Source organism: Triticum aestivum, chromosome 1B (genome assembly GCF_018294505.1).
Source record: "Triticum aestivum cultivar Chinese Spring chromosome 1B, IWGSC CS RefSeq v2.1, whole genome shotgun sequence".
NCBI classification, from domain to species: domain Eukaryota; kingdom Viridiplantae; phylum Streptophyta; class Magnoliopsida; order Poales; family Poaceae; genus Triticum; species Triticum aestivum.
The window spans coordinates 329492434-329564522 of NC_057795.1; the positions used below are offsets into that span (position 1 = coordinate 329492434).

At 46.0% G+C, this 72089-nt stretch overlaps 1 protein-coding gene across 1 annotated transcript; it reads right to left on the bottom strand.

Annotated features, from left to right (window-relative positions):
• Positions 1-22258: 22258 nt before the first annotated feature.
• On the bottom strand, positions 22259-34186 carry LOC123090991 (uncharacterized). The gene is made up of 3 exons (XM_044512387.1): positions 33843-34186; positions 33454-33707; positions 22259-22727 (listed from the first exon to the last, which is right to left on the bottom strand). The coding sequence occupies exons 1-3, from the start codon at positions 34015-34017 to the stop codon at positions 22320-22322; spliced, it is 837 nt and encodes a 278-aa protein (XP_044368322.1). The 5' UTR covers positions 34018-34186; the 3' UTR covers positions 22259-22319.
• Positions 34187-72089: the final 37903 nt, after the last annotated feature.

The window sequence follows — 72089 nt, forward strand, 5'->3', positions numbered from 1 at the left end:
CTTAAAATATGCTAGTTGTTACTATATATGTTAAGTATGTAGATATGGACCATATGGTTGTTGGCCCTTAGCCTCTTAAAATGTGATAGTTGTTACTATGTTAAGTATGTAGATATGGACCATATGGTCGTCAAAACCGTGTTACGAAGATCCTCCTTTTGTCGAATAGTGTAACCACTATATATATGTTACTAAAATGATGTTACCCAAGTTCATAAATTTTCATGGAAAGTATTAGTATCATACACAGTTCATTGAGTTTAAGCGTGTGCCCGATGTCCAGAAGGCATTTGCATATTATATTGCAAATTCGCACACATGTTAACATAAGGAAACTTATGCGTAACATACTAATCATCGCACACGAGTACTCGCAGATGCATCATGTGCGATACTCCGCAACCGCAAGCAACTAGTTTGCATTTTTCAAAGTTTTTTGTACACATAGAATCGCACACGAAGTAACTGTATTGACCATCTGTGTTGTAATTTCTCATCGCAAACAGTTCATCCGAGTCGGCTGTTTTCCACGTATCACACACATCTTGTTTACATGATTCGTTTGTGTTCTTTTGGCTCATCGCAAATAGTTCATCCATGTGAATTGTATGCTGCATATCACACACATCTTGTTAAGTTGAACTGTTTTTGTTGTGTTCCCTAATCAAAAACAGTTCGTCCGAGTTAACGTATGTCGTATATCGCATACACATTGATATGGCTGCCTGTTTATGTTGTTCTACCTCATCGCAAAAGGTTTGAGTAGATTAACCGTGTGTCCTCCATCGCACACACATTGTTATGGCTGCCTGTTTTTGTTGTTCCACCTCATTGCAGACAGTTTGAATGGATTAACCATGTGCCCTGCATCGCACACGCAACTAAAATCTGAATTGTGTTTGATGGCTCCGCCATCGCAAACGTTTTGCACCTTTTTGATGGGTTTTTTACACCACCGTTTGCGATTATTGCATCGCACACAGTTGCGGCAAAGGGTCTCTGATCATAGTGTCATGTTAGCAGTATCCTGCAGTAGTGCTGGCTGCGCCTGGGGGGTGCCCCGAGGGAGGCACAACCCACCAGGGCGCGCCTCTTTTATATTATTTTTGGGACTAACCTATTAACCGGAGGCCCAGTGCCAGTTGCTATTTTTTTGCCTATTTCAGTGTTTCGCAGAAAAGGAATATCAAATGGAACGAAACCTTCACAAGGATCTTTCTTGTAACAAACGCAATCCAGGAGACTTGGAGTGGAAGTCAGAGACGCAACAAGGCGGCCACGAGGTAGGAGGGCGCGCGTAGGGGGGTAGGCGCGCCCCCCACCCTCGTGGGCCCCTCGTTGCTCCATCGACGTACTTCTTTCACCTATATATACTCTTATACCCTAAAAACATCCAGGAGAGCCACGAAACCACTTTTTCACCGCCGCAACCTTCTGTACCCATGAGATCCCATCTTGGGGCCTTTTTTGACGCTCCGCCGGAGGGGGAATCGATCACTGGGGGCTTCTACATCAACACCATGGCCTCTCCGATGATGTGTGAGTAGTTTACCACAGACCTTCGGGTCCATAGTTATTAGCTAGATGGCTTCTTCTCTCTCTTTGGTTCTCAATACCAAGTTCTCCTCGATGTTCTTGGAGATCTATTCGATGTAATACTCTTTTGCGGTGTGTTTGCCGAGATCGGATGAATTGTGGATTTATGATCAAGTTTATCTATGAATAATATTTGGTTCTTCTCTGAATTCTTATATGCATGATTTGTTATCTTTGCAAGTCTCTTCGAATTATCGGTTTAGTTTGGCCTACTAGATTGATCTTTCTTGCAATGGGAGAAGTGCTTAGCTTTGGGTTCAATCTTGAAGTGTCCTTTCCCAGTGATTGTAGGGGCAGCAAGGCACGTATTGTATTGTCGCCGTCGAGGATAAAAAGATGGGGTTTATATCATATTGCTTGAGTTTATCCCTCTACATCATGTCATCTTGCCTAATGCGTTACTCTGTTCTTATGAACTTAATACTCTAGATGCATGTTGGATAGCGGTTCATGTGTGGAGTAATAGTAGTAGATGCAGAATCGTTTCGGTCTACTTGACACGGACGTGATGCCTATATTCATCATCATGCCTAGATATTCTCATAACTATGCGCTTTTTTATCAATTGCTCGGCAGGAATTTGTTCACCCACCGTAATATATGCTATAATGAGAGAAGCCACTAGTGAAACCTATGGCCCCCAGGTCTATTTTCCATCATATAGGTTTCCGATCTAAAATTCTAGTTTACTATTTATTTATTTTGCAATCTTTACTTTTCAATCTATACAAAAATACCAAAAGTATTTATCTTGCTATCTTTATGAGACCTCACTTTTGCAAGTGGCCTTGAAGGGATTGACAACCCCTTTATCACGTTGGTTGCAAGGTTCTTGATTGTTTGTGCAGGTACTAGGCGACTTGCGTGTAGTCTCCTACTGGATTGATACCTTGGTTCTCAAAAACTGAGGGAAATACTTACGCTACTTTGTTGCATCACCCTTTCCTCTTCAAGGGAAAACCAATGCATGCTCAAGAGGTACCACCCCCCCAGACCGCCTCTTTGCTCTATAAATACCCCAATATTCCCAAAACCCTAGGGGAGTCGACGAAATATTGATCCAGCCGCCGCAGAGTCCAGAACCACCAGATCCAATCTAGACACCATCTCGGATGGGGTTCACCACCACCATTGGTGCCTCTTCGATGATGCGTGAGTAGTTCTTTGTAGACCTTCGGGTCCATAGTTAGTAGCTAGATGGCTTCCTCTCTCTCATTTGATTCTCAATACAATGGTCTCTTGGAGATCCACATGATGTAACTCTTTTGCGATATGTTTGTTGGGATCCCATGAACTTTGAGTTTATGATCAGATCTATCTTTTTATATCCATGAAAGTATTTGAGTTTATTTGATCTCTTATATGCATGATTGCTTATAGCCTCGTATTTATTCTTCGATATTTGGGTTTTGTTTGGCCAACTTGATCTATTTATCTTGCAATGGAAGAGGTGCTTTGTAGTGGGTTCGATCTTACGGTACTTGATCCCAGTGACAGAAGGGGAACCGACACGTACATATCGTTGTTACTAAGGATAAAAAGATGGGGTCTATCTCTACATAGATACATCTTGTCTACATCATGTCATCGTTCTTATTGCATTACTCCAATTCTCCATGAACTTAATATACTAGATGCATGCTGGATAGCAGCCGATGTGTGGGGTAATAGTAGTAGATGCAGGCATGAGTCGGTCTACTAATCTTGGACATGATGCCTATATAATGATCATTGCCTGGATATCGTCATGAGTATTTGAAGTTCTATCAATTGGCCAATAGTAATTTCTTCACCCATCGTTTGCTATTTTTCTCGAGGGAAGCCACTAGTGAAACCTACGCCCCCCGGGTCTCTTTCTCATATATTTGCCTTTGCAATCTACTTTTCCTTTGCATTTATTTTCAGATCTATTAATCCAAAAATACAAAAATACGTTGCTGCAATTTATTTTTATTTATTTTATTTGGCGTTCGATCTATCAATCTACTACAATTTTATCTCACGTCCGTTTCCCTATCTTGAGGTGTCGTACCTGGAAGGGATTGACAACCCCTTTAACACATCGGGTTGCAAGGATTTGTTATTTGTGTGCAAGGTGTGTTTATGTTGTGTTGCTTGGTTCTCCTACTGGTTCAATATCCTTGGTTTCATATCTGAGGGAAATACCTACCGTCGCTGTGCTGCATCATCCCTTCCTCTTTGGGGAAATACCGACATAGCTTCAAGCGACATCAGTGAGCATCATGAAATTGGTGATGGAGGATGGTTGACGATGACGATGGCGATGATTTTCCCTCTCCGGAGCCCAAAACTGACTCCAGATCTGCCCTCATGAGGAAGAACAGGGCTTGGCGGCGGCTCCGTATCGTAAAGTGTGGGCCCCTTCGGTTGATTCTTTCGCCAATATTTTTTATTTATTCCAAAACTTATCTCCGTGAAGTTTCAGGTCATTCCAAGAACTTGTTTTTCTGCACAAAAATAACATCATGGCAATTCTGCTGAAAACAACGTCAGTCCGGGTTAGTTCCATTCAAATCATGCAAGTTAGAGTCCAAAACAAGGGCAAAATAGTTTGGAAAAGTAGATATGATGGAGACGTATCAGTGTAATACCCAGTGCATCAGGTCCAATGAAAATCTTTTGTGACAACACTGGAGCAATAGCCTTGGCGAAGGAATCCAGGTTTCACAAGAGAACCAAACACATCAAGAGACGCTTCAACTCAATTCGTGAAAAAGGTCAAGGATGGAGACATAGAAATTTGCAAAGTACATACGGATCTGAATGTGGCAGACCCGTTGACTAAGCCTCTTTTGCGAGCAAAACACGACCAGCACCAAGACTTGATGTAGGGCGGAACCCTAAGGTGATGATCTTTCATGTTTGGAGTGGATCCTACAGGGAATCACGAAGAACACACGGAAGCACAAAGGGGAAACACGGGGAAAACGAGAGGGAATCACTAAACCGACAAGGAATCAATCACACAAGTGCTAGATCACCGAGAACAAAGAGTAACACATGATCCACAATCAACAAAGGTAAGGATACAAAGGAACCGTCCTTCTCCGTGAGGAGGTCTTGATGGTCTTCCCTAGAAAGGGGTCTTGAATCCGCTTGGGGGATCTTCTCCGAAGAGGTCGTGAGCTCCGAGGAGAAGTAACCAAGTGGATGAGCAAGGCTCTCACACAAATATGAGCTAAACCAATGCTACCCTAGAAAGGTGGGGACGAAAGAGTATATATAGTCTAGGGGCCGAAGAGGTACATGGGCTGCGGCCCAACACGAAATCAGCACTCAGGTGTCGGACGTCCGGAAGGCGTCGGACGTCCGGGGCTTCGGAATGGTCCGGACGTCCGGGGTTGTCGGACTTCCATAAATTCAGCTCTAGTCCCGGTCGCCCGGTCGTCCGGTGGCTTCGGTCTTTCGTTAATTTCCTCTCGGGTACCCAGCTGCCGGACGTCCGGAGGGCGTCGGTCGTCCGTGGCCCTGGGCGTCGTCGGACGTCCGGGAAGGGCCGGTCGTCCGTGGCCTGTAGCTCTGTCTTGTCTTCCTTCCCTCGCTGTAGCATCTCCCAGGGCTCGGACGTCCGGGGCCGGCCGGTCGTCCGGTGCCTGTAGCTTCACAAACGGCCTTTCTTCTTGATGTCCATACTTGACGTCCTTGCCACCTTGGCCATTGGGTGTAGCTGTCCCGTGGCTCTCCTCCAGGTACCTGATCACACACAGAGTGTCCATATGAGGTAGTAGCCAAGTCTCGTGAGTAGGAAGAGGGATTTCGAAAAGGAGCGAGTTCACCTTATCTTCAATAGCCTTTGCTCTAGCTCTTGTCATGGGTCCAAGTGGTGTTGAGGGAGATGTAGATACGTCCATGGGGATGAGCGAGGGATGCTCCGCATCAAGACTCCATGGGTGTTAGATTCATTACAATGTAATCTAGATTATTGGCTCTAGTTCAAGTGGGAGACTGAAGGAAATATGCCCTATAGGCAATAATAAAGTTGTTATTTTATATTTCCTTATTCATGATAAAGGTATATTATTCATGCTAGAATTGTATTGATCGGAAACTTAAATACATGTGTGAATACATAAACAAATACCGTGTCCCTAGTAAGCCTCTACTAGACTAGTTCGTTGATCAAAGATGGTTAAGGTTTCCTAACCATAGACATGTGTTGTCATTTGATAATGGGATCACATCATTAGGATAATGATGTGATGGACAAGACCCACCCGTTAGCTTAGCATAATGATCGTTCAGTTTACTGCTATCGCTTTCTTCATGTCAAATACATATTCCTTCGACTATGAGATTATGCAACTCCCGGATACCGGAGGAATACCTTGTGTGCTATGAAATGTCACAACATAACTGGGTGATCATAAAGATGCTCTACAAGCATCTCCGAAGGTGTTTTTTGAGTTGGCATAGATCAAGATTAGGATTTGTCACTCCGAGTATCAGAGAGGTATCTCTGGGCCCTCTCAGTAATACACATCATAAAGCTTGCAAGCAAACGACTAAGGAGTTAGTCATGAGGTGATGTATTACGGAACGAGTAAAGATACTTTCCAGTAACGAGATTGAACTAGGTATGAATATACCGACGATCGAATCTCGGGCAAGTAACATGCTGATGGACAAAGGGAATTACGTATGTTGTCATAGCGGTTCAACCGATAAAGATGTTCATAGAATATGTAGAAACCAATATGGGCATCAAGGTTCTGCTATTGGTTATTGACCGGAGAGGTGTCTCGGTCATGTCTACATAGTTCTCGAACCCGTAGGGTCCGCACGCTTAACGTTCATTGATGATATAGTGTTATATGAGTTATATGATTTGGTCACCGAATGTTGTTCGGAGCCCTAGATGTGATCACAGACATGACGAGGAGTCTCGGAATGGTCGAGAGGTAAAGATTGATATATACGACGATGGTATTCAGACATTGGAAGTGTTTCGGGGTGTACCGGGTGATCATCGGAGTAGCGGAGGGGGTACCAGACAGCCTCGGGAGGTTAGTGGGCCTATTGGGCCATAAGAGGGGAGCACACCATCCCACAAGGGGCTGGCGTGCCCCCATGGCAGCCGCCCTAGTGGGGAAAGGAAAGGGGGATTCGGCCTCACCCTTCCTTCCTCTTCCCCCTTTCCTTCCCCCCTCCGACAAATATGGCAGGGGGCCGCGGCCAAGGGCAGGAGCCCAAGTAGTATTCAGACCTACTTAGGGCGCCCCATGGCCTCTCCCCTCTCCCTCCCACCTATATATATGTGGAGGGGGGCGCCTAGCACACCCCAGACAATTGTCTAGCCGTGTGTGGCGCCCCCCAGCACCGTTTATACCCCCGGTCATATTTCGTAGTGTTTAGGCGAAGCCCTATGGAGTAACTTCAACATCACCGTCGCCATGCCGTCGTGCTACCAGAACTCATTCACTACCTCGCTGTCTTGTTGGATGAAGAAGGTATGGATGTCACCGATCTGAATGTGTGCTGAACGCGGAGGTGCCGTACGTTCGGTACTCGGTCGGTTGGATCGCGAAGAAAGTTCCACTACATCAACCGCGTTGCCAAACGCTTCCGCTTATGGTCTACGAGGGTGCGTAGACACACTCTCCCCTCTCGTTGATATGCATCTCCTTGATAGATCTTGTGTGTGCGTAGAATATTTTTTTTGTTTTCCATGTAACATTTCCCAACAGTCACTCCCTAGTGACTCTTCTGGTCTTCTCCCGAACCTTCATGGGTCGCTTCCGGTCCAGAAAAAATTAATCCAAAGATTTTTCTCTGTTTGAACTTAGTTTGTTATTAATTTTCTAAAAAGCAAAAAACAACAACTAGCACTGGGCACTAGGTTAATAGGTTAGTCCCAAAAATTGATATAGAATAGCATATAAATGCATATAAAACATCCAAGATTGATACTATAATAGCATGGAACAATAAAATTATAGATACGTTGGAGACGTGTCAACCACCATGAATTTTACGTAGGCCGGTCTGCCCAAGATCGCATGGTAGCCACTTTGGAAGGGGGCGATCTCAAACTGGATGGTTTCTCTACAGTAATTTAACTCGTCCACAAAGACAACCTCGAGTTCAATCCGCCCTAAGGGATGGATCAGGCAACCCCGTAACACCCCATGGAAGCCTACATTTGACCTCCGTAGTCCTGACAGGGTGTCGGTGAAGATAATGTTGATGCCGCTGCCTTCATCCATCAGGACATGTGAGAGGCGGCAACTCCCCCACGACGAGATCCAGTACCAGGGCGTGCTTTCCTGGTTGTACGACGTCTTCGGGGATATCCCCGACATCCAAGGTGATTGACTTTTGGGAAAATGTCAATTGTTCGCTGATTACTTCCCCCGTTGTGTAGATCACACGTCTGGCGATCTTCTGGTTTCGGTGTGTGTCAGCCGCCGTGAATATCATGTTCACAGAGGTCCCGCAGGAGGCCTCGTAGCACCATGGAGGGTGTACGATGCATCTCCATGCGGGGTGAGTGGGGCGACCATAGACCTCTTGGGCCTGCCCCGTTGTACACGCGTTTGACATAGCGTGAAGGTGAGATGTCTAGGAATTGCCCTGATCCATCAGCGACCAGCTCAAAGGAGTCGAACGTGACGCAATGGCCTGGTGAGAGATCGTGGACCTCTAATGATTCTCCGAGACGGGTTTGTTCTCCGGTTAACGTCGCCCGTGCCTGGCGCGCCAACTGACGGAGAAAATTCCCGTTATATCCCTCAGTAGGGTTCATGACGAGACTGGAAGTACTGGAATGGGATCTACACACACAATTTACCCAGGTTCGGGCCTCCGAATAGTAATACCCTACATCCTGCTTTGTCTTGATATTCATGGTGAGGGGATACATCTTGCGAAGAATACAATGGTGTTTGAGATGTCTATCGAGAGTTAGGTTTCAGATTGGATCGCTAATGAGGACCTAGGCCTCCCTTTATATAGACATGAGAGGCCTAGGGTTTACACAGGCGGAGATGAGATCAATTCGGTCGCCGCCCTCTTCCTTGGGGAACACGCTCATCACCTTCACCTCCCTAGGGTTCCATGATTCCCTTTGGGCCTGGTGGGCCCTGGTCAAGGCCAAGGCCGGCCTCCTTTATGTTAGCCCCCCCCCCCCGGGAGGGGGGGTCTGGGACCCTGTCAACGTTGTCGAGGTGCATGGCGATTCTGGAGGCGGCGGGCGGGCAACCAACGAGCTCGTGCTAGTCGTGGCCCCAGCAGCGGCGACGAGAATGGTCGGTGAGCCACGGGAACCTAGCATGAGGAAGGCATGTTGCATGGCCTTGGCGATGAGGGTTGTCGCTCTCTGCAATGGTGGCGGCCGACTTCTTTTTCTCCGCCTCCTTCCTCAGGGCAGCCCTCTTTGTCGATCGTCTCCTCCAAGGTGTGCACCAACTTCGGCTTCTTTGGGAGTGGCAGCTAGGAGAGGGCGGCGACATGGTTTGGTGTCGGCCATTGTAGAAGGGCGAGAGAGTTTTGGAAAAGAATGACGCCCGTGTGCCACTGATGGGCGGGCCAAGGGAGGACATGTGAGGATGCCGCACACGTCTGCTACTTATCTGCGCAGACGCATACCAAATGTTAGAATAAATCCGAGGCGCTCCATCGATCTACCGAGGACCCAGCAATCACACGAGGCACGACACCGAGATTTGTTAATGAGGTTCACCGATATGGCTACATCCCCGGGGTATGACTACGGGCGCTCCTCCCCATGACATCGCTACAATACCGCACTTCGGCCGCCCGGGCACCGGCACACGCCGCCGGCTCCCCCGCGTGCCCGTGCTATTATGTTGGCATAGGTTACATCGTGTGTCTAGCCCTGCTATATATGAGAGGCCTAGGATACAAGTGTCATACTTGGACACGACTCCGTATCCTGTCTACACACCGTACGATTCCAAGTCCAACTGTAACCTAACTTGTACAATAATATTCGACACAACTCTAACAAACTCCACCTTGGAGAATATTCTCCACCACCTTGAATTTGTCTGTGTGTCGAACCTCCATGTACATTGGACTTGAGATACGCCATGAGCACCGTTGCTACTCCCAGAATCCATGTGACTCCACCTGCAACTGTAGTCCCTTCTTGTCTTCTTCACAGTCAACACTTGAGAAAAAATAAGTTTTTCATTGTCTACTTTATGCTCCCAACTTCCGGAGTTTCCGTTCAATGCCATCACACACTGATAACTTATCTGCGTTAAAATAAACAACTCACATATTGGATGTCACATACAAGAGTTACCTGAACTCAACATCACCGCTCTTTCTTGACCGTCTGTCTGAAACTTGAAGGAATTTCACCGTCGCCCTGTGTCACCCTGAGTCAAATTCACATTTGTCTCATCCTTTTTCCTGGATAGTCTCTGACATGTCCCACAGCTATAGCACTCTGCCTCCTTCTGTACTTGTCATCCGCACTTTGCCATGTGCACTGAACACCACATAATATATGGTCATGTACTCTCTCAGCTTTTGACAATTTCAGACTTTCCACCACTTTCTCAGATTCTCCACGGTCAACTCATGTCCATCAACTAGCACCGATAGGCCCAGTCACCAACTTGAATCCGGTACTCGTCAACACTGCTTCAGCACCCCCTGCACAGTTTGTCTGACCACATGTCTGACCACCAGTGCCTTGGCCTGTCGCTGTATCCCGTGCTTACCGCACGCCTTGCTGCTATCACCGCGTCAAGCCTCTGCTGTCCTGGTCGAGTCTCCCTGAAGGAAATATGCCCTAGAGGCAATAATAAAGTTATTATTTATTTCCTTATATCATGATAAATGTTTATTATTCATGCTAGAATTGTATTAACCGGAAACATAATACATGTGTGAATATATAGACAAACAGAGTGTCACTAGTATGCCTCTACTTGACTAGCTTGTTAATCAAAGATGGTTATGTTTCCTAACCATGAACAAAGAGTTGTTATTTGATTAACAGGATCACATCATTAGTTGAATGATTTGATTGACATGACCCATTCCGTTAGCTTAGCACCCGATCGTTTAGTATGTTGCTATTGCTTTCTTCATGACTTATACATGTTCCTATGACTATGAGATTATGCAACTCCCGTTTACCAGAGGAACACTTTGTGTGCTGCCAAACGTCACAACGTAACTGGGCGATTATAAAGGTGCTCTACAGGTGTCTCCAAAGGTACTTGTTGGGTTGGCGTATTTCGAGATTAGGATTTGTCACTCCGAATGTCGGAGAGGTATCTCTGGGCCCTCTCGGTAATGCACATCACTTAAGCCTTGCAAGCATTGTAACTAATGAGTTAGTTGCGAGATGATGTATTACGGAACGAGTAAAGAGACTTGCCAGTAACGAGATTGAACTAGGTATTCGATACCGACGATCGAATCTCGGGCTAGTAACATACCGATGACAAAGGGAACAACATATGTTGTTATGCGGTCTGACCGATAAAGGTCTTCGTAGAATATGTAGGAACCAATATGGGCATCCAGGTCCCGCTATTGGTTATTGACCAGAGACGTGTCTCGGTCATGTCTACATTGTTCTCGAACCGTAGGGTCCGCACGCTTAAAGTTACGATGACAGTTTCTTTATGAGTTTATGTATTTTGATGTACCGAAGGTTGTTCGGAGTTCCAGATGTGATCACGGACATGACGAGGAGTCTCGAAATGGTCGAGACATAAAGATCGATATATTGGAAGCCTATATTTGGACATCGGAATCATTCCAGGTGAAATCGGCATTTTACCGGAGTACCGGGGGGTTACCGGAACCCCCCGGGGGGTTATTGGGCCTACATGGGCCTTGAGGGAGAAGAGAGAAGGAGGCAGGAGGTGGCCGCGCGCCCCTCCCCTTCCTAGTCCGAATAGGACAAGGGAAGGGGGGCGGCGCCCCCCCCTTTCCTTCCCCTCTTCCTCCTCTTTCCCCCCTTCTCCTTCTCCAACTAGGAAAGAAAGGGAGTCCTACTCCCGGTGGGAGTAGGACTCCCCCCTGGCGCGCCCCTCCTTGGCCGGCCGCCCCCTCCCCTTGGCTCCTTTATATACGGGGGCAGGGGCACCCTAGAATACACAAGTTGATCTTCGTGATCGTTCCTTAGCCGTGTGCGGTGCCCCCCTTCACGATATTACACCTCGGTCATATTGTAGCGGTGCTTAGGCGAAGCCCTGCGACGGTTGAACATCAAGATCGTCACCACGCCGTCGTGCTGACGGAACTCCTCCCCGAAGCTTTGCTGGATCGGAGCCCGGGGTGCGTCATCGAGCTGTACGTGTGTCAAGAACTCGGAGGTGCCGGAGTAACGGTGCTTGGATCGGTTGGACTGGGAAGACGTACGACTACTTCCTCTACGTTGCGTCAACGCTTCCGCTTCGGTCTACGAGGGTACGTAGACAACACTCTCCCCTCTCGTTGCTATGCATCACCATGATCTTGCGTGTGCGTAGGAAATTCTTTGAAATTACTACGTTCCCCAACAGTGGCATCCGAGCCTAGGTTTTATGGTTTGATGTTATATGCACGAGTAGAACACAAGTGAGTTGTGGGCGATATAAGTCATACTGCTTACCAGCATGTCATACTTTGGTTCGGCGGTATTGTTGGATGAAGCGGCCCAGACCGACATTACGCGTACACTTACGCGAGACTGGTTCTACCGCCGTGCTTTGCACACAGGTGGCTGGCGGGTGTCAGTTTCTCCAACTTTAGTTGAACCGAGTGTGGCTACGCCCGGTCCTTGTGAAGGTTAAAATAGCACCAACTTGACAAACTATCGTTGTGGTTTTGATGCGTAGGTGAGATTGGTTCTTGCTTAAGCCCGTAGCAGCCACGTAAAACTTGCAACAACAAAGTAGAGGATGTCTAACTTGTTTTTGCAGAGCATGTTGTGATGTGATATGGTCAAGACATGATGTTAAATTTTATTGTATGAGATGATCATGTTTTGTAACCGAGTTATCGGCAACTGGCATGAGCCATATGGTTGTCGCTTTATTGTATGCAATGCAATCGCCCTGTAATGCTTTACTTTATCACTAAGCGGTAGCGAGAGTCGTAGAAGCATAAGATTTGCGAGACGACAACGATGCTACGATGGAGCGGTGTCGCGCCGGTGACGATGGTGATCATGACGGTGCTTCAGAGATGGAGATCACAAGCACAAGATGATGATGGCCATATCATATCACTTATATTGATTGCATGTGATGTTTATCTTTTATGCATCTTATCTTGCTTTGATTGACGGTAGCATTTTAAGATGATCTCTCACTAAATTATCAAGAAGTGTTCTCCCTGAGTATGCACCATTGCCAAAGTTCGTCATGCCCAGACACCATGTGATGATCGGGTGTGATAAGCTCTACGTCCATCTACAACGGATGCAAGCCAGTTTTGCACACGCAGAATACTCGGGTTAAACTTGACGAGCCTAGCATATGCAGATATGGCCTCAGAACACGGAGACCGAAAGGTCGAGCGTGAATCATATAGTAGATATGATCAACATGAGATCTTCACCATTGAAAACTAATCCATTTCACGTGATGATCGGTTATGGTTTAGTTGAATTTGGATCACGTGATCACTTAGAGGATTAGAGGGATGTCTATCTAAGTGGGAGTTCTTAAGTAATATGATTAATTGAACTTAAATTTATCATGAACTTAGTACCTGATAGTATCTTTCTTGTCTATGTTGATTGTAGATAGATGGCCCGTGCTGTTGTTCCGTTGAATTTTAATGCGTTCCTTGAGAAAGCAAAGTTGAAAGATGATGGTAGCAACTACGCGGACTGGGTCCGTAACTTGAGGATTATCCTCATTGCTGCACAGAAAAGTTACGTCCTAGCAGCACCGCTGGGTGCCAGGCCTGCTGCTGATGCAACTGACGACGTTAAGAACGTCTGGCAGAGCAAAGCTGAAAGATGGAGGAGAATAGTTATGTTAGTGAGCATATACTCAAGATGTCTGGGTATTGTAATCACTTGATCCAACTGGGAGTTACTCTTCGGATGATAGCATCATTGACAGAATTCTTCAATCACTTCCACCAAGCTACAAGAGCTTCGTGATGAACTATAATATGCAAGGGACGGATAAGACAATTCCCGAGCTCTTCGCAATGCTAAAGGCTGCGGAGGTAGAAATCAAGAAGGAGCATCAAGTGTTGATGGTCAACAAGACCACTAGTTTCAAGAAAAAGGGCAAAGGGAAGAAGAAGGGGAACTTCAAGAAGAACAGCAAGCAAGTTGCTGCTCAAGAGAAGAAACCCAAGTCTGGACCTAAGCCTGAAACTGAGTGCTTCTACTGCAAGCAGACTGGTCACTGGAAGCGGAACTGCCCCAAGTATTTGGCGGATAAGAAGGATGGCAAGGTGAACAAAGGTATATGTGATATACATGTTATTGATGTGTACCTTACTAGAGCTCGCAGTAGCACCTGGGTATTTGATACTGGTTCTGTTGCTAATATTTGCAACTCGAAACAGGGACTACGGATTAAGCGAACTCTAGCAAAGTACGAGGTGACGATGCGCGTGGGAAATGGTTCCAAAGTCGATGTGATCGCGGTCGGCACGCTACCTCTACATCTACCTTTGGGATTAGTATTAGACCTAAATAATTGTTATTTGGTGCCAGCATTGAGCATGAACATTATATCTGGATCTTGTTTGATGCGAGACGGTTATTCATTTAAATTAGAGAATAATGGTTGTTCTATTTATATGAGTAATATCTTTTATGGTCATGCACCCTTGAAGAGTGGTCTATTTTTGATGAATCTCGATAGTAGTGATACACATATTCATAATGTTGAAGCAAAAAGATGCAGAGTTGATAATGATAGTGCAACTTATTTGTGGCACAGTCGTTTAGGTCATATCGGTGTAAAGCGCATGAAGAAACTCCATACTGATGGACTTTTGGAACCACTTGATTATGAATCACTTGGTACTTGCGAACCGTGCCTCATGGGCAAGATGACTAAAACGCCGTTCTCCGGTACTATGGAGAGAGCAACAGATCTGTTGGAAATCATACATACAGATGTATGTGATCCGATGAATGTTGAGGCTCGTGGCGGATATCGTTATTTTCTCACCTTCACAGATGATTTAAGCAGATATGGGTATATCTATTTAATGAAGCATAAGTCTGAAACATTTGAAAAGTTCAAAGAATTTCAGAGTGAAGTTGAAAATCATCGTAATAAGAAAATAAAGTTTCTACGATCTGATCATGGAGGAGAATATTTGAGTTACGAGTTTGGTCTACACTTGAAACAATGCGGAATAGTTTCGCAACTCACGCCACCCGGAACACCACAACATAATGGTGTGTCCGAACGTCGTAATCGTACTTTACTTGATATGGTGCGATCTATGATGTCTCTTACAGATTTACCACTATCGTTTTGGGGTTATGCTTTAGAGACGGCCACATTCACATTAAATAGGGCACCATCAAAATCCGTTGAGACGACACCTTATGAACTATGGTTTGGCAAGAAACCAAAGTTGTCGTTTCTTAAAGTTTGGTGCTGCGATGCTTATGTGAAAAAGCTTCAACCTGATAAGCTCGAACCCAAATCGGAGAAATGTGTCTTCATAGGATACCCAAAAGAGACAGCTGGGTACACCTTCTATCACAGATCCGAAGGCAAGACATTCGTTGCTAAGAATGGATCCTTTCTAGAGAAGGAGTTTCTCTCGAAAGAAGTGAGTGGGAGGAAAGTAGAACTTGATGAGGTAACTATACCTGCTCCCTTGTTGGAAAATAGTACATCACAGGAACCGGTTTCTGTGACGTCAAAACCAACTAGTGAGGAAGTTGATGATGATGATCATAGAACTTCAGATCAAGTTACTACAGAACCTCGTAGGTCAAACAGAGTAAGATCCGCACCTGAGTGGTACGGTAATCCTATTCTGGAAGTCATGCTACTAGATCATGATGAACCTACGAACTATGAAGAAGCGATGGTGAGCCCAGATTCCGCAAAATGGCTTGAAGCCATTAAATCTGAGATGGGATCCATGTATGAGAACAAAGTATGGACTTTGGTTGACTTGCCCGATGGTCGGAAAGCAATTGAGAATAAATGGATCTTCAAGAAGAAGACTGACGCTGACGGTAATGTTACTGTCTACAAAGCTCGACTTGTTGCAAAAGGTTTTTGACAAGTTCAAGGGATTGACTACGATGAGACCTTCTCACCCGTAGCGATGCTTAAGTCTGTCCGAATCATGTTAGCAATTGCCACATTTTATGATTATGAAATTTGGCAAATGGATGTAAAAACTGCATTCCTGAATGGGTTTCTGGAGGAAGATTTGTATATGATGCAACCAGAAGGTTTTATCGATCCAAAGGGAGCTAACAATGTGTGCAAGCTCCAGCGATCCATTTATGGACCGGTGCAAGCCTCTCGGAGTTGGAATAAACGCTTTGATAGTGTGATCAAAGCATTTGGGTTTATACAGACTTTTGGAGAAGCCTGTATTTACAAGAAAGTGAGTGGAAGCTCTGTAGCATTTCTAATATTATATGTGGATGACATATCATTGATTGGAAATGATATAGAATTTCTGGATAGCATAAAGGGATACTTTAATAAAAGTTTTTCAATGAAAGACCTCGGTGAAGCTGCTTACATATTGGGCATTAAGATCTATAGAGATAGATCAAGACGCTTAATTGGACTTTCACAAAGCACATACCTTGACAAAGTTTTGAAGAAGTTCAAAATGGATCAAGCAAAGAAAGGGTTCTTGCCTGTATTGCAAGGTGTGAAGTTGAGTAAGACTCAATGCCCGACCACTGCAGAAGATAGAGAGAAAATGAAAGATGTTCCCTATGCTTCAGCCATAGGCTCTATCATGTATGCAATGCTGTGTACCAGACCTGATGTGTGCCTTGCTATAAGTTTAGCAGGGAGGTACCAAAGTAATCCAGGAGTGGATCACTGGACAGCGGTCAAGAACATCCTGAAGTACCTGAAAAGGACTAAGGATATGTTTCTCGTATATGGAGGTGACAAAGAGCTCATCGTAAATGGTTACGTTGATGCAAGCTTTAACACTGATCCAGACGATTCTAAATCGCAAACCGGATACGTGTTTACATTAAACGATGGAGCTATCAGTTGGTGCAGTTCTAAACAAAGCGTCGTGGCAGGATCTACGTGTGAAGCGGAATACATAGCTGCTTCGGAAGCAGCCAATGAAGGAGTCTGGATGAAGGAGTTCATATCCGATCTAGGTGTCATACCTAGCGCATCGGGTCCAATGAAAATCTTTTGTGACAATACTGGAGCGATTGCCTTAGCGAAGGAATCCAGATTTCACAAGAGAACCAAGCACATCAAAAGACGCTTCAATTCCATCTGGGATCTAGTCCAGGTGGGAGACATAGAGATTTGCAAGATACATACGGATCTGAATGTTGCAGACCCGTTGACTAAGCCTCTTCTACGAGCAAAACATGATCAGCACCAAGACTCCATGGGTGTTAGAATCATTACTGTGTAATCTAGATTATTGACTCTAGTGCAAGTGGGAGACTGAAGGAAATATGCCCTAGAGGCAATAATAAAGTTATTATTTATTTCCTTATATCATGATAAATGTTTATTATTCATGCTAGAATTGTATTAACCGGAAAAATAATACATGTGTGAATATATAGACAAACAGAGTGTCACTAGTATGCCTTTACTTGACTAGCTTGTTAATCAAAGATGGTTATGTTTCCTAACCATGGACAAAGAGTTGTTATTTGATTAACGGGATCACATCATTAGTTGAATGATCTGATTGACATGACCCATTCCGTTAGCTTAGCACCCGATCGTTTAGTATGTTGCTATTGCTTTCTTCATGACTTATACATGTTCCTATGACTATGAGATTATGCAACTCCCGTTTACCAGAGGAACACTTTGTGTGCTACCAAACGTCACAACGTAACTGGGTGATTATAAAGGTGCTCTACAGGTGTCTCCAAAGGTACTTGTTGGGTTGGCGTATTTCGAGATTAGGATTTGTCACTCCGAATGTCGGAGAGGTATCTCTGGGCCCTCTCGGTAATGCACATCACTTAAGCCTTGCAAGCATTGCAACTAATGAGTTAGTTGCGAGATGATGTATTACGGAACGAGTAAAGAGACTTGCCGGTAACGAGATTGAACTAGGTATTGGATACCGACGATCGAATCTCGGGCAAGTAACATACCGATGACAAAGGGAACAACGTATGTTGTTATGCGGTCTGACCGATAACGATCTTCGTAGAATATGTAGGAACCAATATGGGCATCCAGGTCCCGCTATTGGTTATTGACCGGAGACGTGTCTCGGTCATGTCTACATTGTTCTCGAACCGTAGGGTCCGCACACTTAAAGTTACGATGACAGTTTCTTTATGAGTTTATGTATTTTGATGTACCGAAGGTTGTTCGGAGTTCCGGATGTGATCACGGACATGGCGAGGAGTCTCGAAATGGTCGAGACATAAAGATCGATATATTGGAAGCCTATATTTGGACATCGAAATCGTTCCGGGTGAAATCGGCATTTTACCGGAGTACCGGGGGGTTACCGGAACCCCCCGGGGGGTTATTGGGCCTACATGGGCCTTGAGGGAGAAGAGAGAAGGAGGCAGGAGGTGGCCGCGCGCCCCTCCCCTTCCTAGTCCGAATAGGACAAGGGAAGGGGGGCGGCGCCCCCCCCCCCCTTTCCTTCCTCTCTTCCTCCTCTTTCCCCCCTTCTCCTTCTCCAACTATGAAAGAAAGGGAGTCCTACTTCCGGTGAGAGTAGGACTCCCCCCTGGCGCGCCCTTCCTTGGCCGGCCGCCCACTCCCCTTGGCTCCTTTATATACGGGGGCAGGGGGCACCCTAGAATACACAAGTTGATCTTCGTGATCGTTCCTTAGCCATGTGCGGTGCCTCCCTCCACGATATTACACCTCGGTCATATTGTAGCGGTGCTTAGGCGAAGCCCTGCGATGGTTGAACATCAAGATCGTCACCCCGCCATCGTGCTGACGGAACTCCTCCCCGAAGCTTTGCTGGATCGGAGCCCGGGGTGCGTCATCGAGCTGTACGTGTGTCAAGAACTCGGAGGTGCCGGAGTAACGATGCTTGGATCGGTTGGACCGGGAAGACGTACGACTACTTCCTCTACGTTGCGTCAACGCTTCCGCTTCGGTCTACGAGGGTACGTAGACAACACTCTCCCCTCTCGTTGTTATGCATCACCATGATCTTGCGTGTGCGTAGGAATTTTTTTGAAATTACTACGTTCCCCAACACTCCCAGGTAGCTAGCCCACACTGCCTCAACCTCCACTGCAGAGAACCATCGATCATCACCGACCGATGTCGAGTATCACATCTCCATCAGACCACTGGTACCCAGTTCGATCCACGTGTCTCTCGCTATCCCGCTGAAATAGGCTTCGACTCACTGAATTCTTACGCCGTAGCCCCTCAATCAGCACAGAGTGAAGTCTTCCACCGGACTCCAGCTCCACCTTCAACATGACTCCATGATGGTTGTACGTGCCACCCCCGCGCCCCGTCGACTTCAAGCTCTCTCATGTGTACACTGCCTTGAATCAACCCTGCGCCATAGTCTTGTCGAAGCCGCACAAGCCCTCAGGCCTGCACCACGTGTTTCCACGCCCCAGAAGTCGGCCACCATTAGCATCACGCTCCTATGTCGTCATCGCCGAAATCACCGTCGTCTTCTGCTTTGACCGACATCCCCGTCGATCCGTCAGACAGTCCAGTCCGACCCAGCCGAAATTATTTGACTGCAACCATGCTTCACCCCGCGTCGTGTCCGCCCGCACATCTTCATGCATTGCTTGACGCCCTGTGTATGCACGATCCTGCCACGACGAGCTCTAGACTCCTCCGAGCCATATACGACGAGCTCTGATACCAATTGTTACGCAATCCCGGGTCCGCTATCACCAGCGTTTCCGACCTACATGCGTCAACCAGGGCCAACCGGAGAGCAACACCGACTTATGACAGGCCTTGAGCCCTCTCCCCCAAAAGACTAGCATGTTAGGAGGGGACACCCGCGCCCTTATAAGTCGTGTTATGTCTCCCCCCACAACTGATGTGGGACTAGACCCAACAATCTCCCCCTCACACATCAGTCATCCATGGGCCCGCTAACACCAGTGTTTCCAGCCCACCAACCATGACCGACCACCCGTGAGTCTATCGAGATTCATTCCGGGCACCTTGGCTCTGATACCACTTGTTACCGAGTTTTTTTAACGAGGTTCACCGATATGGCTACATCCCCGGGGCATGACTACGGGCGCTCTTCCCCATGACACCGCTACAATACCGCACTTCGGCCGCCCGGGCACCGACACACGCCGCCGGCTCCCCCGCGTGCCCGTGCTATTATGTTGGCATAGGTTACATCGTGTGTCTAGCCCTGCTATATATGAGAAGGCTAGGATACAAGTGTCCTACTTGGACACGACTCTGTATCCTGTCTACACACCGTACGATTCCAAGTCCAACTGTAACCTAACTTGTACAATAATATTCGACACAACTCTAACACCAAACCCAAATATTGGTTGGGACTTGAGAATGGATTTAAGTAGACCGAAAAACTCACAATTTGCGTCGATGTGTCAGACCGTGATTTCTGTCCATATGGACCGAAAGAGATGCGGATCCGATAAAATGGATCATTGAGTTGGAGTTGCCCTAAGAAGAACAGAGGAGGACCGAATCTCGGAGCTCCCCAACGAGCCTGCGCTGCGGCTCCAGTCGGCCATCCACACCAGCGAGGTGGAGGAGCGGTGGTGCGCAGGGACGGGGAGGACCGCATCTCGGAGCTCCCCAACAAGCCTGCGCTGCCGCTCAACTCGGCCACCTGCTCCGGCGCGCTCCCCTCGTGGTGGCGCGGCCTCTGGGAGCAGCGGCGGCCCGTGTCCTCATTGCTCTGCCTCTTAGTCCCGCCGCCGCCAGGTGCGTCGTCGATGGCAGGACGGGGGACCAGCTGGCGGCCCTCGACGGGTGAGAGAGTTTAGGCGAAACGAGGCTTGCTTGGCCGCACCGGCACCGTCGTGCCCACCCGCTCGGCGACGAGATGCTGGAGGATATGGACTTGGACATGGAAGCCCCGTCCAGGTACTACGACGACATCGCGAGGAACCCGACATCGTTGTACACTTGTACAAGTTTCTCACCATGGGGCCGCAGTGCCAGTTCACGTCCGGAGCCCGGAGCATGCAGAGGATGGCTGCTTTGCCGTCCACGTCCGGAGCCCGGAGCATGCAGAGGATGGCTGCTTTGCCGTCTGGGACCGGCGTTGCTGGATGTCGCGGACATGCATGCTCCTGTCGCAGGTGCTACGTGCTACAGCTACTACAAGGTGCGGCCAATTACAGCAGGATCATCATGTGGAGCTGCTCCTATGAGGTTAGGACGGACAAGTACTCTGGCTTTAGTGTGAAGGTACAGAGAAACCTGCAAAACCAGAACAAAGACACATGTACCTTCTTCTTTACAGGCTTATACACCACCGACCTGATAGGCAGCTACCAACATTTTAAATTATGAATTTGCGTTGCGGTCGTTTATTCCCAATTTATCGGCACGTCACATCCTCGTATTACAAAAGCACAATCTGTAAGTGGTTACTCTTTTGTCCATTCTCATTTTTCAGGCTATCCATTCTGTTTCTGATTCTAACTTACTCCATACATTGATAGTGCATGCACAGCCTAACTCAAGAAGGTGATTCCTCGACACCTCCTTCCATGCATTTTACCTCCTTGTCGTTGTTTTTACAAATACAATAGTAGGAGTCATCGTTGGCATTTTCCTGATGCTCCTTCTTCTGAACCACTGTCACACGCAAGAATCCAGTCAAGGTTCTGGCATGAGCCATCGACGCGATCGTCTTTGGAGTTCATATATCATCAAAGAGCAACGGGTATCTTCCGGGTGCCGCCACCAACATGTTTCGCCAGTTCTTGCACGTATTATGTTTTCAACTTTCTCAAGTATTCAACCAAAGCGGACATCAATATATCAACTAGCATATGTTCTTAATTGCTTATTAGTAGTTGCAGCAGAGCTTGATTTAACCAAGTATGTACTATGGAACTAATTTCATTTGCTTGCTATACCTGCAGTTCTGTACTATTTAAGAACTTCACTCCTGCGTCATGTCAATTTTCAGCTTGCAAAATTAAATCACCTCTCAATACATCTTCATTTGACAAACACTCATGTTTATGAAATTTTCTTTATTATTCATGTGTATACAAACCGATGTTCAATGTTCTATGACAATATGACTGACCTTCAAAATACAAGCAAAGCTGCTGATATGCTTAGTGCGTACTTAACTGCATGCCAATTTCTTGTGAACAACCCAAAAGAGGCCAATGCACTATTTGTAAGCTTAAGAAACAACTTTTTGATGATTATGTTGAGCACTTGGAAGCCTACTAGATGTCCGGCAGCAAAATCTCAATATATTTTCCACAAGCAATGTTATCCAAAAATGGGAATTAACATCAAGATTTCAGTGATAAAATATTTTCCAGAAAGTAGGCAATTAATGTCAAAGATTTCACCCCGGCATAAAAATTGACTTTGTTGCTCTCTGTTTTCACAAAATCAGTGTGTTACAAATATCCTGTGAGTTCAGACAGTGATTTTGTATAGGCCCTTCACAGAGCTGGACCCAACCTTACCAAAGCCATCGTCACCGAACAGTTTCCCTGCACTGTTCTGGAAATTCAGATGAACACTGTTCTCACATTGTGTACCTCCGTTAGGCAGCTCTGTGCATATCACAGTATCACCTGACCCAATCATCATTACCACATGAGAAGCAGGGATGGAAAATGACGGGCTTACATAAGCCTTCGTGGCGTCGTAGTGGTAAATCTCTCCAGGCTTCAAGGTGAAGTAGTTTCGGGAAATTCTGAAATATATCAAGAAAACTGTTCCAGCTCTTACATCACGAACTGCGACTTTCAGGCCTTCGCCTTCGTTTTCGTTGATATCAATTCTTGAATAGGACTTAAGCTTGAAACGTATCGGGTCTTTCTGCAAGGGAGATTCAACAAAACAGAAACAGAGTACAAGTGTTAACACAAGAACAATTAGACTTCCAAGAGATTATTATTATAGCTCATGCACATGAAACTCTAATGCACCTATTCACCTCACAGCACTCAACCTCTTAGTAGCAGACACTCTATAGATAACCATGTACACCCTCAAAACAATCCACGTCCATTCAATTCCAGAACCTAGGGTTGCATTTGTGCTCTGCCTCTGAACATCAACAATGCTGCCCACTGCCCAGTACCATTTCCCTGCCGTGCTCTTGACTGTCGTTCCAGGAGGGCAGTAGGCAACAAAACCTTGTAATCTACAAACTGTACTATTTGGGGCTCTCGCCTACTTTTTGAGCATGATTCTTCACAAGTAGGCTAGATATTATGGACTAGTTGTTTTTAGAAAAATAGAAGAAACCACGTAACAAAGCTATTCTTTCCAGAATAACTAACTAGATCGTCCAAAGTCTATTTATTGGACAGAGCTATTCTTTCTATGTGAGAAAAAGAAAAATAAGCTTATTGTTGTTGTGATCATCCTGATTACATGGGAAATTTGGCAGGAAAGAAATAGCTGCACATTCTTGGGAAAAGTGGCCTCAGTTGGTTATGTCACGAGAAAAATTAGGCAAAATTTGGACCTCTGGCAATTGGCCGGGGCAAAGTGTACTGAGCCCCCTTTTGGGGAAACTAGGGGGAGAGATTAGTCTACCCTAGGGCCCATGGGCAGCCCCTATTTTTATTTTTTGTCTTTCATTCATATGATCAGTTGATCAAACCTTGTTTCCCGCTCTCTCCTGCTAAAACAATGAATGCCAGCAGCATGCTGGATCTTTCCAAAAGGAAAAAATGGATATTCAGGGGGAGAAGACTTTTAACCCTACCAGCATATAACTACAAAGCTTCTTTATTTAAGTAGTACCACCTGACAAGAGCTGCACTAACAATAGGATTTTCAAAAGACTTAACCCTACCAGCATACAACCTACTACTTGTCAAAAAAGAAAACACAACTGCACTACAATAAACAGAAAGATTTTCAAAGGAATAGATCCAACATTCGAGGACTAGAAAGGAACTTCAAATCTGACTTCCTGAATGTTATCTATACGGTAAAAAAGAAATATCTTTCATAATAGCTAGATAGTCTGCCTTGATCCTTTTTCATTTTCTTTCCCATGTCTTATAATCATAATTCTTACACTAGTATATCTGCAGTACAAACCTGTCTTGAAATTTCACTTCAACCAAAAACTGCACGGCCAACTAATAATTCACTTATCATTATTTCTTTTCTTAAAGTAAATAGAATCCTGAACCGGTCAACATATTCGTTTGAAGCTTTGTTTTTTTGCTTGAAGCTTACTAATCATGTAACCTCATTAAGATGCTGAGAACTCAAGCGGCCTTAGCAGATCCTAGACGATCGCACAGATGTACTCCCACTACAATACTGACACAAGACTACAAATGACATACATGGTCATGATGCTAATAGAACATATGTATTATGGGCAGAGGCGACAGAGCTTCACAATAACTAAAAGAAGCTCTACACCCTCAAGTCATGTACCCCTGATTATCTAAAAAAATAGGAATCACAAAACAAATACAAAAGCAATATATACGGTGTTAGTTCCTGCTAATGGTACATGGTTATCGTTGCCATAGCAATTCTCATGGAACATATTTACTATTGGACGACAAATTGACTAAGAAATATAATTAGCAATAGCAGATATCCTACTAGGACTTCATAGTCCAAACGTAACTAGGGCAATCTTGAAGTCTGAAACACCACAATCAATTTCCTATGCAACAATAAGCGGATGCAATATTTTAATAAGAAGTTGTAGTCAGGAAATGACATATTTGCTTATTGTGCTATAAGCCTATACTGTCATTGTTTGAATCACGGAAGATGTTGCATAAACTGGGCTTGGAAATTGACAAACGCATAAGAGGTGCCAAAAACAAAGACAGAAGCCAAGACATCTGTGATAGCATTTGGCTATGACATTACCCAACATTACGTCTGATCGCTATTTTGGGGGTTACCATATCTCTAAATGTAAAATTTATGTAATCGATAGTGCCATGTAACTCGAAGTTCCAGTTTAGTACGATTTTCTTTTAAGAATATAACTTCAGAAGCAACACTCAAACTCTCGCCCTTTTTAACTTGGGCCTTGCTTCGGTAGACCCCCCCCCCCCCCCCAACAAAACGTAGAAGGGCAGAATTGGCATACGAAAGAAACGTATGCCCACCTCGTATTGTACAGCTCTGCCGGGCATACGTATACCGCGCGCATGAAAAAAAAAAGTACCCATGATCTAGGCCCGCCCCCATCTTCTCGCCCGCCCATCTAGTCGCCCGCCCGCTAATCACGGTATTTCCAGAGTTGGCGATCGCCGCCGCAGCGGATCGCCGCCGTCCGAACCCCGTGCTAGGCCACCCTCGCCGTCCCAACGTCGCCCGTCGCCGCCCTCGGCGTCTGGACGTCGCCCGCCGCCGCCCCCGTCGCCGCATCTCACCGTCCCAACTTCACCCGTCGCCGCATCTCACCGTCCCAACGTCGCCCGTCGCCGCATCTCACCGTCGTCCGACGACGCGGACGTGAAGGGCCCGACGTCTGACGCTGCCCTCGCCGCCCGAACCCCGTCCGACACCGCCCTCGTCGTCGCAACGTCGTCCGTCGCCACATCTAACCGTCGTCGTTGTACGCCGGGGACGTGAAGGGCCCGACGTCTGACGCCGCCTCCGCAGCACTGTCGTCGAACGTCGTCGACGTCTACACCGCAGGCCAAGGTTTGTCATGCCCGTCATCTAAACCTAGCGGGATAGATACAGGTTTCGCGTGAGGAATACATGCATGCAAACTCATTTTTTTATTTTTCTTTTTTTGCAAATAAGTTGCGTTGGGCACTAAATTCGTTTACAGTACATGAACGAGTAATTACACAGTTGATGCAGACTGGTCATTCGTTTGTGCTGCCCGTAACTGCGCATGCGTGGTGTTGTGTGTTTTCTACTGGATAATAGATGTAGTAATGAGCTGGAATGAAAGTAGTAATAGCAGTACTAAAAAAATTGTTTTTCTGGAGGGTAGGCTTGAGCCTGTTTAAGCCTGTCTAGTAGACTCGCCGCTGGATAGAAGTGAGGGCTAGTTCATGCATGTACGGATTTAGGGTTTAGGGTTCATCAAAACCTCCCGCCGCAGCGCCTCCTCTACGGACTAGGGCATGATTTACAGAACTAGCGTTGCTTTGGGCATGATGCATTGTACTAAACCTAACACACGATGTTTTGCAGTTCTGTGAGTTAGGCGTGTTGACATGGACGAAGAATCTGCATTCGGGAGGGACGAGAATGGTACTGATAAGGTGACTAAGACCAATAACGATAACTTGAACGAAGATGATGACAGCAGCGACAACGATTCCGTCTCGTCATATGATATCTTACCTCCGGAGGATTTTGATAATAATGAACATGGCGCAAATAGCGAAAACGTAAGTGCCGTATATTTTTTTATTTTCGAAATTGCAAAGTATGGCATGGCTAACTGTATATCTTTGTGTACAAATTTCCAGGAAGATGTGGATGTTGACAATGTGCAACATAGTTGGCAGGAATCATTTGCAGATAACTTGAGCCAGGTTAGTTGATAGATGTTGTACATGGATCAATAGTATGATTTAAATGATAATAATTGACATATATATTTTGAAATGAATGTTGTAGGAGGAGTCAGATGGTCCGAGCGTTGATCACGATGAGGGAGAGATCGATATTGAGGAGGCTCAAAGGCAGCAGAAGATGCTTGAGACACATTGGAAGGTCATGGCTATGACCTTTCGGTCGCAAGGGGATGCATACATATTCTACAACAATCACGCCAGAGAACACGGGTTTAGCATAAGGAAACAGAAGGTGAAATGAGGTGCTTCGGGAATGATCCGGTACCGGCGGTTTCTTTGCTCCAGGGCTGGGAGAAGGCAGAGCAAGTTCATAACCATGGAGGGCCGCAAGCGCAGGCTTAGACCGGAGACTCGTTGTGACTGCGGTGCACATATGGTGGTGAAGCTGGACAGAGAACGTGGTGTTTGGTTCGTCGCATCATTCGTGGATGATCACAACCACGCGATGGCTCGGCCCGACGAGGTTTGTTTTTTATGGTCACACAGACGGATTGGAGATGGGCAGAGGGCCGAGATATTGGCCATGGAAGCGGCCGGGATAAGAAAGCATATTATAATGGACAACTTCATCAGCAGATACGGTTCGTATGATAAGTGCGGGCTTATCAGGAGGGACATTTACAATCTTTGTTGCAGAGAAAAAATGAGGCTCATTGCAAAGGGTGATGCAGAGACGGCAGTTGGCATTATGAGGAGTAGGAAGGAGAAGGACCCTGAGTTTTTTTTTTTGAGTATGTGCGTGACAAGGAAGGGAGACTGAAGAGTATGTTCTGGTGCGATGCACGGTCGCGGAGGGACTATCAGGACTACGGAGATGTGGTCGTGTTTGATAGCACGTATAAGATGAACAGATACGGTATGCCGTTCGTCCCCTTTGTAGGAGTTAACAACCACCGTTGCACCACAGTGTTTGGTTGTGCCATCATTGCTGACGAGACGGAAGGGACATACGTGTGGCTGCTGCAGACATTTATGAAGGCAAACTGTCAGGTGAAGCCAAAGTCAATAATCACAGACGGTGACGCTGCAATGATACGGGCTATTCGGACCGTCCTTTCAGATGTTTTCCATCGTCTTTGTTCGTGGCATATCAAGAAAAATATGCAGAGGCACCTGCATTACAAGTCACTGGATGAGTTCAGATCGCTCCTGTACTATGCCACCTCTCAAGCAAACTTTGAGCAGAGATGGAAAGCTTTCTATGATAAGTGGAAGACGGATAGAACTGAAGAGTGGCTTGACAGGATGTACAGGAAGAGGAGACTGTGGGCAGCTTCATATCTTTCCGATGGTTTTTTTCTTGGTATGCGAAGTAACCAGAGGAGTGAAAGCCTCAACTCCTGCCTTTACCTTCACCTGGACTACGGTATGACAATTGTTGATTTGGTGGTGCATTATGAGAACTGTATAGTTCGCCTGCGTAAGAACGAGGCGTACGATGACTGCGAGGCATTCCAGAAGGAACCACCGTCTGTTACTGAATATAAAGTCCTTGAGGAGCATGCCGCCAAAGTATTCACACCTGCTAATTTCTACATCTTGCAAGATGATTTGCATAAGATGGGTCAGCTGGAGATATTTGAGACGCTCGTGGGAATTGGGCGTGAGACATTCATTGTGACATGGAAGGATAACCACAAGTTTAGGTATAATGTTGTTTATGAACCAGGTAACTCAGAAGAAACTATTACATGCAGTTGTCTTAGGATGGTTCGGAAAGGGCTGCCATGCAAACACATTCTGTTTGTTCTCCATCATCTGAATTTAACTGAAATACCAAAGTGTTGTGTCCTTCATCGGTTGTCCAAACATGCAAGAGATGGGTTGCCTGTGCAGAGGAAGAGTGATATGTTTGGATGGGGTTGGTCAGGGCCATTGGAGAGAGAACGGTATAGTGCAATATCCATTAAAACCGCACAAGCTGCTCATGTTGCAGCAAATGATCCCTTCTTGTTCGATGAGTTGATGAAGTGTCTAGACAACATAATAGCACAGAAAAAGATTTCAGAGGAGGAACTTATAGGAAGTAGAAGGTATGCTATGCTGAAGAAGGAGGCAAGTCAAGTGCAACAAGTTGAGCCTGGTATTGGTGATCCTCAGAAAGTTTCGACAAAGGGTGCACCTAAGAAGGGGCGGTCAAAGGGGGGCCCCGGCGTTACAAAGAATGGTAGGCCAAAAGATTTTACAGAGAAGAAAGGTGGTCCTTTGTGCAGTTTGTGTAGTCAAGCAGGTCATAATAAGGCTACATGTCATTTGAACGAGAAGTAAGATGTTATCTTCTTATTGTTGTTATGTTCCTACTTTGATTTTAGCAACAATATTTGCTCACCAATTCTTTATGTTTTGTTCAGGAACTGGGCGTAGGTACAGATGCAGGTTGGTTTGTACGGAGAATAAAAGTGGTCGCACGAACCTTTGTCGTTTTTTATTCGTACGTGTCCGCAAGAAAACTTGATAAGTTATTTGTTTGTGTTTTGATAAAAGATATATGTAATAAATTTGGAGATGACATTGCATATGTTATACTACCTGGGCATGATGATGATTTTGTTTGCTGTTTGCTACGTGGGCATATATGTTGTACTGATGATGATTTTGTTTGATGTTGTTTCTGGCCGCTACTTTCTGCCAAAATAATTGAAAAAGTGAAGTTTTTAAAAAAAATGCCCGACCACCGCTGCCGGGCCCATAGTAGCTTACGGAAGCTACCCAAATCAAGCCTAAAGGCGACTCGGGCGGCCGATCGGGCCGTTGTGCATAAGAACTGTTATCCAATGATTTTCTTCCACATGAAAAGGAAAGTATGCCTACAACAAAGTTTATTCATGTTGGTGTACACACAGATATACTACGAATGATCATACTAAACTGAAGTACCTTATCTTTGATGAAATACTCTTCAGTAACTCTAGACACCATTTTAGTTTGGTTTGTGAAATGATCCATAAAATGACTCTTAGAGTTGACAACCTTTCCATCAGCACGAAGAATAAGCCAGTGGGACACCCAAGATGATAATATGTGACGGTCAGCACGAGGATTATGGGTCTGCATATGGTTGCAATAACAATTGATGACCTACAAAATAACATAACAGCAATACGCCTATTAGATAATTTATATGCAAATGACATGTCCAACTTAATAACTTATTGCTAATACTTACACCGCCATGCAACCATTTTTTCGAAATGATGGCTTCAAGCATATGAGGTGTACATGTTTCCCCACCAATTCCCGTCATGTGCACGACAGTTTTCCTGCGAAACTTCTCCGAGTCTGCCAGTGTCCGGATATAAATCTTTGCGGCCTCTATGTGATCCTCATTAATGTAATCAGTATTAATCATAGCAGCTCTTATACCAAACAGACCTAAAATAGTAAGAAACAATGAGTTAATAAAGTGTGCATGCAAGGACAGAAGTATGTTGCTTCAATAATCTACTTAGCACTTACTTTTCTTTGCACGTTTACGTCCACCGTTCTGCTGGTAAGGTGAAAGGCAATATTTTGACTGTTTCCTCTTGCGTTTCCCATCATTCTCCTTCCCATCATTCTCCTTCCCATCATTCTCCTTCCCATCATTCTCCTTCCCATCACTCTTCTGAGTGCCACTTTCTATCGCATTTTTAATACGGGTGTTCAGACTATCCATACCAAACTCCTCAGATTTATCGGCGCTAGACCCGTCTGACACTTCATTCATATTCTTGGGGGTTGAAGTAAAAGGTGGAAATTCATTCGTGGCTACCGTCTCAAGAGACGGGTCGGGTGAATTACCGTTGTCATAAATAACGAAGGGGTCGCCTTCATCTCCTGTACCAGGTGTGTTGTGATGCACACCTTTATCACGCGCCAATTTCTTCCCGTTCCCGGTGGTGAAGGATGCATCCACCCTGTTGTCCATGTCTTCTTTTGCGGGAGTTGATTTTACATCTGTCCAATATTTCTTACCTCGCGACACTTTTACCACAAGTTGCCATCACCATCCACAGCATCCACGCCAACTCGCGTATTTTTCCGACGCTCCACGCATTTTCTAGGGTTTTCCAGGTCCAAAATCGCAAAAACACTGCCCGGACGTGACGCAACGTCCGTTTTGTGTCCGTTTTCGTTCCAACCTTGCGTGGGGGCCTACGTTGGCCGTGTCCACACGTACGCACACTTTGGTGCAGTTGCATGCATGCGATCACGTAGCCCCAGTGCAACCAGCTACTAGCTTGTCGGTCTGCCGGGGAGGGGGTTCCCAACTACGGTTTTTTTTCTACTCCGTCAAACCTCGCGACACTTTTACCACAAGTTGCCATCACCATCCACAGCATCCACGCCAACTCGCGTATTTTTCCGACGCTCCACGCATTTTCTAGGGTTTTCCAGGTCCAAAATCGCAAAAACACTGCCCGGACGTGACGCAACGTCCGTTTTGTGTCCGTTTTCGTTCCAACCTTGCGTGGGGGCCTACGTTGGCCGTGCCCACACGTACGCACACTTTGGTGCAGTTGCATGCATGCGATCACGTAGCCCCAGTGCAACCTGCTACTTGCTTGTCGGTCTGCCGGGGAGGGGGTTCCCAACTACGGTTTTTTTTCTACTCCGTCAAACATCGCGACACTTTTTCCACAAGTTGCCATTACCATCCACAGCATCCACGCCAACTCGCGTATTTTTTCGACGCTCCACGCATTTTCTAGGGTTTTCCAGGTCCAAAATCGCAAAACACTGCCCGGACGTGACGCAACGTCCGTTTTGTGTCCGTTTTCGTTCCAACCTTGCGTGGGGGCCTACGTTGGCCGTGCCCACACGTACGCACACTTTGGTGCAGTTGCATGCATGCGATCACGTAGCCCCAGTGCAACCGGCTACTTGCTTGTCGGTCTGCCGGGGAGGGGGTTCCCAACTACGGTTTTTTTTCTACTCCGTCAAACCTCGCGACACTTTTTCCACAAGTTGCCATTACCATCCACAGCACCCACGCCAACTCGCGTATTTTTTCGACGCTCCACGCGTTTTCTGGGGTTTTTAAGGAAAAAGTACCCTACACCGATGTCCGAACGTGACGCGACGTGTCTTTCCTCTCTGTTTTTGTCCATATCGTGCGTGCAGGACGTACTCTCATACTAAGCGTTTTTAGCAAGTATTTATGTACAAACGCATCATCAAATCAAAACTCGCGAATGAAATGGACAAAATTAATTTCACTCAAATTTCATTCAACATAGATAAAATATTTTACATACTCGGGCTAACTCAACGATTAAAAGTTCACCACATAAAGTCTACTACTTAGGCTTACAACGACATAACCAAATTAAATAAAAAACACAAAAAAACTACTCGTCGTCGCTATTGACGAGGTCAATGACGGCCGGGCCGTCGCCGCCGTCATCGTCGCTGCTGGACCGGTTCGCGAGGTCGTCCCAGTCTATCGGATCGTCGTCGGAATCCTCCTCCGCCGCCGCCGGCGGCGCTTGCTGCCACTCCTGCTGCCACTCCGGCGGCACCTGCTGCCACTCCGGCGCCACCATCGCCGCCTGCTGCGCCGCCATCGCCGCCTGCTGCGCCGCCTCGGCCGCCTGGATTGCATCCGCAATCTCGGCGGCCTCCATCGCCTCCGCCGCCGCCGCCGCCGCCTCCGACGCCCGTAGGGCGACGTGGTACCCCGGCGTGTCATCCGGATCACCGTCCTCGCGGAGGATGACCTGCTCCGGCGGCAACTCGATCCCCGGCGGCAAGGGAGGGGCGGCCGGCGCGGGTGCCCGTGCCGGCCGCACACCGTGGCCGCCGCCACGTCTGCGGCGATATTGCGGTGGAGGCGGTGCGCGAAGACGGCCGCTGCGGCCCGTCAGATCGGGGGTCTCGCCGGCCGCTGCAAGGCGGAAGGCCGCCATCACCTCCCAATAGTCCTTCCCGCGCCAAAACCGCTTTCGGCCTTCGATATTGTGCCGGCCGCCGCTGTGGTTGCGGAGCTCCTCCTCCGTCGCGCCGGGACCCAACGTCGCAAAGCCCTCCGCGTCGATCTTCCAGTTGCGCGGTAGACGGCAGCCCGGCGGCACGGGGAGGCAGTAGTGGTGGAGCTCCTCCGTCTCCAGCCCTCCGATGCTCGTCGGCCATGCGCCGGGGGCGTCGTCGGCGGCGCCGCCACCGGTGCTGCTGCTGCCGCCGAAGAAAGCCATCGGGTGCGGGAGGTGGCGTGGAGGTGGAGGGTGCGGGAGGTGCGGGAGGTGGCGGAAGAAAGCCATCGGGCCGGTGCCATTTTATAGCGGGGGGAGGGAGGGAGGCGGGCAGGCGGCGTCGTGGTTATTAACGCCGGCACGTTAATGCGCGTGGCAGGCGAGGCGGCGTTTGACCGTCGGGCGAAGCGAACAGCGCGTCGGGAGGGGGCAGGCCAGGCGGCGGGCCGGTCGGGTGGCAGCATCGGCGTGGCAGCCGAGGAGCCGACAGCGACGGCAGGCGTCAGCGGTCGCGCGGCAGGCGAGGAGGCGGCACCGGTGGCGTCCGGCAGGCGAGGAGGCGGCAGCGGTGGCGTCCGGCAGGCGCGGCTGCAGGCGGCAGCGGCGGCGCGGCACGCAAGGAGGCACGCGCGTGGAACCGCCTGCGTGCATGCGCGCCTCGGGCGCCGTGATTGGCGGCCGACACGCCACACGACGGGTGTGGGATTGCGTGGGGCCGGCGGGCGTGGGGGTGGGGCCGGCGCGGCGCCACCGACAACGCGTTGACTGCGAGCGGCCGCTTTAATTTTTTTTCCCTCCCGGGTGGGCGGCCGGCCTGTATTCATATACGTATACCTCCGTCTGTTTTTTTTTTGCGGGCGGGCGGGCCGGCGGGGCAATCTTATGCCCATCCTACCCTTTGTTATGAAGGGGTATTGGGCAATCTCAGCCCTCCTTGTGTTTACAGGGGGTCTACCGAAACGGAAGTGTTTTAACTTTGTAGGTATTAGTCAAAGTGAAATCTCTCGCCTGTCAAACTGTTAAAAAATCACATGGTAAAATAACTAATGCACATATCACCTTAGGCTGCAGAGTATTGTGTCCTTCCGCGCCAATCTCTTGAAGAGTGTATAGACCAGCCTCAAGGCGTCTCCAACCCCTTTGTGCCATATCCGCTTCTTCTCCAATGTTCTTCTCAGTGATAGTCTTATATTCTGCGGTAAGTTTTATAGCCGACAAAATCCATTCAAAATCTTTTGGTGGCTGAAATTCTGCGTACTGGAATTTCTTCAAAGACTCCATTGTTGCCAATGCTGCATGAAGTGTGCAAGTATCTGTATGGAACAAAAATAATATTATCCAACCGAATACAGTCTGCATGCAGAAATAAGAAAGAACCAAAACCAGGTAATCTTTCAAAATACGCCATGCATACCAGAACTTTTCTGATTTCTCAAATTAGCACAAACATTTTTGGTGTTGTGAGGCCTGCCCCGCCAAGTGAATTCGGTAGTCACCTAAAATATAGGGTAAAATAGTAGGATGCACATTAGTAAGGTCCAATACCATTATCCATGATTCATTATAAAAAGATAAACGAATGTGATATGCCAATATGCTATAACAACTAATTATAAACAACATCCTTGGACAGCATAATATAAAATATGTCCCATTTCACATAAGACAACCCAAACAGAAGGGGTTGCAAGGCCTGTCGATTTGCTGCAATAACAACAAGAATAGGAATTCCAATGGTTGCCTTTAGAGTGCTTATTCTCTAAAGAAAAATCTAGTCCCAGGCTCAAAATAACGCAGTGGAAAGACCTCACTCTACAGTCTTGTGATCTGGGGTTCATTCCTTCCCAGCCTCTTTCTTTGCGGTATAACTTGTTCGAGGAAAAATTGAATTGCCGGTAAAAGGATTTACCATTTGAGAAGCAGGGTTACCGCCAAACAGGTCAGCAAAATTATTAGTTTCTTCCATCTGATCCTTGGCCACAGTTAACCAGGTTAAGCAGTTCCGCTTTCGAGCATCAGAAAGCATCTCTCTGAGAACTCCATGATATTGAAGGTGATGCACTAGTGTCCATAGGCAATATCTGCAATAGTACCAATTAGGGCCAGAGTATTTAGAAGTTAGAAACAATGGTCAAATTTATAGCAAGATCAATTTTGACAACAATCCTACGCACTAACCTTGCTTTGGTGATTGCTGACATGATATGTCGGTCCTCAACAAACTTCTCATGATCTTTTGAGAGTGCTGACATAATTATGACATCATACATTTCTCCCTCCAAACTATCAGCACATTTCACATGTAAATTTATTCTCTCTTGAGTACCTTGCTTATTTACCAGGCACCTTCTGACTGCATCAGCGTGGCTATTATCCAGACACACAACAGCGACATCAAGTTTCCTGGTAACACCTACCCAACCTGATTTGGTGACAAAAGAAAATTCAGTAAAACAAGCCTTTACACTGCAGATTGACTAGTGAACATATACTAGTGAGAAGAATTATTCGATATCTATGTGAAGAACATACATTTGTACAACGCTTTCAGCAACATGTATAGAACTACATCTTCTTCAACTGAGTCATCGTCAACAGACCGATCCTTGTCGCTGACATCCATGTATAAATATTTGCTGAGACTTAAACTTCTCAATTGTTTGTTGTCATGGGGAGTATGAACATTTGGACCATCTAAAATGCCACCATACAAATACTTATTTGGAAACTCGAATATCGCTGGATCTATTAGAAATCTCTCTGTCAGCTTATCCATTGGAAACCCCAGTTGCAATAATATTTGGAAAGTATTATTAGAAATTTCATCATTTCCGCCCATCTAGTAATTTCACGAAACAAAAACAATTGATGTTAGCTCACATAGCATAATTGTGCAAGTAGAGATAATATATAGAAAGAAAACATACCCTATCTGGTTGCTTGTTATCGTCGCCCAACATCCATACATGTCTGACTGAAAGCCTCAGAGGGATAATCAGATTATACACTTTAATGTCAGAGGCATTATCTACTATTAGTAAATCAATTTGGTTTGACTGATGCACACGAACGGTGGAACTAGTGGTACCAACAATGACCTGGCATTTCTCAATACAATAATCCTCAATTTCCTTTCTGTCATCAAAGTGTTTTGGCAATGTCACTGAGTCTTTCAAAGTTTCCAAATCTCTGGAGCATTCCAATCGAACTCTGTTTAGTTCTTCAGCAGCTGGGCACTCATGAAGAAAAGGAGAATTTGGTACCAATCCAAAAGCCAGATGCACGCTCTTCTCATCTTTTATTTCATCCAATAATAGACGATGCAGATCTTTTAAAGTGTCGAGCAGTTTTCCAATACCATTCACATTTTCCTTTGTCAAGCAGATTTCGGAGAATCTATCCTTTAACTCAACCAAACATTCTTCCATATCCGTCATGAGAGTACAAAATCTGGTCCTAAAGACTTTCAATTTGAAGATAGGGAGACTGTTTTTGCTGCATCGTTTCAATGATTCATGATTGCACTTTTCAGTACAAAACGTCTTTAATTTAAGAAGCAAAAGCATATCACTAGCCCAGTGTCTAAACATCTGGATGCAACAAAGGAGATCATGTGATCTATCTTGTAAGCAAGCTTGGCGAACTTTTTTACTGACTTCTCTGCCCTCTAAGTTATCAAGAACAAGAATATCATTTAATTGGTATCCAGATTCTTCAAGAATGATCATGAACGAGATGACATCGTTTTCTGAAGGAACACATATAAGAGTCTTCACGGGCGAACAATGCAAAAGGTGAAGTACCTCTGTGATTATCACTGTCTTCCCAGACCTTGGAGGGCCCCCAAGAAGCTTTACAATCTTAGTGTCTTTGCACTGGACTTCTCGAGCAACAGAACTAGCAATGTTCTTTTGTTCATCACTCAGATTTCTGAAGACCGCGTTAGGCAAACCGACTGTCTTAGAGCCGTGAGTATAATCAGTGTTGGACTGCAAAACAATGTATAAGAAACAGAAGATCAGATTAGGAGGTATAACATGATAAAACATTTAGACAGTTGAGACTAAATGGTATGCATATTACCGATTTCGGTAAGTTTATAATGGAGATAACTCTGGCACAGTTACTTTCAGAGTTGTCCAGATTGACTGCATTCCAAGCATTGCTAAAAGCAGTCACATTGGTCAAAAAGGTGGCATAATGGAAGACCTTGAACTTTTTCGGAGTTTGTGCCTCGAAACCTTGATGAAATTTACTGTGGCGACTTATATTAGAAGCAATACCAAATGATCTGTAACCATACTTGAATCCTTCGTGCTGTGGAGAATAGTGACTAAACAAAAAAAGATCGCCCTCTCTTGCTACATGATAGTTTCCCTTTGGATCCAAGCTGAGGTCAATGTCAATGAAATGATGTGATTTTGATTTGGTGGGCAAAATATGCTTCACACTGTAAGAATGCGAGGATTCAATATTTTGTAATGATGCTTTTACAATGGCTCGGCAGTCTTGAACCACAAGACAGGAACATGTTCTCCCAAATTCTTTAGCACATTTAAAGGAAACTAGCACCCTTGGGACCTGCATAACAAACATGCACCGACTCAATAGTAAGAGACGAACTGACAGAAGATAAACTCACAAATCACACTGTCCTATGCTAAGAAAAGCTATTCATGGGTTCTGTTTTTTAAGATGTTCATAGGTTCTGTAAGTAATACTTATAAATATGTAACTTTGGTTTGCACCAATTTTTGAAGATGCCATAGCATGGTATACCTTAGCTCACCAAATCGTTTAGCCATAGGTCTCTATTTAACATCTACGGTTCTTACTTCAAAAAACATATCTTAGCCAGTTTGTCCTGTAAGTTTTCTATGAAGCGTCTCAGGTTCCCTGGAAGGGAGCCCTCGTTTTTATATTGAACGATGAGGAAGAGTCCTCACGATAGATTACAAGGCATCGGTCATAGGAGGGATAACAGAGGGAGAGAGAGAGATAGATACGAGATAAACATACAGAGAGAATCTATCTCTATTAACTAAAAGTAGCGCCCAAGGCAGCCTGAAGATCTCCCTGTGAATCACGTTTCAACATGTCCATGCATTTTAAATAGTACTCTGGTGGGCTTATGGATTCAATGCTTACTCCATTGTGGCATTGTACACGTAATTCTCATCTTATCTGCAGATATTCCAAGTTTCCTCCTGATTCTAGTACAGACCTTAGTGCTCTTGATCTTGTCCAAAAGGAGGTTCATTTGATTAGTATGTGGTGGACAAACATTTTTCTATAAACATAAATGGACAAACATACACTATAGATGCTACTAAAAGACTTGTAAAATTTGTTGTAATGAATTTAGCAGACCAATCCTTAAAAACACTGATTTGTATAACTAAATTTGGTATCTTTAATTGGAACGAAAGTTGAATCTGCCTTTACCAAAATAGTGCGTAAACAGAGCACCTTCAAATAGCAGATGTACTTGTTACTATCATCCACTGTCAGATAGACTCACACTTGCATGCATTTCATGGAACGTATGCTAGTTTTGTTCTTCCAAACTACTCGAGATTGCACTAATATTCGAACTGAAAGACATCAAAACTAGTGGGGTTTCCAAATCTGATGGGAAAACAGCCCGGTTACCAAATTACATGGAACAAAATCGTTAGCAAAGATGAATCTATGCCACTGCCATATAGATCGTGAGGGCCGAGCTGCAGAGACAGGCAGAAAGCTACGAAGGCACACAAGTGCTCTGCTCAGGGATCAGGGACAAGAGATGTACCGCCTGGTTATCAGCCATGATGTCGTCGACGTCCCAAGAACAGATCATCTCTAGGAGAGATGTGGGCGCCGCCATGCCTTTGCCGCCGCCTGTAAAGCTCCTGCCTTTGCTTGGTGTTCCTCCTCTTCCACGACCTCGGGCCTGCCCGCAGCTTCCTAGCTACTGGACGGGTTCATCTGGGGTTGTTCACCGCCAGCCAAGTCCCCACCTTTGCTTCCACCTCCGGCTCCTCCAGCGCCATGGGGGTGGATGTCGGGACTAGCTCCCTTAGAACGGCCGCCTCTTCCCGGCCGGGCCTTCTGGACGTTCGGTCCTCGCCGTCCACCCTTTCCTCTCCGGTCACCCTCTCCTCGCCGGGCACCTCCACCCTCTCCTCGCCGGGCACCTCCGTCACCTTCGTAGAATGTCACTCGCTTTATTTTGGTTTGCGCCTTTCTTTCCGGCCGGACTCAAGAGCTTTGAAGCATTTCTCTGTGGTGAAAATGCGGTTTCCCCCTGTTAGTTTCATGTATTCGCTGAGAGTGCCAGCTTAGCTTTTTTGCTTACACCAGATATTTTAGCCCGGTTTGTATCTGGACAAAACAAGAAAATAAACCCCGATATCTTGGAAGAATAAGAGCAGCCGAATGGGTTGGAGAGTGCAATTTAGAGCACTTACTTTGGTTGACATTCGTAAACGTCCGGATCACGCTGACCGGACACGTTGTGCCTTCAACACCGTTTATCAAACGTTTGGGGACTGGTCGCACGTGTGAACGCCAGGAGCCCAAACAGCCGCCATCTTGGATTCCGACATACCCAACCCACACAAAACCCCCTCTCAGAACCCTTTTCCTTCACTCTGTCCCCCCCCCCTTGCTCTGTATCTATACCCACCGACACCGCCAACGCCTTTGCATCACTTCGCTCGCCGCCCAGCTCTTGTCGGACCACCGCTACTCCACCCAGGCACCTTGTACTTTGCCACCGTTGCACCCCTAGATCTTTCTGTAGCCCTGGTATCGTCCGCCCCTTCCCGAGGCCGTCCATGACGGACAACACGCCAAAAAAGTGTACAATTTGAATGTGTTCCATGTGCATTATTGGTTTCATGAGTATAAGCACTATGCACTGTACAATTTAATATGATCCATGAACGTAGTGTGAAGTTGCTGCTCCATCAGTGGTACACCATTCCAAACGTCGCCATGAAGTATTCGGTGCGATTGCACAAGTGGAGAGAAGGTGGCCACCGGGCGCTTCAACCATGGAGATTGTAAGTTTTGCTTCTTGTTGCTCCAGCCGTTGGTTAATTCACTGATTCACTCAATGTTGCAACTTGATGACCATGCCATTGTATGGTCTAAACGTGATGTTTTGATGTACCATAGGACGGACGGCAAGCCCTTCACATTGATGCATTGTCGAATGAAGCTCAAGGGGCAACCCATTTGGGAGAACATGGGGCGATGAAGAAGTCAATCGTGAGGAGAGAAAGCTTGAGATGAAGGTCATATTCGAGGAGTATGGTTGAATTTTGGATTGATAAATTTAAAAAACTTGTTGAATATCATGTTGCATGGCGGACATTTTGTTAGTTTTATTATATATTTTTTGAAAAATGGGCGAACATTTGATGCATAGGCGTCTAAATGTGTCCACAGACATTTGGGGTGTCTTTTGATGGACGACATTAACTTTGGGTTTGCATTTTCTCTTAGCCATTCACGTCTTATTTTCCCATACTCGAGAACAATTGTACCCGGCTTCCCTACGTCCACACACAAGCGCTTGCATGCGCCATAAGAGCATTTTCAATAGATGATGTATTTTACGCCACAAAATTATGGTGGGAATAAAATATACATAATTAAAAAGCGAACTTTTTACATCATGAAAAACACCCAACTCCAATACATGATATAAAGTAGGGCAACCGCTTCAATAGGTGATGTAAAAATAGGCCAGCCGCGCAATAGCAGCACTTCAGCCGCACTATAGCCGCACATATTTGAATCAAAATCATCCAAAATTAATCCATAAATAAACTTAACGGCAATTTCATCGATCCACAACATCAAATTATTACATGTTTATGCCATGTCTGTGTTTAGTTTACCTAAAGGGATTTGCAAAGAGATCACATATATTATTGCGTAATTTTGGTGGGGTGATGATGCAGATAACAAAAGAATGCATCGGATGGTTTGGTGGAAGCCTTTTGTTCCTAAAAGTGAAGGACATATGGGGTTTCGGGACCTATACAATTTTAATCTAGCAATGCTTGCAAAACAATGCTGGAGGCAGATAACTGAACCAGAATCTTTGGTGGCGAGAATGCTTAAAACAAAGTATTACCCAAATGGGTCTCTACTGGAGGAAACATCAAAGAATGACTCCTCATTTACTTGGCAAAGTATTCTAAAAGGGCTTGACACCTTCAAAAAAGGTTATATATGGAGAATTGGAACTACAGAGAAGGTAAACATTTGGAGAGACCCATTGATTCCATCTAGTGCGGTCAGAATGATAATCACTTCAAGAGGTCAAACAATTATTACAAGAGTATGTGAACTAATTAATCCAGTTAATGGGTCATGGGATGAAGCCTTGATTACAGAATTGTTTAATCCAGTGGATGTTCGCAGAATACTTTAGATTCCTTTACATTTGCAAGGTTTTCATGACTTTATTGCTTGGTACCTGAATAGAATAGGAAAAACTTTCGTAGAAGTTCTTATCATATGCAATGGATGCATAGGTTTCGGGGGCATGCAATGATGGAGAGACACCCTGGTCGGTCTACCATATTAGCAGTCTGGAAAACACTATGGAAGCTTCAAGTCCTACGTAAGGTTCAGATTTTTGGATGGAGAACATTGTGAGGAATAATTCCGCTTCGAGCTATACTTGCTAATAGACATATAGGTTCAAATGGGGATTGTCCAATTTGTAACTAGGGAGCGAAGGACATCCGACACCTGCTTTTCCAGTGCACTAATGTGAGGGAGTTATGGAGTAGACTGGGTGTGACACATATTATTGACCAAGCAATTCAAGTGGATAGATCTGGTTCGGCGATATTTGAATTTATATTGTCTTTACTAGACCAGCAGCTCGCGCTTCATCAAGACATGAATTTTAAACAAGATATAATTGTTGGAGGATGGTATCTATGGTGGATACGGAGACGTGTGGCACATAATGAAGCATTTCCGCCAGCATGGAAGTGGCCGCTCTCTGTACTATCTATTTCAAGTAACCATCAGAGAGCTTCGGCTATGACAAGGAACATAAATGAAGCAAAATGGTCTAAGACCGATCCTCGATTTATTAAACTCAATGTGGATGCAGTGTTCTATCCTCATGAAGATGTAGGGTCTACAACAGCGATTATACGTGATTATAGAGGTAATTTTAGTGGAGCTCAATGCAAATTTATTCCTTTTGCAACGGATATAATTTCTACTGAAGCTTTGGCCATGAGATATGATCTTTTGTTTGCGAACACCCTCGGATGTAATCAACTGGAAGCGGAATCATATTCTCTGCAGGTCATCAGTTTTTGCAATGGTCAAGCAACTTGGTGGGACGCTGCGGCGGCCATTTTCACATAATGTCTAGGCACTAGTAATTCAATTGGGAAGGTCATTTTTAAGCATTGTTATCGATCTTGTAATCAAGAGGCTCATGTGCTAGCTCTTTTTTTGTTATTCTAACTAGATGATACTCCGCACGTTGTTGCGGGAATATTTTGCAACATACTTAATTGTGATTCGTTATATGAGACATGAATATTTGAAGTAATAATATAAAAAGCTAAAACTAAAAATACATATAATTTATTATGTTTGATTACTATATAGTTGTAAAATGTTTATTAAATATATATAGCATAATAGAATGAAAATTCATGTTTGCATGTTGACATGGGTCTTTTTTTCATGCATGTCACGATGAAGTGGCTAGCTTGCATGTTGAGAGGCATATGGTAGTGGGGTGGGCTTTTCTCATGCATGTTGTGCGATGATGTGGCATGCTTGCATGTTGAGATAAATAGTTAGTGGGGGCTAGCTATTTAGATATAGAAGATAAGACTTCTTTTAGTTGGTTGGACAAGCCTCCTGACATTGTTGCCAACAAGCTTGTAGACGATGTAAACCTATTTTGAGTTTCAATAGATCTAGCGATGATGGTCTTCCCTAAAAAACAATATATTATTACATAATTCATCAAATCCACAACATGAAATGGAACACAAATACAAAAAAATCTTGAACAATACAACAAATATAGAGAAGAAACTAGGAGGCTTGTTCCCTATGCCATTTCCACCACTCCTCCATGACATCTTTGTGAAAATCATTGTGTGTATCAGCCTCTCTTATATCATGGTACACCTCCATGGAATGTATGATTCGGCTTCCCTTCTACTCGGTCAAATGCGTATCGCCATGAGATCATAAAAGGTGTAATCCAAATCATGTCCTCGCTCATTCTCAATGATCATGTTGTGCATGATCATGCAAGCAGTAATGATGTACCAAAGATTCTTCTGATCCCAAAATCTAGCTGGTCCTCACAAAATAGTAAACTAGGATTGTGAAATCCCAAAAGCCTTCTCCACATCTTTCCTTGTCGCCGCTTGATCATTGTGAAAGTAAAGTTCTTTCTTTCCTTGGGGGTTTGAGATTGGCTTCACGAAAGTAGCCCACTTCGGATAGATCCCATCTGCAAGGTAGTACCCATAGTTTTATGCGCAACCATTTTCTTGAAACGTCATTGGTGGAGCTTCTCCATTGTCTAACTTCACAAAAAGAGGTGATTTGTTGAGCACGTTGATGTCACTATAAGATTCAAGCATCCAAAATATGCATGCCAAATCCATGTCTCCCTATCGTCCACATCATCAAGAATGATGGTGGCATCCTTGCTACGTCCTTTGAACTATCCATGCCATGTCATAGGACAATTCTTTCACTTCTTGTGCATGCAATCAATAGACCCAAGCATACTTGAAAACACACGGGCTTTGTTCATCTCCGAAGGCCTTTGAGTGGTGAGTATTGGGTGCTCTCAAGTACTCTGGACCAAACACTTCTACCATAGTTTTTGCAAATTATTTGACATAAAAGGTAGAAGTACTCTCTGCCATTGCCAAATTGTCATCAATGTAATCTGCCGGAACACCATAGATCATCATGCGCAATGCGGCAATGACCTTCTGCTCAGTGCTATGTCCAAGAAAACCTGTGTAATTTCTCCTCTGCTCGAAGGCTCAGTCATGTTGCATCACAGAATTGCAACTGTGAATAAAAAAAATTGACATCCTGAAAGTACCTCTCTAGGAAAACTGATGGAGTACGAAAATAGTTGTGCATCAATGTTTTGTTTGCTTTTAACCGTTCTTTCTATATGTACTCACGGCCAAACACAAAACAACCGTTCTTCGGCTTCTTTCTCTTGTGCATCACTACAAGCAAAGTAACATACTCTTCCTCGGTCAAGTCGAATTCCTCATCCGATGAGGAATGGTGCCAACTAGAGGAGTTGCATGAGCACATCTAGAATACGAAATCACCATCGAACTACATCTACTAATCTACACGCACGAAAAAAACCCGACAAGTTTAACCAAATTCTTACCTTGGGGTATTTTGTTGAACACATTGTGTGCGAGGACGAAAGAACCAGCCGAATGCTGGTCGGAGCGTCATTGGTGGTCGCACCGCCCGACGAGGCTGAGCTGTTGGGTCACCAATACCTCCATGACATTGTACGACTAGGGGCCAAGGCTATTTGCGGCCACGCAACGCCAGTGACACTGGCTGGAGAAATGGCGGTCGCTCGACAGCCCCACCAAAATCCGGCGGCCAGTAATTCTACTACGGGCGGTGGTGACGAGCTACGAGAGCCATCACCCAGACAACGTGTGGTGAGGATACAAACCGGCACGTCGACGAGGCCTTCAGCGACGCGGCTGGTGGTGGGGCTGGGTGGTGGGGTCAGGGGTCGACGGACGAGCGGCAGCGGGCGACTACTAGGCAAAATCACCGGTGGAGGGAGGCGTGTAGAGGGGCGGCTGCGGTGCGGGAAGGTTCTTCCTGGCAGTTGAGTGTTCACATAGCGCTTCGCTGTTTCGCTCAGGCGACGGTTGGTGATGCAAATTGGCATCACCAAATGATGTATTTTACATCTAGAGAAAAATCCGAGAAAAAATTACATCTACATCATCTACTGGAGCATAATTTTTAAATCTCCGTGATGTAAAATATTGTTATTTATACATCTACATTATCTATTGAAGATGCTATGAGGGAAACAAACATGTGACATTGGGCATCATTATGTTTGCAAAGAGTGTGAAAACACTAGGGTACTACCGGCGTAGGTTGTTGTGTGATAATCCAGTATGAAGAATGCATAATTTTGAGTCATACCGATCATCTATATTCTGTTGTATAGTTTCTTTGTAGCCATTGGACTGTATTTTTTTTATCTTTCTTAACCATGCACACATATCTTTCATCCCGGCAGTGTGACACTCTTATACTAGATGATATCACGGGCATTGATGTGAAAATTGCTTGTGGGAGTATTTCAGTACGATTTGATTATATTAACGTGAATATTTAGATTAACACTATAAGAACTAATACTTAAATTATGTAATAAAAAATTTATTGAATATAAATCGCACAATGTAATTAAAATGTTTGATCTTTTTTGCATGCATGTTGAGGTGATTTTTTCCATGCATGATAACATGATGAGATGGCATAGTTGTAAATTGAGATAAACTAGTAGAACGCATGTGCGTTGTCACGGGCCTTTTAATTTTTCTTTTTTGATCGCACATATGTATACAATGCATATCTCTCTCTCTCTCTCCTACCACCCTCCATCTCTCTCCCTTCCCTTCTCTCTCCCACCCTCGCTCTCTATCTCCTTGTCTTCACCCTCTGTCTCTTTCTCACACACAAAACCATTTCCCTCGACGCAAAATTTAATTTTTGGCTCAGTTTAATTTTGTCAGTGTTAACGTTAAGAGGCTAAAGTAAATATCATAGAAGCTTAAGCATTATAGGGAAATCTTAACCTTTGTACGAGATAAGATAACTTTTCGAACTTCATCCTGGCTCATTTACTCGACCATTATGGAGCACACAAATTAATGGTTACAATCTATAACAACAAACAAAAATGATTTTTTTAGGATAAACAAAAATGATTTCACATGGTAAACTTTTTAGTCCACTGCTAGACTTGACATGGGTACCATAGCAATAGTCGTGATACTTATTCTTGCCTATATTATAATTTGTTCACAAAACAAGTCAAACTGACACTAAGATGAATACAAAAGGATGTATCTAAGATCTCACATCCATACATATCCAAACAAGTTTTGTGCATCCACACTCTACCATCATTATGAAAGATGAACAACTCTAGTTGAGAGTTCGAAACCGAAGTGCTTGTCAAATGTAAGTGAAATCAATGCACAAGCAGATTACCTGCAAACTGAAGTCTGAATTTGGACAACACTAAAAGAGATATTAGTGGCTACATTCACCATGTAGATGACAATATCACATTGTGCTATCCTAAAGCTACAACATACAAGGTTGAAAATTAAGCTTCCAACTTTATTTGACCATAATGGTTACAACTAATAAGTAATGATTTTAACTAAGATTATCAAAATCACTGCATCATGAAAATGACATACACAGATGAACTATGGGGAAAATAGTACTGAAAGACATGTACGCAAGAATTCTTAAAGCTTGATCATTGCATTACGAAAATGACATTGCAAGAGCTAACCTTGCCTCGTCCCGAAAAAGTCAAAGCAATAAGCCATAGTTGTTTGCTTCATGCTTGACCCCTCCCCTGCAATTGAGGAACCTAATTCAGAAAATCACCACCATTTGTTTTTTTTAAACACCACCATTGTGCTGGCAGTTTTCAGAAAACACTAATCGGCCGGCGTCAGATTTCCACTGAAACCGCTCTAATGTGTCAATTAGCATTTTCTAAAAACTGTCGGCACAATGATGGTGGTTTTTTTGAAAAAAAATGAATGGTGGTAGTTTTCTGAATTAGGGTCCCCAATTGTGGTGTTTTTTTTGTAATTTACACCGAACAAAACAAAACACTTGCAGGTTGGTGCCACCACCTAGCGTCCAAGCTCGCCTTCTTCCCCTTTACTTTGTTCATGCCACCCCCAATCCAATCAACAGCTGAGTTGATTATACCCATCCGGCCACTTCTCTGTTTCTTGTCAAGCAGCCATGGATGGCGTGTTGGAAAAACATCATAGAACATGTAAGCTTCAGATAACTGACATAGACCCTACAATTCAAAATTTAGTCTAGAAATACAATATATGTTGTAATACTACTTTCAAAAGAAAAATTCTTTAATTCATCAGAAAAAGAAATGATTGGTTGGTTTTAATATTGCACCCACACTCCAATGCGCAACCATGTGTGCATGTGATTAAGGCACATGAGAGAAAACATATCTTTGGACAAAAACAAAAAACTTATATAAAACATTCCATTGTAGATGACTGATAAAAAGGAACAAACAAACCAATCAACTCTGATCTGATGAGCAGGAACAAACAAACAAACAACCATTTCTAAATTGTAAAAGAAACTAACACTCTCGATAAAAGAAGCTAAAAGATGCTTCCAAACATTACATGCATATAGAACAAAGATGTATTCACTCTAAATTTTATAGAAATTTGGCTCTTGAAGGAGGATGTTTTTTAGAACTTAGTATCGGCCAACTAAATAACAATGCATTAAATAACACAATGCCTATATCCACCTAGATAAATACCCATGCGTTGGCACAGAATAACAAAAAGAAATACAAATGCAATTGTGCAATGATCAAACAAATTTGTCTTAATTCAGATACGTGTACTGAATATGATGCCATGCATATTTAACATTTTGATACTAAAACACATAGATCTTTCATTTCTTACACTATTTGATTACAGATAGTAACTATTGTGTAAAGATGGAATGATAAAGATAATGTGTGCCTTCTAACATGTAAGAAATAATAACACTAAAATCACTAACTGAAGTTGCAAAATCACTAACGGAGTGGGATCCCTCAAAGAACACGAAGAACACGGGGAAGAACGGAGAGAAATTACAAGGGGAAACACTCAAGAACAAGTCCAATCACACATCCATTAGACAATCAAAACACACAGGATCCACAAGGTACATGAACAACAAAGGGAAAGATACAAGGTAAGGTTCAGCTCCATGAGGAGGTCTTGAATCCACGAGGGGATATTCCCGTGAGGGGTCTTGAATCCAAGGTGGATCTTCTCCGTAGAGGGGTCGCGGTCTCTCTCGTGGAGTAGATCCGATATGGATGAGCAAAGCTCTACCTCTAATGAGCTACTACTTTTCTAACCCTAGTACGGAGCTAAGGGACAAGTATATATAGTCCAAGGGGTAAGTTGGGGGATACATGGGGTGAAACCCCTTCAACTGCGCGCAGGCAGGGCGGTAGTACCGGTCATGGGGCCGGTATTACCGGTTTTGGCGGATATAACGGTTGTTCCGGTGCTGTTCTGGCCTTGCGCCGGTCTCATCACAGAAGCTTGACCGGTAGTTGACCGGTAGTACCGGTGGACTGGTAGTTGGGCGGTAGTACCTCTATCTCTGCGCGCGAGGATTCCTCTTCTTCCTTCTCTCCCATGCTTCTCTCGCGGATGGTGTAGTTGTACACTTGCGCTCGCACTCCTCCTCCTCCTTGTCCAAGGTGTTCCAACAATACCTATGTATGCACACGAGAGGAGTGTCAAATAGTATACCATCCTCGAAGGGGTCAAGTGAACACGCGTACAGTAGATGTCACACGTGTCACTCGCCGAACGGACTCTTGACATGGTGATGTTCGTAGGATGCTCAGCATCACATTTACTCTTGACGATTAGGATACGGTAGCAGCCTTCCCTGTGAAGGCCTCCAAAGACGTATCATTTTTGTAAAGTGACTCGAGTATCTCATTAATCAGGAAAACAACAGTATTCCTTGCAAAAATCAAATATCAAGTTCCGAAATTTGTATTACCAAGTTTGAATACTCAAGGCATATCATGTTACTGGCATGGCTAGAAAATTACCCTAATTATCTCGGCACAAAAATAAAATGTAAGCAGTTTAACCAATATCTACTAAGTCATTAATTCAAGAATATATATTTCATTTTGCACAAAAATTAACTTCAACTACATTTATCAATAAGTGACCCGTGGCTTAACCAAGCTTTGTGGCCCCGTTGTAACCTGCATCACCAACACGTGCATGGTAACAATTCCCATTCGATGTAGGATATTGCAAGAAAACAGAAGCCGTCGCAAAGATACAACGACGATAACTATCAGGCATCAGGTTCCTGTCTTGCCCCATGTGAGGACAGAGTCAATGCATTCCTAAGATTTTTTAGACAACTTGCATATGATGCCTTATAGTAGTAGATGCAGTTGGATTAACGGTCTACTTGTGAGGGATGTAATGCCTATATATTGATTATGCCTTGGATGATCATCATAACTATGCACAATTCTATCAATTGCCCAACAATAATTTGTTTACCCACCGTTGCTATGCTTATGAGAGATGCCTTTAGTGAAGGGTCCATTCCCCATTAATACTAAGAATCCTCCATTTGCCTCACGTGCTTTCTTTTATTTTAATTTTATTATTTTTCCCATTACTATCAGTTTTAATCTTGCAACTGGCAAGAACAAGGGGAGTGACGATCCCCTTACCTTTCTTGGGTGCAGGAAAACTATTGTGTCTGTGTGCAGGTACTGTTCACATTGCTGGTGTGATGCCTCCTTCTGGTTCGATAACCTTGGTTCTTAACTGCGGAAATACTATCTGCTACTGCTACTTGTGAACTGCATTGGCATTTCCCCGAAGAGAAGAGGATGATGCAGTACAGTAGAGATAAGTGAAAGGATCGATATGGTTGACTAGAGGGGGGGTGAATAGGCAACTAACAATTTTAAGCTTTTCTTTACCAAATTAAACTTTGCAACAAAATAGGTTGTCTAGATGTGCAACTAGGTGAGCAACCTATATGATGCAAGAACAACTAGCACGCACGCAAGCAAGAGATGTAACAATAAGTAAGCTTGCGAAAGTAAAGGCACGAAATAACCAAGAGTGGAGCCGGTGGAGACGAGGATGTGTTACCGGAGTTCCTTCCTTTTAAAGGGAAGTACGTCTCCGTTAGAGCGGTGTGGAGGCACAATGCTCCCCAAGAAGCCACTAGGGCCACCGTATTCTCCTCACGCCCTCACACGATGCGAGATGCCGTGATTCCACTATTGGTGCCCTTGAAGGCGGCGACCGAACCTTTACAAGCAAGGTTGGGGCAATCTCCACAACAAATGGAGGCTCCCAACAACAACAACAACACCACGAAGCTTCACCACAATGGAGTATGGCTTCGAGGTGACCTCAACCGTCTAGGGTGCTCAACACCCAAGAGTAACAAGATCCGCAAGGGATAAGTGGGGGAATCAAATATCCTATGGTGGAAGTGTAGATCGGGCCCTTGTCACCCAATCCCGAGCAAATCAACAAGTTTGATTGGCTAGGGAGAGAGATCGGGCGAAAATGGAGCTTGGAGAAACAATGGAGCTTAGAGGTGGAAGAGGTAGTCAACTAGAGGTAGAAGACACCCCTTATATAGTTGTGGGAAAAATCCAACTGTTATCCACATGTTCAGCCCGCGACGCACGGTACTACCGCTCTAGGGAAGCGGTACTACCGCGAGGTTGCACGGTACTACCGTGGGCGACCACGGTACTACCGCGGCAGTAGCACAGGCAGGAACTAGCCTGACTAAGGGGCAGTACTACCGCTGGCGTGGTACTACCGCTCCCCCTTGCGGTACTACCGCAAGGCAGGAGAGTCACGGCCTGGGAAGGGCGCAGATGAAATAAATTACATCCGTGCCTATTTCCACTGAAACTGGGGTGGTGCAAAAACCCGACGCGGTACTACCGCTCACAAGGCGCGGTACTACCGTGGTAGGCGCGGATGTAAAAAATTACATCCGCGCCTACTACCGTGACACTGCGGTACTAGGTCAAAGGACCACGGTACTACGACTCCAAGGGAGCGGTACTACCGTGAGCCCCCGCGGTACTACCGCTCGGGCCGAGCGGTACTACCGTGGTGGGCGAGGATGTAAAAAATTACATCCACCCCTACTACCGCACCGGAGCGGCACAAGGCCTGGGTGCCGCGGTACTACCGCTCCAGAGGGGCGGTACTACCGTGACACTCAGCGGTACTACCGCTTGTACTTGCGGTACTACCGCAAGTACAGCAGTAGTCGCCAGGTTTCCGCATACCCAAGATAACGGATGGCAGCTCCAAAGTGCAGGGAAAGGAGGGACAAGTGTACGTGTTGATTCCACCCAAACCTTTCCGACGCGAACCCCCTCTTAATAGTACGGCTCTCCTACGACTCAACTCCACCAAAGAGAAACGTAGAACAACGCCGACTTCAATAGTCTCCGAAGGGCAGCGAATCGTCTTGTGCCTAGTGATGAAGTATCTGAGAGACTCAAGGCACATGATTAGTCCGCAAAAGCATTGTCATCAATCACCAAAACACTTAAGGGATAAATATGCCCTTACAATCTCCCCCTTTTTGGTGGATTGATGACAACACGGGATTTGCACATAGATAAGATAATTGAGAGCCGGGCAAACCCCACCTCTCTAAAATATAGACGGGCTCCCCCTAGATGTGTGCACTTTAGATGAATGCTTTGGACTGCATAGCACACAGACTAGGATCAACACTCCCCCTATATTTTAGAGACCAAGGCATGATAATAAGCATATCATATCATGATAATAAGCATAGCATAGCATAGCATGAAGATAGCATAATATAGCACAAGCTAGCTAGGATAAATAGAGAGCATATGTCTTACACCATACGAGGTAAAGGAACCAAAGTACGAACGAGAAAGCAGCAAATAGTTCAACCAAGAAAGCAGCAAACACACGACACACACGACTCGCAAACTCGCAAATCCCTACACTCTCTCCCCCTTTGGCATCGAGACGCCAAAAAGGCAGAGAGGACACCTACACACACGAGGTGGCTCAAGCAGAGAACTCGTCCCAGCCCTCTCCGTCGATCTCCTCAGCAGCTGGGGTGGTCTCCTCGACATCCTCCTCAGACTCTGTCCACTTGTAACCTTGCTTCTCCATCCACTCGGCCTCAGGAGTGATGCGCTCTTCAAACCCGCCAGACACGTTGTAACGCCCCGAGACCGATGTGCCAGGTGCCCTCCAGTTATTCGCTGTAGTTGCCATGTCATTTGCTTGTGTGTTTCATTTCATCATGTCATCATGTGCATTGCATCATCATGTTTTAAAACTTGCATCCGTCCCGGCCTCCCCGTTCCTTCCATTGCCCGCTCTGAGCCCAGACACACTTGCACGCGCCCGCGGCATGTCCGAAATAGTATTTTATAAGTGGCCGGAAAATGTTCTCGGAATGGGATGAGAGTTGACGTGTGGTCTTATTATAGTGTAGGTAGACCGCCTGCCAAGTTTCATCGCGTTCGGAGTTCGTTTGATAGCCCAACCGTTAAACTATAGCGGCATTATAGCCGGTCTAACGTCGGACGTTTTCGGTCTCCGGAAACAGTCGCCGGGCCTCCCTCTCTTCTCTTCTCTCAGCCCGAGACCGTCTGCACAGCTCACTACCTACCGCCAGGTCCAACCTAACCTCTCTCGTCAGCCCGCCGCCCTCCTCGCGCGCGTCCGAAAGTTTTCCCGGACCTGACTCGGACAGCCGTTACCACTGTGTCCGGATCATCTCCAAACGTCTACAAAACATCTCCGTTTTTCTATTTGGACTTCCTATCTATTTATTCCTAGACCATCCGATTAAGATCGGAGGGACCAAATACCCCTATCCAAAATTCACTTGTGCTATATAAAGACCAACCCTAAATTTTAGGGATCTTGTCCCATCCACCCTCTCCCGAGCGCCGCCACTCTTCTTGTCCCTTCCTCCTCGGGATCCTCCCCGATCCAAAAATCCAGCCATCCACCTGCGCCTCCCTCCTTCCTCGTTTTCCCTAGCCGGCCAACCCCCACCGAGATCTAGATCCTCCAGCCGCCACCTCCTCGGTTCCCGAGGCCCAGCCTCCTCTCGCTCTCGTGCGCGAGCACGCGCCCGAGGAGCTCGAGCAGGGGAGCCCCGATCCCGCAGCAGCAGCGCTACCTGGCTCCTTCTCACCTCATCTTCTCCCGTGCGCCTCCATCTCGCGCAGCCCCGCCGGCGACGAGCAGCAGCACCTGCAGGAGCTCCGCCTCCTCTCGCGAGCGCCCAGGCCCGTGCTCCTCCTCCCTCTTCCTTCCCTCCCTTTTTCTTATCCTTCTCTGATCTCCCTCTCTCACCGGATGCTCCCTCCCTGTTCTTCTTCACAGGGAACTGACGCAACCGCTGCCTCGTTCGACCCCGCCGGATCGGGTCGCGTTCGCCCCGTTCCTGCCATGGCCGCCCGAAGCCTCCATCGCCCGCGTCGCCGGAGCTGCTCCATGCGCCGCTCGAACCTGCCCGAGCATCTCCTCTGCTCCCAGACCCAGGCCGCCGTCCGACCTCGCCGGCCGGTCGCCGGAGCAGTCCATCCAGGCCTCTCTCTCGCGCCCTGCACTCCTTCCCCTTCCTCTACTTCCCCTCGTTCCTCACCTGTCTCCTCTGCTTGCAACAGATCGAGCCATGGCACCGCCCTAGGCTCTTCCCGACGCCATGGATGGGCGCGCCATTGGGGAGCTCCCCGCCGCCTGGATCTTCCGCCTCGCCGAAGACCTCCTGCGCCGCCCCGCCGGAGTCCCTCCTCGCCGGCCTCTGCTTCTCCTGCTCCAGATCGAGCGCTGCCGGCCTCTGCTCTCTCTGCATCGAGCAGAGAGGCTTCGCTCGTCCCGCGCCGTTGACCCGTCGCCCTGCCGCGGCTCTAAAGCCCAGCCGCTGGATCTCACCGCCTCCTCCACCGACCTGGGCTTGGCCCATGGGTGAGGCCCCAGCGCCTCCTTTTTTTTCCTTTCTGTTGGGCCTGCTCCAGCCAGATTTGGCCCAGTGTTGTTTTTTTTTCCTGCTGCGTATTTGTCTATTTCCCAGAGTTTGCAGTTTTGCAGAATAACCCCCTAGCTTCATGCATTTTATAACTAATCAACGGTGCATCCTTTGTAAAAACTTTGTATATGAAAAGTGCTCAGAAATTTGTGTAGATTAATAATATGCCACTTTCATCTATGTTTAAAATGTTAAAAATGTTGTTTGCATTAATTTGCTCCTATGCCATGTTAAAATGATTTAATTCATAACTAAATAACCGTAGCTCCGATTTAAATAAACTTTATATGTAAATGGGGTAGAATTTTGCCTAGTTTATCATGGTGACCTTTATTTGCATTTTAAACAACTCTAAAATTGTGTTTAGGGCAGAACAGTACCAAACCTAATTTATGCTCATGAGGAGTTTCCGGAATTGTTGTTCGTTGCTTCCGGCCTCATTTAAACTTGCCTAGATAGGTAGTTTTGTTGTGCTTCACCCTCTTGCCATGCTTAACAACATTTAATATTGTTGGGTACATAAACGGGATCAAACTAAATAACTTATCGTGGTGTTTCGTCAATATGCAACTCGTTGCATATTGAGCTCCACTTAACTTGTAGTATTGTTTGTTGCTCTTTTGCCATGCCATGCCTCATTAAACCGGACATGCATCATACTTGTTTGTGCATCATGACTTGTTTATGCTTGTGTGTTTACTATGTTGTTTGTTTCTTTCCGGGTTGCTTCTCTCGTTAGCTTCGGTTTCGTTCCGGAGTTGTGAGGATTCGTTCGACTACGGCCGTTTGTCTTCTTCTTGGACTCGTTCTTCTTCCTTGCGGGATCTCAGGCAAGATGATCATACCCTCGAAATCACTACTATCTTTGCTATGCTAGTTTGCTCGCTCTTTTGCCATGCCAATGCTACGATGCCTACCATTTGCTTGTCAGCCTCCCAAATTGCCATGTCAAACCTCTAACCCACCTTGTCCTAGAAAACCGTTGATTGGCTATGTTACCGCTTTGCTCAGCCCCTCTTATAGCGTTGTTAGTTGCAGGTGAAGATTGAAGTTTGTTCCTTGTTGGAACATGGAGATGTTGTTCCTTGTTGGAACATGTTTACTTGTTGGGATATCACAATATATCTTATTTAATTAATGCATCTATATACTTGGTAAAGGGTGGAAGGCTCGGCCTTATGCCTGGTGTTTTGTTCCACTCTTGCCGCCCTAGTTTCCGTCATATCGGTGTTATGTTCCCGGATTTTGCGTTCCTTACACGGTTGGGCTATAATGGGAACCCCTTGACAGTTCGCCTTAAGTAAAGCTCTTCCAGCAATGCCCAACATTGGTTTTACCATTTGCACTAACAACCTACCACCTTCCCTTGGGTTCTGCAGACTCAAGGGTCATCTTTATTCTAACCCCCCCGGGCCAGTGCTCCTCTGAGTGTTGGTCCGAACTAGAGCCCTGTGCAGCGCCCCCTCGGGGAAACTCGAGGTTTGGTTTTAGTTGTACGGATTGCTCATCTGAGTGTGCCCTGAGAAAGAGATATGTGCAGCTCCTATCGGGATTTGTCGGCACATTCGGGCGGTGTTGCTGGTTTAGTTTTACCCTGTCGAAATGTCTTGTTGTACCGGGATACCGAGTCTGATCGGAATGTCTCGGGTGGAGGTCTATTCCTTCGTTGACCGTGAGAGCTTGTCATGGGCTAAGTTGGGACACCCCTGCAGGGATTTGAACTTTCGAAAGCCGTGCCCGCGGTTATGGGCAGATGGGAATTTGTTAACGTCCGGTTGTAGAAAACCCGAAGTTGACCTTAATTAAAATACATCAACCGTGTGTGTAACCGTGATGGTCTCTTTCCGGCGGAGTCCGGGAAGTGAACACGGTGTTGGAGTTATGCTTGACGTAGGTTGCTATAGGATCACTTCTTGATCATACTTTTATCGACCGTGCTTTGCCTTCTCTTCTCGCTCTCATTTGCGATTGTTAGCCACCATATATGCTAGTCGCTTGCTGCAGCTCCACCTCATTACTCCATCCTTCCTATAAGCTTAAATAGTCTTGATCTCGCGGGTGCGAGATTGCTGAGTCCCCGTGGCTCACAGATACTTCCAAAACCAGTTTGCAGGTGCCTATGTTACCGTGCAGATGACGCAACCAAGCTCAAGGAGGAGCTCGATGAAGATCTTGCCCTTTGTGTTGTTTCGTTCTAGTTGATCAGTAGTGGAGCCCAGTTGGGGTCGATCGGGGACCTTTGTCGCATTTGGGGTTCTTCTTTTATTTTGGTTCCGTAGTCGGACCTTGATTGTATCTGGATGATGTAATGCTTTATTCATGTAATTGTGTGAAGTGGCGATTGTAAGCCAACTATGTATCTCTTTCCCTTATGTATTACATGGGTTGTGTGAAGATTACCTCACTTGCGACATTGCTTTCAATGCGGTTATGCCTCTAAGTCGTGCTTCGACACGTGGGAGATATAGCCGCATCGAGGGCGTTACAAGTTGGTATCAGAGCCTTCCCCGACCTTAGGAGCCCCATTGCTTGATCGTTTTTAGCGGCCGAGTTGTGTCTAGAAAAATATTTTGAGTCATTTAGGATTATATATATCGGAGAGTTAGGAATTCTTTTTACTCCCCAGTCTCTTCATCGCTCTGGTAAGGCATCCTGACGTAGAGTTTTGACTCTTCTCTTCTCAAATTTCACTAAAATTTTTTTAGGATCACGCGGGTATCTTGGAATCGTTCCGATGGTTTTATGATGAGAACATTGTCTTGGTGCCTCCTGTCAGGGGTTTAGTGGAAGTGTCCCGGGGAGTTGAGCTCTGAGGTGTTGTCGTCATAATTTTATCGTTGCAGTTCTGGAATACCTGAGTTTAGTACGCCGACATCGAAAATCTCTTTTATGCAGTTGTTGGTGAGATAACCCCGATAACCCAGTACTGAGGTGAGTACGGGAGTATTGCCATAACTTGTATAACGGATGCTTTTCGAAGGTTGAGGTAGATGATTTCCGAAGGTTTCTTGGTTATGTGTTGAAGGATGGATACAGCTGGATGTAGGATTTGTTAGTTTGGGTGAGATATTATGCTTCCCCTGTATCCCCAACACCTGATTGCATAACCGGAAAATTTCGGGAGTTTCATAGGTGGGAATTCAAGTAGCTCTTAGGATATCTTTCCGACGGATGTATGATATGAAATTGGGGTTCGACGTCTAGTGGTCCGCCTATTCACGGTCGATTTTACAGTGGTCTCGTTGTGTCTTAAAGAGTCCTTGGCTATGCCGACTCGGGGACGCTTCGTATGTCATGTGCACTGCCTTGTACATGATGGTGCTGTACGATCGAGCCCGTGTAGGCCCCACCACGAAAACTTCGGACGAAATCTCTATCATATGTTTGTTCTGGCTTATTTTGCAAGCCAATCCTTTGTTTTGTTTTGAGTTGTGGTATTCGAGTTGCTTCGAAGTCAAATGTTGATTCCATACCTTTCCAAATGGTGTTCTCATATTCCTATGTGAATACTAATCCTTCTTGATCATCGAGTTGTCATGTCAATCCTTTTCAACCGGCGTGTTTCTCTTCAAGTGGATCCGATCACTTCAACATCAGCAAGACCAATTATCATTTCTTCTCAACGGTGTTTGTTTCATCCGTCTCCAAGTTGTCTTTGTTTTTCCCACCCTCCCTCCCTTTTGTTTTCTTCAAGGACTAAGATTTCTTCTTCAAGTATCCATTTTATTGATGGGAAGTTTCTCCATTCTTTTCCGTCAATGTTCTTATCCGGTGATTCTCATGAAGATTCTAATGGAGCTTCAAGTTCGTCATTCCTCGTTCTTTTCTTCTCCGGTGGATTTAATTCAAGCTTTGGTATTAAGCATACTCCTTTTCTTTTTTTTCCAATGCTTTTCTTATGCCGGTGCACCTCTTAATCATCCATCTCTCGCTATTAAATTGTTCCGGAGTGCTCAAGATATCTCGAAGATTCGTGTTTCCACTCTGCATTCGTTCAAGCTCTTTCGAGATTGGTATCTCATTCAAGTCATTTAATTCAACCGGTGCAACATCTCTTTTAAATCTTTTCAACGGTGTTCTTTTGAGTGGGCCCTAACCCACAGGTCTTTTCCCAGGATCTTACCTGACTCTTCTATTTTCCCAAAGCTATCCTAAATTCTTCTCCAAGTTTGACGTAAGAATGAGTTATCATTAGTCAAATGTTTTCTCCAAGATCTTTCAAATTCTCTTCACCGTTGGCTCAACCTCTTCGTTTGGATTCTTCCGGAGTGTCTAAATAATTCTTGGTGGTGTTTCTCATCGTCATTCTCAGATATTGAAGACCGATGAAGACTTTTCCTCCATATCTATCCGCTCTCTCAGAGATTCGTGATTCTAGCTTCTTGCCATCCTCTCATAATTATTTGCGATTGTGAGATATTCTTTTTATCAATCCGGTGCAAATTCAGGAGTCTTTTCAGTTTGATTCTCTGAAGGCCATTATTTCGGGATTATTCATTCTCAGCTTTCAGTTATCACTCTCCAATTTTACCGGTGCATCAAGTGATCTCTAATCAGCTCGTGATCTCTGCGCTCTCATGTATCTAAATCCTCTCAAGCACCTTCGTTCATTTGCTAATTCTTACCGGTGATGCACCCCTACTTCGATCATTTTCAATTCTTACGGTGGTTCTTTCAAGATCTCTCTTCCTTGTCCATCATATCAATTCATTTGTTGTTCCAATCCTACCGGTGGTTCGTTGAAGACCTTCTCAAGTTTACGCTATATCTCTTTTAATCCTTTCTACGAGAATAAGTAGTATGCCAAATCCGTTGATTGTCATCAATTTAATTGGTGAAGGATAAGCATAACATAATTCTTATTCTTGTTCATCCAAGTGATTAATTCTTTATTCCGGAGGCCGTTAAAATTCTCGGTTTCATTTGTTTCATCTTCTCTTTTTCCCGGAGTTCCAAGCTCTAATTATCACGGAGATCCATCTAAATCATTGCAAGGATTCACCTTGTGTTTTCAATTTCTCTTTCTTTTCATTCCTTTTGTTTACCGGAGTTCTTCATGGAGGTTCTACATGACGATTCATCAAGGATTTAATTCCTTCTCAAAGTTTTCATCGAGATTCTTTCCTAAGGAACTCAAGCTTTCTTCATATGGTAATCCGGAGTGCAATTCTTTCTACCATATTTTGGAGGTGGTATTATGTCATTCTTGATAATTTGAGTTCATGTTCCATGATTCACATGTTGTTAAGAATGAGTTATTTTTAAATCCATCAACCTCGTTGTTGGAGTTATCTTGTGTCATATTTCACCTAAAAGCCTTCCATTGGGAATGTTGCTATTTGTGGTGCTTGCCAATGATCCAAGTTATCTCTTTATCATCTTGGTGGAAGAAGTTTTCATCTCTTCATTGATCTCAAGCAAGCAATTGTTTCCGTTAGTGGCCGGTTGTCACCTCATAATTTTGAGATGTTTTCCATAAGCCCACTACAAGCTTGTGCTTTTCGTTGTTGATTTTCCAACAACTCCGTTCAATTCTTCTTTGCAAGGATGCTTTCCAAACTCATTTGTGGCAGAAGTTGGCATTTTCTTCTCCATTCTGTTATTCCAATGATATATCTTCTATTATTTCTTTCGGAGGCATTGTGACGTTGCTCTTTTCACTCACCATCTCGATTCGTGAGGATCGTGTTCTTTTCTTGCTTATCCATTTAACCGGAGTGTCGTGTTTTCATTCGAGTTCTCTAATCTTATCAAGTTTTCCCTCCTTCCTCAACTGGAGAGCTGTCTGAAATCCTTCTTACCCATTGTGCCATTCTTTCAATAGTTCCGGAGGCAGTGTGTTGTTGATTTCATCAAGTAACATCCCATCTTCTCAAGTTCATGTTCTATTCCTTCCATGTTCAACCGGAGTACTGCCCGAATTCTTCCCCTCTCATCTTGTTTTAACCGGAGTGGTTTCGAATTCTATCTTGTCCATTAAACTCTTGATTCATGTCTTTGCAACCTTCAAGTTCTCGTAATATTCCTTGTTCCTCTTTTCTAACGGATTGTTTGCAATCTCGTTCATCTCCTTTGTATTCTTTCTTTCAATTTGTTCAACCTCTCAAGGTTCTTTGGTTTCACTCATTGGTCGAAGAAGCAACTTAGTTTTACCTCTTCTCTTCCTCTTCCATTTCTCTCCGGTGCCATCCTAGATCTCGGGACGAGATCCTCTCATAGTGGTGGAGTGTTGTAACGCCCCGAGACCGATGTGCCAGGTGCCCTCCAGTTATTCGCTGTAGTTGCCATGTCATTTGCTTGTGTGTTTCATTTCATCATGTCATCATGTGCATTGCATCATCATGTTTTAAAACTTGCATCCGTCCCGGCCTCCCCTTCCTTCCGTTGCCCGCTCTGAGCCCAGACACACTTGCACGCGCCCGCGGCATTTCCGAAATAGTATTTTATAAGTGGCCGGAAAATGTTCTCGGAATGGGATGAGAGTTGACGTGCGGTCTTATTATAGTGTAGGTAGACCGCCTGCCAAGTTTCATCGCGTTCGGAGTTCGTTTGATAGCCCAACCGTTAAACTATAGCGGCATTATAGCCGGTCTAACATCGGACGTTTTCGGTCTCCGGAAACAGTCGCCGGGCCTCCCTCTCTTCTCTTCTCTCAGCCCGAGACCGTCTGCACAGCTCACTACCTACCGCCAGGTCCAACCTAACCTCTCTCGTCAGCCCGCCGCCCTCCTCGCGCGCGTCCGAAAGTTGTCCCGGACCCGACTCGGACAGTCGTTACCACTGTGTCCGGATCATCTCCAAACGTCTACAAAACATCTCCGTTTTTCTATTTGGACTTCCTATCTATTTATTCCTAGACCATCCGATTAAGATCGGAGGGACCAAATACCCCTATCCAAAATTCACTTGTGCTATATAAAGACCAACCCTAAATTTTAGGGATCTTGTCCCATCCACCCTCTCCCGAGCGCCGCCACTCTTCTTGTCCCTTCCTCCTCGGGATCCTCCCCGATCCAAAAATCCAGCCATCCACCTGCGCCTCCCTCCTTCCTCGTTTTCCCTAGCCGGCCAACCCCCACCGAGATCCAGATCCTCCAGCCGCCACCTCCTCGGTTCCCGAGGCCCAGCCTCCTCTCGCTCTCGTGCGCGAGCACGCGCCCGAGGAGCTCGAGCAGGGGAGCCCCGATCCCGCAGCAGCAGCGCTGCCTGGCTCCTTCTCACCTCATCTTCTCCCGTGCGCCTCCATCTCGCGCAGCCCCGCCGGCGACGAGCAGCAGCACCTGCAGGAGCTCCGCCTCCTCTCGCGAGCGCCCAGGCCCGTGCTCCTCCTCCCTCTTCCTTCCCTCCCTTTTTCTTATCCTTCTCTGATCTCCCTCTCTCACCGGATGCTCCCTCCCTGTTCTTCTTCACAGGGAACTGACGCAACCGCTGCCTCGTTTGACCCCGCCGGATCGGGTCGCGTTCGCCCCGTTCACGCCATGGCCGCCCGAAGCCTCCATCGCCCGCGTCGCCGGAGCTGCTCCATGCGCCGCTCGAACCTGCCCGAGCATCTCCTCTGCTCCCAGACCCAGGCCGCCGTCCGACCTCGCCGGCCGGTCGCCGGAGCAGTCCATCCAGGCCTCTCTCTCGCGCCCTGCACTCCTTCCCCTTCCTCTACTTCCCCTCGTTCCTCACCTGTCTCCTCTGCTTGCAACAGATCGAGCCATGGCACCGCCCTAGGTTCTTCCCGACGCCATGGATGGGCGCGCCATTGGGGAGCTCCCCGCCGCCTGGATCTTCCGCCTCGCCGAAGACCTCCTGCGCCGCCCCGCCGGAGTCCCTCCTCGCCGGCCTCTGCTTCTCCTGCTCCAGATCGAGCGCCGCCGGCCTCTGCTCTCTCTGCATCGAGCAGAGAGGCTTCGCTCGTCCCGCGCCGTTGACCCGTCGCCCTGCCGCGGCTCTAAAGCCCAGCCGCTGGATCTCACCGCCTCCTCCACCGACCTGGGCTTGGCCCATGGGTGAGGCCCCAGCGCCTCCTTTTTTTTTCCTTTCTGTTGGGCCTGCTCCAGCCAGATTTGGCCCAGTGTTGTTTTTTTTTTCCTGCTGCGTATTTGTCTATTTCCCAGAGTTTGCAGTTTTGCAGAATAACCCCCTAGCTTCATGCATTTTATAACTAATCAACGGTGCATCCTTTGTAAAAACTTTGTATATGAAAAGTGCTCAGAAATTTGTGTATATTAATAATATGCCACTTTCATCTATGTTTAAAATGTTAAAAATGTTGTTTGCATTAATTTGCTCCTATGCCATGTTAAAATGATTTAATTCATAACTAAATAACCGTAGCTCCGATTTAAATAAACTTTATATGTAAATGGGGTAGAATTTTGCCTAGTTTATCATGGTGACCTTTATTTGCATTTTAAACAACTCTAAAATTGTGTTTAGGGCAGAACAGTACCAAACCTAATTTATGCTCATGAGGAGTTTCCGGAATTGTTGTTCGTTGCTTCCGGCCTCATTTAAACTTGCCTAGATAGGTAATTTTGTTGTGCTTCACCCTCTTGCCATGCTTAACAACATTTAATATTGTTGGGTACATAAACGGGATCAAACTAAATAACTTATCGTGGTGTTTCGTCAATATGCAACTCGTTGCATATTGAGCTCCACTTAACTTGTAGTATTGTTTGTTGCTCTTTTGCCATGCCATGCCTCATTAAACCGGACATGCATCATACTTGTTTGTGCATCATGACTTGTTTATGCTTGTGTGTTTACTATGTTGTTTGTTTCTTTCCGGGTTGCTTCTCTCGTTAGCTTCGGTTTCGTTCCGGAGTTGTGAGGATTCGTTCGTCTACGTCCGTTTGTCTTCTTCATGGACTCGTTCTTCTTCCTTGCGGGATTTCAGGCAAGATGATCATACCCTCGAAATCACTACTATCTTTGCTATGCTAGTTTGCTCGCTCTTTGCTATGCCAATGCTACGATGCCTACCATTTGCTTGTCAGCCTCCCAAATTGCCATGTCAAACCTCTAACCCACCATGTCCTAGCAAACCGTTGATTGGCTATGTTACCGCTTTGCTCAGCCCCTCTTATAGCGTTGTTAGTTGCAGGTGAAGATTGAAGTTTGTTCCTTGTTGGAACATGGAGATGTTGTTCCTTGTTGGAACATGTTTACTTGTTGGGATATCACAATATATCTTATTTAATTAATGCATCTATATACTTGGTAAAGGGTGGAAGGCTCGGCCTTATGCCTGGTGTTTTGTTCCACTCTTGCCGCCCTAGTTTCCGTCATATCGGTGTTATGTTCCCGGATTTTGCGTTCCTTACACGGTTGGGCTATAATGGGAACCCCTTGACAGTTCGCCTTAAGTAAAGCTCTTCCAGCAATGCCCAACATTGGTTTTACCATTTGCACTAACAACCTACCACCTTCCCTTGGGTTCTGCAGACTCAAGGGTCATCTTTATTCTAACCCCCCCGGGCCAGTGCTCCTCTGAGTGTTGGTCCGAACTAGAGCCCTGTGCAGCGCCCCCTCGGGGAAACTCGAGGTTTGGTTTTAGTTGTACGGATTGCTCATCTGAGTGTGCCCTGAGAAAGAGATATGTGCAGCTCCTATCGGGATTTGTCGGCACATTCGGGCGGTGTTGCTGGTTTAGTTTTACCCTGTCGAAATGTCTTGTTGTACCGGGATACCGAGTCTGATCGGAACGTCTCGGGTGGAGGTCTATTCCTTCGTTGACCGTGAGAGCTTGTCATGGGCTAAGTTGGGACACCCCTGCAGGGATTTGAACTTTCGAAAGCCGTGCCCACGGTTATGGGCAGATGGGAATTTGTTAACGTCCGGTTGTAGAAAACCCGAAGTTGACCTTATTTAAAATACATCAACCGCGTGTGTAACCGTGATGGTCTCTTTCCGGCGGAGTCCGGGAAGTGAACACGGTGTTGGAGTTATGCTTGACGTAGGTTGCTATAGGATCACTTCTTGATCATACTTTTATCGACCGTGCTTTGCCCTCTCTTCTCGCTCTCTTTTGCGATTGTTAGCCACCATATATGCTAGTCGCTTGCTGCAGCTCCACCTCATTACTCCATCCTTCCTATAAGCTTAAATAGTCTTGATCTCGCGGGTGCGAGATTGCTGAGTCCCCGTGGCTCACAGATACTTCCAAAACCAGTTTGCAGGTGCCTATGTTACCGTGCAGATGACGCAACCAAGCTCAGGAGGAGCTCGATGAAGATCTTGCCCTTTGTGTTGTTTCGTTCTAGTTGATCAGTAGTGGAGCCCAGTTGGGGTCGATCGGGGACCTTTGTCGCATTTGGGGTTCTTCTTTTATTTTGGTTCCGTAGTCGGACCTTGATTGTATCTGGATGATGTAATGCTTTATTCATGTAATCGTGTGAAGTGGCGATTGTAAGCCAACTATGTATCTCTTTCCCTTATGTATTACATGGGTTGTGTGAAGATTACCTCACTTGCGACATTGCTTTCAATGCGGTTATGCCTCTAAGTCGTGCTTCGACACGTGGGAGATATAGCCGCATCGAGGGCGTTACACACGTCCTCACCATAGAGCTGCAAGACCTTGTTGTGCCGGCGATGACTCTCCTTGGACTCCACGTGAGCCCTGTACTGCCCCTTGGCTTGCATGCAGAACAGTGTCTTCATCTTGTCCTTCAGCTTCTGGGCCCATGATGGCATAGGGGCACTCTGGGAAGGCCTAGCAGCACGGCCCTCAGCAACATCCTCGGCGCCAGCATCATCCTCATCAACAGCCGCCCGAGCAGCAGTCGCCTCGGCACGAGTAGCGGTGTTGGCCCAGTTAGACTTGATACGAAGACAAATGGGCTCATGGCGAATCCAGTCAGGAGCAAGGAACTCCTCCTCAGGGTACATCTTCTCCCAAGTCTTCGAAATCAGCCGAAACAGATAGGGCCCATAGATAGGCACCTTGCGGTTGAACACTGCAAACCGAAGCTCACACCACATGATGTGTGAGACATCAAGTGGCTGAGACTGAGTCGAACGAGCCTCCTGACAGATGAGCATCATATCCATCATATAGGCATGAACCTTGTCTTTGTCACCAATGCGTGGGAACAAGGAGTTGCGAAAGATGCGGTACATGATATCCAGAAAGGGGTTGAGTACCAAAGTTGTCTTGCCATTGGCGAGCGCCTTCTCAACCATGAACGGGGTGAGCTTGTCCTTGTTGGCAGAATCAGCATTGCCATGGGGACGAACACCGACTGGAGTGTTAAGTCCTTCATCAGGAACCTGAAGCAAATCCATGAACTCCTTCCAGGTAGCAGATAGTTGGCGGCCATTGGTCATCCAGGTCATCCCTCTTTCTTCATTGGAGTGAAAGTACACTGAGGCAAAGAACTGACATATGATCTCAGGGTCATAGTCCAGGTGGAAAGAGATCACATGCTCAATTCCAAACTGCTCCACCAAGTCCAGAGCCTCTCCAAAGTAGTCACGGAACTTGTCCTTCCTCATGTGGTGCATATCAATCCACTTCACCTCCACATAGGTATTCTGCTTGTTCTTGATGACATCCAAATAGATTTGGGTTTGGGCCTTGTTCCAGAACAGCTCACAGCCTCTGACAGTAGAGCGCGGGTGCACATATGGGTGAAGCTGCCTGAGACAGACATACTCAGTAGGGGCGATCTCATCCATACCCCTGGCGGGCTCCTTGTGCTTGCTAGCTGTGATCTTGACATTGCGCTTGGACGCAGATGATCCCTCTGGAAATTCTCCTGGGTTGCGCAGACGCTTGGAGCCAGTGTCACGAATGGGATTGGACCGGCGAGAGCCACCACCTGAGACACACACGCAAAGCACCAAAACAAAAATGTGAAGAAGATTAATGCAAAGGCCATGAAAAAGCACATGAAACTCATAGAGGCATACGAGAAAGTTGGCATGCGATAGATGTGATCCACGGTAGAACTGCCACTATCTGCGGTACTAAAGGATTAGTACAGCTCCAGACGCGGTAGTACCGTGCGAGGTCACGGTAGTACCGTGGCTGGAGCGGTAGTAAGCTCTTAGTACCGCATGGGGCGCGGTAGTACCGCTCCTGAGGGGCGGTAGTACCGTGCGAGCGGTTGTACCGCGCCATACGGGCGGTAGTACCGCGTCGCGTCAGATCTAACATGTGATTTGAATCTGAAAAGAACCGCGAAACCATGGCGGTGCTACGGTGATCAGATCTAGCGCAAGACAACAATACAAGTACAAATCCTATGCAATACCACACTCCTTCATCCTACTCTTGCAGAGATTTAGTCTAGGAATCTCAAGAACACACAAGTCTCCCCCAAAACCTAAAAACACCAAACACACTCAAAAGGAGAGAGAGTTGGGGAAAAACCTTGGTCCATAGCAAGAGCACGTGGTGGGGAACGATCCCACCGGACGGAATCACGGGAGGGCAGCCGGTGGAGGAGATCCGGCGACGAACGCCGGCTCCATTCTTGAGCACGGGAGAGGAAGAGACGACGTGGAGAGAGAGGACACGAATGGGTATGGGGAGTTAGAACTCCCACTGCCCGTCCTTATCCCCACGCGCTCGAACCGACGCGGTAGTACCGCGTGTCATCACGGTAGTACCGCTAGGGCGGAAGTACCGCGCCGTGGCGGTAGTACCGCTCAACCAGGCGGCAGTAAAAAATTATTGCCGCGTGGGCACGGTAGTACCGTGCTCCCACCAGCGGTAGTACCGTGACAGGCTGCGGTAGTACCGTAGCCTGCCGCGGTAGTACCGTGAGCTCAAGACACTGCAGGTTTCAAACACGAGAAAAAACGCCTTTGCATGGGAACTTTTCGCACACAAGCAACCACAAGAACATGCACAGACCAGAGACAAGAGGACAACAAGAAACCACCAAGCGACAAAGCCTCTCGAGGAGAGAGGGTGGTGGCCGAAGCCACCTATGTTTGAGTTGGATGGTATGGCACCGCGAAGAATTATCCTTGGGCCCATGACCAAAACTCGTCTTTGAAGCACAAGTACCATCAAAAATGGCTAATGTGAAAGAGGTGATCTATTTATGCATAATGGGGGGAGGGAGAGTTCATTGAGAGAACAACACTCCCCCTATGTCCATGCCTACACCTAAACTAGACAACAAGTTGAGTGTGGTGGGGGGTGCACGGTTTCAAGTCACATTGCTCAAATCAATGATATTTAGCTCATGCCTTAACTCGCGAAATCTTGCTTCATCCAATGGCTTCGTGAAAATATCTGCAAGGTTATCATGAGTGTTGACATACTTGAGCTCGATCTCCCCTCGCCTAATGTGATCCCGGATGAAGTGATATCGAATCTCAATGTGCTTCGTCTTGAAGTGTTGCACCGGGTTGAGAGAAATCTTGATGGCACTTTCATTGTCACACCAAAGAGGCACTTTGTCACAAATGACACCGTACTCCTTTAAAGTTTGCCTCATCCATAGGAGTTGTGCACAACAACTACCGGCCACCACATACTCCGCTTCGGTGGACGAGAGAGACACACAACTTTGCTTCTTGGAAGACCAACTTACCAAAGAGCAACCAAGAAATTGGCACCCTCCCGAAGTGGACTTCCTATCCACTTTGTCTCCCGCCCAATCGGAATCCGTGAAACCTTCAAGCTTGAAGTTTGCTCCTCTTGGGTACCATAAGCCAAAGTTTGGGGTATGAGCCAAATATCGAAAGATTCGCTTGACCGCCACAAAGTGACTTTCCTTTGGTGCGGCTTGAAAACATGCACACATCCCCACACTCAACATGATATCCGGTCTAGATGCACAAAGGTAAAGCAAGGAGCCAATCATGGAGCGATATACCTTTTGATCCACCGCTTTACCATTGGGATCGATGTCAAGTTGGCACTTGGTAGGCATTGGTGTAGTAGCCGGCTTGACATCACTTAGCTTGAATCTTTTAAGCATGTCTTGAGTGTATTTGGCTTGGTTGATGAAGGTTCCTTCTCTTCTTTGTTTGATGTCGAAACCAAGGAAGAACTTTAACTCTCCCATCAAAGACATCTTAAACTTGGAGGTCATGAGAGCGGCAAATTCTTCATTGAAAGCTTTGTTAGGAGAACCAAAGATAATATCATCAACATATAGTTGGCATACAAACAACTCCCCGTTGACCTTCTTAGTAAAAAGAGTGGGGTCGATTAGCCCCACCTCAAATCCACGATCTTCTAACAACTCGGTAAGGTGGTCATACCATGCACGTGGGGCTTGTTTAAGGCCATAGAGTGCCTTATCGAGTTGGTACACATGATCCGGAAAGTAGGGATCCTCGAACCCGGGGGGTTGCTTGACATAGACCAACTCATTAATAGGACCATTAAGAAAAGCACTTTTCACATCCATTTGTTGCAACTTAAAGTTGTGATGGGAAGCATAAGCAATCAACAAATGAATGGATTCAATACGAGCAACGGGAGCAAAGGTTTCACCGTAGTCGATACCCTCGACTTGGGAGTAGCCTTGTGCTACCAATCTCGCCTTGTTGCGGATGATGTTACCATGAGCATCTTGCTTGTTCTTGAAGATCCACTTGGTTCCAATGACGTTGTGGTTCCCGGATGGTCTTGGCACCAATCTCCACACCTTGTTGTACTCGAAGTTGTTGAGTTCTTCATGCATGGCATTGAGCCAATCCGAGTCTTCGAGCGCCTCATAGACCTTTTGGGGTTCAACACAAGAGACAAACGCATGATGTTCACAATAGTTTGCCAATTGTCTACGAGTGCTTACCCCCTTTATTAGGCTTCCAACCACATTTTCCATGAGATGGCCTTGGGTGGTGAGCTTGGAAGCAATCTTCACGGCACGACGCTCTAATTCCTCCTCGGGTGTGGAAGGAGGAGGGTGGACTTGATCATCTTGAGCGTCGTCTTGAGCTTGTTCTTGATCTTGAGATTGCTCTTGATCTTGAACTTTCTCGAGGGGGAGAACTTGACCTTGGGCATCATTTAGAGGTTCACCACCGTCTTGAGATTGATCTTGCCCTTGGTCTTGTTCACGAGGTTGAGGGCCTTCACTTTGTTCTTCGGAAGCGTGTGGGTCTTGATGAGGTGATGGCTCTACTTGAGTAGAGCATTGTCCTTCTCCTTCGGCCACAAGGGGTTCCTCAATGGGTAGGATTTGACCAATACCCATTCTTCTTATGGCTTGGGGAGGAATTTCATCACCTACATCACAAGTACCACTTTGCTCCACTTGGGAGCCATTATTTTCGTCAAACTCCACGTTACACGTCTCCTCAATGAGTCCGGTGGACTTGTTGAGGACACGGTAAGCATGAGAGTTTGTAGCATAACCAACAAATATGCCCTCATGAGCTCTAGCCTCAAATTTAGACAAATGAACACCTTTCTTGAGAATGAAACACTTACAACCGAACACCCGGAAGTACTTGAGGTTGGGCTTGTTGCCAGTGAGAATCTCATAAGGAGTCTTGTTCAAGCCTTTGCGAAGATAGAGCCGATTGGATGCATGACATGCGGTGTTGATGGCTTCGGCCCAAAAGTTATACGGAGACTTGAACTCCGCCATCATGGTCCTTGCCGCATCCATCAACGTCCGGTTCTTCCTCTCCGCAACACCATTTTGTTGAGGGGTGTAAGGTGCCGCATATTGATGCTTGGTCCCCTCATCACTAAGAAACTCATCCAAGGTGTAGTTCTTTAACTCGGTGCCGTTGTCACTTCTTATTGTCAAGATCTTTGCATCATGTTGACATTGAGCTTCATTTGCAAAGTTGATGACGGTTTGTTGAGTCTCACTCTTCCTCTTGAAGAAGTATACCCAAGTGTATCTTGAATAATCATCCACAATCACCAAGCAATACTTTCTTCCCTCCAAGACTATCAAAAGATGGAGGCCCGAAGAGATCCATGTGAAGGAGCTCCAAGGGTCTCTTCGAGTAGATGATGGTTGAAGGAGGGTGAGCCTTTTCATGAAGCTTTCCTTCGATACAAGCACTGCAAGCACGATCTTTGGCAAAACTAATATTTGTTAGTCCACGAACATGGTCCCCCTTGAGAAGACTTTGCAAAGATCTCATATTGACGTGGGCTAAACGGCGATGCCAAAGCCATCCCACGTCAACTTTAGCCATTAGGCATGTCGCGGTCTTAGTGGGTCGCTCCGAAAAGTTAATCACATAGAGACCGTTCTCGACATGCCCAACAAAGGCTACTTTAAGAGTCTTTCTCCACAAGAGGGCCATGGTATCAATATCAAAGAATGTAGCAAAGCCCATGAGTGCAAGTTAACGAACGGAAAGTAGATTGAATGCAAGGGACTCAACAAGCATGACTTTCTCGATCGTTAGATCATGAGAAATGACAACCCTGCCGAGACCCAATACCTTAGAATGTGATGCATCACCCCACTCGACATTGGTGGGCATAGATGGAATCTCTTGCACGTCCACCACCAAGTCCTTGCTCCCGGTCATATGATTTGTTGCTCCACTATCAAGCAACCATGATCCCCCACCGGAAGCAAACACCTACACGAGATCAATGCTTGGTTTTAGGTACCCATTTAGTAATGGGTCCTTTGATGTTAGTAACAAGGGTCTTGGGAACCCAAATAGACCATTCAATGTACTCATAAGAAGAACCAACAAATTTAGCATAAACATGTCCATCACTAGCACGGCACAGCACATATGACAGGTTAAAGTCGCCGGCTTTGTTTGAGGAAATGCGTTTGCCCTTTTGGACATCAACTCCCTTCACTTTCTCCTTCTTATTCTTAGGACCACCCTCTCCCTCTTTCACAAACGTTTGTTTGAGAGGAGGAGGACGTTTGGTCTTGTTGTTCTTCTTCTTCTTGCTCTTGGACTTGGGTGCAAACCCAATTCCTTCTTTGGCCACAACTTACTTTTGATTGCTCAAAAGGTCGTTGAGGTTCTTCTCACCTTGAATGCAAGTCACAAGGCCTTTCTCAAGTTGATCCTTCAACTTGGCATTCTCCTCCACGAGATGCACATGCTCACAACATGGGTTAGTAGCACATGCATTATCAATTAATACCATATGAGGAAAGGTGGCCTTTTCCTTGATTAGCTTAACTTGGAGTTGAGCATGAGACTCCTTGAGGTTAGCATGAGTACCCTTCAAGACCTTGTGGGCCTTGTCAAGTAACTCAAACTCCTCTTTGAGTCTAGCATGATCAATCCCAAGTTTAGCCTTCTCGGAGGTTAGCACACGAGACACTACAAGAGCATGATCAAGATCTTTCTTTAACTTAGCATGGTCATCATTGTGTGACTCCTAAAGAGTCAAACGATGCACACGCTCTTCCTCAAGAGCATTAGAGAGATCCGATATCTCATCGGCATAGTCACGACTATGACCTTCCATCTTGGAGATGGTTTCTTCGTGAGCCTCGATCATGTCATTGGCCTCACCAAGTTGTTCCAAGAGAGCAACAAAGTGCTTCTTGGACTTTCCCTTGAGCTTACTCATAAAAGACTCAAATTCATTCACTTCCTCATTAGACTCAACATGTTCATCAATGCAATCCTCCAAGGAGGGATTAGTAATGATGGTGGTTGTGATGTTGGGGGTTACCTTGTTTGAAGCTTTAGCCATGAGGCATCTGGCGGTGATGTTTTCGTTGGGTGATTCGAAGAGAGACACCCGGGGAGTAGTAGCAATGGCAACGGACGCCATGGCCGTTACTTCTTCATTTTCATCATCATCGTCATCCTCTTGGTATTCTTCTTGAACCACCAACCCACGAGTAGGAGTCTTCTTGGCGAAGTTGTTCTTGTTGGGGAAGGACTTGGCTTTGTCTTTTCGGATGAACTTGCCACCGTTGTCTTCCCGCTTCTCGTAAGGACAATCCGCAACGAAATGGCTCACATTGTCGCAGTTGAAGCAAGTTCTAACTCGTTGCTTGCCCTTGACGCCACTTGAGTTGTTCTTGTTGAAGTTGGGTCTTGAGCTCTTCTTGCTCCAAAATTGTCTTGAAGCAAGGGCCATGTGCTCATGGTAGTCAAACTTGGTGTCTTCAGGGTTGCTTTCCTCATCTTCCACTTCTTCCTCTTCTTCCATAGTAACCTTGGCCTTCAAAGCAAGGTTAGGCTTCTTTCTCTTTGGGAACGGAGCACCGCATTGTCGGCGGTCTTGTCCAAGATGCTCATTGCAACGAACTCATCCAACACTTCACTTGAGGTCATGGAGTGGAAGTCCAGTCGTTGACGAATGGCGGAGGACATGGCCTTGTTGTAGGGCATCATGGCCTTGAGGAACTTCCGCTGATCCAATTGTCATCTGTGTCCTTGCTTCCATGATCTCGAAGTGCGACCGCGAGTTTGGTCACCCTTCAGAAGAGCTCACGAGGTTCTTCATCTTCTTTCATTGCAAACTCAACGGCTTCATCTTGCACCACTTCATAGTTGGAGCGTTGAATGCTAGCACTTCCACGATAGAGACCCTCGACACATTTCCATGCTTCTTTAGCCATGACATGGGGTCGAAGATGAGGGAGATCTTCGGGAAGGATTGCATCTTGGATGATGAAGAGAGCACTCTCATTGAATTGATTGTCCACGGCTTCTCGAGGGGTGAAGTTGCTTGGGTCATGAGGATAAAAACCTTCTTCAATGATTCTCCAAAGGTTAGTGTTAACATGTTTCAAATGACGCTTAAAGCGATAGATCCAATTATCAAAATCTCCATGTTTCTCATATTTAGGCGGTGGACCGGCATGATTCAAATGAGTGGAGGGAATTGGCCC

Coding starts and splice junctions, on each gene's coding strand:
- LOC123090991 (XM_044512387.1), bottom strand. CDS start 34,017: ATGTTGTTTATAATTAGTTGTTATAGCATATTGGCATATCACATTCGT. Junction 33,708..33,842: donor GGCCTCACAACACCAAAAAT/GTTTGTGCTAAT, acceptor TGTTCCATACAG/ATACTTGCACACTTCATGCA. Junction 22,728..33,453: donor ACAATACTCTGCAGCCTAAG/GTGATATGTGCA, acceptor TCTCCCTTGCAG/AAAGACCCGATACGTTTCAA.